Source organism: Cannabis sativa, chromosome 9 (genome assembly GCF_029168945.1).
Source record: "Cannabis sativa cultivar Pink pepper isolate KNU-18-1 chromosome 9, ASM2916894v1, whole genome shotgun sequence".
NCBI classification, from domain to species: Eukaryota; Viridiplantae; Streptophyta; class Magnoliopsida; order Rosales; family Cannabaceae; genus Cannabis; species Cannabis sativa.
Window position 1 is genome coordinate 19,965,413 of NC_083609.1, and position 72,089 is coordinate 20,037,501.

The 72,089-nt window shown below is 34.1% G+C and overlaps 4 protein-coding genes and 1 long non-coding RNA gene across 7 annotated transcripts; 3 read left to right on the forward strand and 2 right to left on the reverse strand.

Moving 5' to 3' along the window:
• Positions 1-35,612: 35,612 nt before the first annotated feature.
• On the forward strand, positions 35,613-36,254 carry LOC115723246 (uncharacterized). The gene is made up of 2 exons (XR_004012929.2): positions 35,613-35,932; positions 36,108-36,254. It is a non-coding gene; the product is annotated as an uncharacterized LOC115723246 (long non-coding RNA).
• Positions 36,255-39,766: 3,512 nt separating this feature from the next.
• Positions 39,767-43,719, forward strand: LOC115722596 (probable protein phosphatase 2C 33). 2 transcript variants are annotated; one of them, XM_030651838.2, is made up of 6 exons: positions 39,767-39,981; positions 40,372-40,800; positions 41,370-41,738; positions 41,818-41,935; positions 42,123-42,346; positions 43,045-43,719. In XM_030651838.2, the coding sequence occupies exons 1-6, from the start codon at positions 39,952-39,954 to the stop codon at positions 43,297-43,299; spliced, it is 1,425 nt and encodes a 474-aa protein (XP_030507698.2). In that variant the 5' UTR covers positions 39,767-39,951; the 3' UTR covers positions 43,300-43,719. The 2 variants fall into 2 exon arrangements, with proteins under 2 accessions (XP_030507698.2, XP_030507699.2); XM_030651839.2 differs by lacking the exon at positions 39,767-39,981 and adding an exon at positions 40,025-40,164.
• Positions 43,720-61,835: 18,116 nt separating this feature from the next.
• On the forward strand, positions 61,836-62,754 carry LOC115722080 (uncharacterized protein At1g05835). The gene is made up of 2 exons (XM_030651201.2): positions 61,836-62,085; positions 62,175-62,754. Exons 1-2 carry the CDS (start codon positions 62,016-62,018, stop codon positions 62,486-62,488), a joined length of 384 nt encoding a protein of 127 aa, XP_030507061.2. The 5' UTR covers positions 61,836-62,015; the 3' UTR covers positions 62,489-62,754.
• A 2,278-nt stretch (positions 62,755-65,032) lies between these two features.
• Positions 65,033-70,375, reverse strand: LOC115723058 (aspartic proteinase 36). 2 transcript variants are annotated; one of them, XM_030652463.2, is made up of 10 exons: positions 69,936-70,375; positions 69,663-69,792; positions 69,289-69,536; positions 68,731-68,955; positions 68,242-68,404; positions 68,069-68,142; positions 66,901-66,988; positions 66,601-66,676; positions 65,570-65,641; positions 65,033-65,468 (listed from the first exon to the last, which is right to left on the reverse strand). In XM_030652463.2, the coding sequence occupies exons 1-10, from the start codon at positions 70,187-70,189 to the stop codon at positions 65,296-65,298; spliced, it is 1,503 nt and encodes a 500-aa protein (XP_030508323.1). In that variant the 5' UTR covers positions 70,190-70,375; the 3' UTR covers positions 65,033-65,295. The 2 variants fall into 2 exon arrangements, with proteins under 2 accessions (XP_030508323.1, XP_030508324.1); XM_030652464.2 differs by having other exon boundaries at positions 69,941-70,359.
• An 82-nt stretch (positions 70,376-70,457) lies between these two features.
• Positions 70,458-71,509, reverse strand: LOC133031285 (uncharacterized). The gene is made up of 4 exons (XM_061104761.1): positions 71,501-71,509; positions 71,315-71,402; positions 70,959-71,137; positions 70,458-70,877 (listed from the first exon to the last, which is right to left on the reverse strand). The coding sequence occupies exons 1-4, from the start codon at positions 71,507-71,509 to the stop codon at positions 70,458-70,460; spliced, it is 696 nt and encodes a 231-aa protein (XP_060960744.1).
• Positions 71,510-72,089: the final 580 nt, after the last annotated feature.

Below are 72,089 nucleotides of genomic sequence, written 5' to 3' on the forward strand. Positions count from 1 at the left end.
TGAGGGGTCCTCTTCTAAGGAAAAGAGGCCTGCTGGGGAGGTCATTGATCTTTCCGAGGATCTAACTGCTGCAAACCCCTCTACCCCAAAAGCTGCTAAGTCTAAGGAGTCTCGGGGAGGAAGCTTGGACAGGTCTGCACCACTGAAGGTTGGGTCTGAGCTAGTCAGGAGTTAACTTGAACGGGTGCGAGCACCTACTCCACCTTTGTTGGTGCTTCCAGAGGCCAAGAAGGGCAAGGAGATGTTGGCCATTACATGAACCGGCTGGTTCCTGAGGTTAGTGAGCAACTGGCTGGTGCTGACAATGACTCTTCTTTGGAATTTCTGGAGGGCAGAGTCTTTAAGGAGTTCACCAGGGTAAATCTTTCTTGATACTTCCCTTTAATCTTCTGTACTTAGCTCAAATGCCAAAGTTTTTTCTTTGTGCAGGATGGCCTGAAGTTGGCCTACACTTACTCCCAAGTTAAGTCTGGCACTTCCAGGAACACGGCTTTGTCCGACACCATGAGGGCGGAGGTGGACTTGGCCAGGAAGGATGCAGAAGATGCCAGGGTGGAACTCGGAGCTGTTCGGTTGGAGTTGGTAAAGCCAACAAGAATCTGTTTGCCACCCAGAAGAAGATAACTAAGCTGACTAAGGATCTCGAGGTTTATGACCGTCTTGAGGAGACCATCGAGACCTTATCTGTTGAAGTGAACAGTCTTCAGGATGAGAGGACTTCTCTTCGAGCAGTTCTTCATCGGGTGAAGGAGGAGAAGGAAGCTAAGGAGGAAGAGCTTTCGGCCGAGGTGGCGAGGTTGAAAGAGAAGGTTAATGCTCTAGAGATAGCCGGTCTTGAGCTTTTCTTCGACTTTTGGAAGGCTAATCCTCTGGCCAACTTTGACTACTTGGGTGATGCTAAGGACATGTACCTTGAGTTCTGCGCGTCCCAAGTGGCCTATGGCGAAACTGAGGCAGCTACTTCAACCTCCAGTCAGACTGCTGATGTACCTCCTGTTCAAACAACAGATCCTTCAGCTCCAATTGGCCCAGAAGAACCGAACCAAGAGCCTGGGACTCCAGCTGTTTAAACACTTCTCCTTTTATTTCTCTATTTTTTATTATTCGGCCACAAGGCCTTTCTAAGACATGATGACCAGCCAAGCAGTATTTGAACTTGGAATTATTTTTCATTTTTCGGACAGCAGGCTGACCGGGTAGCTTTTAATCCTGGTATTACATGCTTTTGTTATCCTTAATGAATTTCATTCTCTGTTTATAATTGTCGTGCAATTGTGATTGTTTTATTTTTACCAAGTGCTTTGTACAGGTATAGGTGCCCCTCAAGTGACCAAGCAAACGTATGACTCTTGGTCACTTGTCTTTTACAAGTATATTGTTATCTGTGCAGTATTTTGGGTTTGACCAAACCTTTTGTACGCACTGTATGGTAAATTAGAAACATGCTGATAATTTTGACTCAATCTGAATTTTGAAATAACTATCTTTATTGATTTATTGATCGAAAAGTGTATCTGTTACCGTAGTAACTTACATCAGAGCTATTTGATCCAATCTGATCTTTTAGCTTAACATGAGATAAAACAAATTGCAGACATAAGAAATTGTACTTTAAAATGGTCACCCGACCTGAGTACTTTGTTTCTTTTATCGAAACCTTTGAGCGTAGTCCGCCCAGCAGGCCATTCACTTAAAAGTAAATGTTCATTTAGTACTTAAAGTGGTCATCCGACCTGGTACTTTATTGGTAGTATCTTCTTAACTGTTTCCCATTCCATGACCGTGGTACTAGAATGAGTTGCATTTTTTTGTCATACTTACCTAATTTGTATGCTACGAAGTGGAGAACCTCAACCACTTGATATGGTCCTTCCCAGTTAGGTCCAAGTACACCTGTCGTACTGTCTTTGGTGTTTAGGAATACCCTTCTCAGGACCATATCTCCCACGAAGAATTTTCGAGCCTTCACTTGTTTGTTGAAATACCGAGCTACTTTTTGTTGATGGGCCATCAACTTTAAGTTTGTTGTGGCTCGTCTTTCTTCGATTTCATCAAGTGATTCTACTAGGAGTATGTGATTGGTACCTTGATCGTATGTCAATCTTCTGTGGGAAGGTGGGTCGAGTTCGACGGGCAGCATAGCTTCATAACCGTACGCCATTGCGAATGGTGTCTGTCTGGTTGCCATTTTCTCAATTGTGCGATATGACCATAGAACTTTAGGAAGCTCTTCTGGCCAGTTTCCTTTGGCATCTTCAAGTTTTTTCTTCAGTGTATCCTTCAAGGTTTTGTTGACTACTTCAACTTGACCATTTTCTTGAGGATGCGCCACTGCGAAGAAACTTTTGATGATACCATGGTTCGCACGGAAATCAGTGAAGGATTGGCTGTCGAATTGCTTGCCATTATCTGAGACTATTTTGTACGATAGTCTGAATCAGCATATTATGTTCTTCACAATAAAGTCTTGAACTTTCTTTGATGTAATGGTTGCGAGTGGTTAGACCTCAGTCCACTTAGTAAAGTAATCAACCGCTACCATTGCATACTGCACTCCGCCTTTACCTTTGGGTAATTGTCTGATCAGGTCGATCCCCCAAATGGCAAAGGGCCACGGACTTTGCATCTGTGTTAACTCGTTGGGTGGAGCTCGTGGTATCTTTGAAAATCTCTTGCATTTGTCACACTTCTTAACATAGGCTTTTGAATCTTCAATCATCATTGGCTAGAAGTAACCTTGCCTTAGAATTTTCTCGGATAAGCTCTGCCCGGCGGCATGATTTCCACAGAATCTGTCGTGAACTTCAGATAGGATTCGTGCGGCTTCTTCTTGAGTGACACATCTGAGCAATGGCATCGAGAATCCTCTTCTATACATAACTCTCTCTACTATGATATACCGTCCAGCTTTCCTTTTCATTTTCCAAGCTTCATTTCGGTTATTTGGGAGTTTCCCAGAGTCGAGGTGGCTGCTATTGGAGTCATCCAATTTGGGGATGTATCAATCATTTCGATTTCTTCTGTGCTAGTAATGCTAGGCTCTTCAAGGAACTGGATAGGAACCAAGTTTGCCTTGTCACTTACATTGCTGCTTGCCAATCGAGCTAACGCGTCCGCAGTTGTATTTTCTTCTCTTGGAATTTGTCTGAGACCGTAGCTTTTGAATTGTGCAAGCAGATCATATATTTTTCTCAGATAGGCTATCATCTTCCCCGAGCCTCGTATTCTCTGGATACATGATTTACCACCAGCTGTGAATCACTGCAGATTTCAATGTGTTCGGCCTTCATCTCTTGGGCTAGTCTTAGCCCAGTGATTAGAGCCTCGTACTCGGCTTCGTTGTTAGATGCTTTGAATCCAAACTTTACTGCAGCGTGCAGGTGTTGCCCCCAGGCGTGACAAGGGCAATTCCTGTTGGGTTTTATGCCCTAAATAAAACCCATTTCAATATAATCAGATTTACTTATTAATAAAGATCGGAAATAACATTTTACGTTGCATGGTTCACATGATTTATTTCATGATTATATATATAATGTATGAATTCTATTTAAGTCCAGAACATATGAATTTGTTAATGATTATAGTGTTGCCAGCACAGTGGAATATAATCTTAATTATATGTTCGAAAGTTTATTCCCTTATTTGTCAGAACACTGGATTTAGACTGACATGATATAATCAGCGATAGGTATTCTTACACCTTGGAAAAGTGTTATGTCCTTTCCAGGACATTGGCAAAGTTTACCAGTATCGGATGTATGGAGTATACATCGGAAGGGACCGATATTGAACTTTGATTAGATATATTAAAACTTACCGTAATATCTATTCAATTCAATATCACCTGTTGATCCTAGATCAAATGATCTTAATCCTGATATGGTTAGGTTCGATCTCAAGAGTATTATACATGTTCTTTGATTTGTTAGTTAAGCCTACTTTTGGGTCAGGGTGATACGTACATTTTGGGAACATGATAGTATAATTGAGTGGGAGCGCTACCATAAATATGGAATCTATAACTTCTATAGGAATTTAGAAGTGAAACGATGATATCCTTCGAGCTTGGCTAAACAGAGATTAATGGTGGAGATCTCATTTCACTTTGCTGAAATATCATTTATACGGAGCTAAGTGTTTTAAGGATAAAATACATTGAAGGTGTAACTGTAACTTAGTGCCTTTTCAATGTAAATCATCTATTAGAGGGTCATTGATCACATTAGGATTATAACAATGGATAAGTAATGACGTATCTATATCGTGGAACATATAGAGCGTTCTATATGACTTAGTGTGCAATTCCAAGTTCTAAGAGTGGATTCAATAAGGAATTAATAAGTTAGGGAATTTACTTGGTAAAATCGGTTCGACTTATTGGAAGCTCGGTTATATAGACCCATGGTCTCCATACTAGTTGAGACCATACTGCTTGTAAGACTCAGTTAATTGATTTTGATTAATCAATTATAATTCTAAAGTTAGACTATGTCTACTTTATGAATTTTCACTAAGCAAGGGCGAAATTGTAAAGAAAAGAGATTCTAAGTTTATTTATTAATTAAGATATTTTATATGTCTAAATTAATAAATATTAAATGACAATATTATTAAATAATTAGAATTGGCATTTGAATGGTTAAATTGGAAAATTGGCATTTTTGAGAAAATGGGAATGGAAAATAACAAAATAAGAAGGTTGCAAAGTGAGGCCCAAGTTCCTTATATAGGCCGCCCACTATGCATAGGCTTTTACCATTTTATTTTTCCATTATTTTAATGCCACACAATTCTAACCTACACCTAGAGGGCATTCTATAAATAGAAAGTAATGGCTTCAGGAAACAACACACAATTGCATCTCATTCTTTTCAGAGAGAATTTCTGAGCGCCACTTTCCTCTCTCTTTTCTTCTCTAAATTTCGAATTTCCCTTGAGTGATAGAGTAGTGCCCACACACATCAAGTGGTACCTCAATCATAGTATGTAAGACTATGGAAAATCAGCATCAAAGAAGGAGAGAAAGAGATCCAAATTCAGATCTTGATTATGCTCTATTACAGAAAGGAATCAAGGGCTAGAGATCTGAATGGAAGGAGTCATAGTATTCCTTTGCACCCAATGTAAGGTTTTCTTAAACTCTTATGTGTTTATTTCATTGTTTTAGTATTTATATTAGGATGTTAATCAAACATACTTGGCAGTAAATCTAGATCTTGGTAAAATATTTCCAACAATTCCTGCACCAAATAGTTGATCTGTAGCCGACCCATCTACATGTAGTTTCCAGGTCGGCTTGTCTTCATTATGACTTGGCTGAGGTGTTTGTACCGGCTCGGGGTTGCTTTCCGGTATGCTTTCTTTTTTGCCTGTGCATTCTACCACAAAGTCTGTCAAGGCTTGGCCTTTGATTGCTGTTCGGGGGTGGAAAGTGATTTCGTACTGGCCCAACTTGAGTAGTCGTCCAGAAGCGTCCGACTTTTGTAGTATTTGACGTAGTGGCTGGTCGGTGTATACCCGAACAGGATGACCTTGAAAATAGGGCCTCAACTTCCTTGTTGCTAGAATAAGGCAGTAAGCGAGTTTTTCTATTAACGGGTATCGGCCCTCGGCCTCAGTGAGTCTTTTACTGATGTAATAGACTGGGTGTTGTATGCTATTCTCTTCTCTGATTAGTACAGCACTCACAGCATGTTTTGTGACAGCTAAGTATATTCCCAATTCCTCACCGTCTAGAGGTTTTGAGAGTACGGGAGGTTTTACAAGTTGTGCTTTTAGCTCTTGGAAAGCTTTTTCACACTCCTCTGTTCACTCGAACTGCTTGTTTCCTCGCAAGATGTTGAAGAATGGGACACACTTGTTTGTTGAGTTTGAAACGAATCTGCTGAGCGCGGCGATCCGACCAGTTAAACTTTGCACTTCTTTGGTTTTTGTTGGTGAGTTCATGTCCAGGAGGGCTTGAATCTTCTCTGGATTAGCTTCGATTCCTTGGGCATTGATGATGAAGCCTAGAAACTTTCCCGAGCTGACTCCAAAGGAACACTTTAAGGGATTTAGTTTCATATTGTATTTTTTGAAGACTTTGAAGCATTCGTCCAGGTCGTCTATGTGCCCCCTAGCCTTTCTGGATTTGATGAGCATATCATCCACGTACATTTCCATATTTTGCCCGATCTGGTCTTTAAACATTTTGTTTACCAATCTTTGGTACGTAGCTCCAGCGTTTTTTAGACCAAACGGCATTACTTTGTAGCAATATAGACCCATATCTGTTCGGAAACTTGTATGTTCTTGGTCTGGTGGATGCATTTTGATTTCATTGTAGCCTGAGTAAGCATCCATGAAGCTTAATATTTGCATCTACGAGCTGATCGATACTTGGAAGTGGAAAACAGTCTTTAGGGCATGTCTTGTTGAGGTCTGTGAAATCAATACAGACCCGCCATTTCTTGTTCGGCTTGGGCACTAATACGGGATTCGCGACCCAAGCCGGGTAGAAGGCTTCAATTATGAAGTTGTTGTTGTGCAACTTTTCAACTTCTTCCTTCAGAGCTACTGCTCGTTCTTTGTCCAAAAGCCTTCGTTTTTGTTGAACTGGCCGAAAGTTGGGATCGATATTCAGAACATGTGAAATCATAGAAGGATCAATTCCAACAATATCCGCATGTGACCAGGAAAAAACGTCTAGGTTTGCTCTCAGAAATTTTATCAATTCTGATTTTACTTCGAGCAACAAACCTTTTCCGATTTTTAGTTTTCTGGTCGGGATATATGGATCGATCTCGATCTAATCTAATTCTTTTACAGGTCCAACATTACTTCTTGGATCCCCAAGTGGAGGATCCACATCTTCATCCCCGCCTTGGGAAGTTCCCTACTTGGAAATGTTCTTTCCATTGTCTGTGCTCTGGCTGGAGGATACTTCCTTCTTAGTCTTGGCCACTGCAAGGTTATAACATTCCCGAGCAGACTGCTGGTTTTCTCTTACCCCATTCTTTGTTGGAAACTTTAGACACGAGTGAAATATTGATGTGATAGCCTTTAAGTCATACAAGGCCGGTCGGCCTAGCATTACATTAAAAGCTGAAGGAACATCTAATATCAGGAACTGTGCCATTACAGTCATGCTCGTCAAAGCTTGTCCAACAGTGAGGGGTAGACGAATTTGTCCTAGAGGTGCGACTCCTTAACCGAAGAAACCATAGACAGGCTGGAGGCATGGGGTTAGATCCTTGAGTTGGAGTCCCCTCTTTTCATAAGCAGTTTTGAACAAGATGTTGGAAGAGGCTCCATTATCAATCATGGTTCTGGCCACCATTTTATTGACTATCTGTACTTCCATGACCAGCGGGTCGTTGTGCGAAAATCTAATTTTGATAGCGTCTTCATCGTTGAAGGTTATGGTCAGCTCTCCTGCTCATGGAAGTTTGGGCTTCCTTTCTTCCATGGCTAGGATAACCTCTTCTTGCTCGTGCTTCACTGTTCGAGCATACCTTTCCCGAGCTTTGCCCGAATCTCCAGCAATGTGTGGGCCTCCAACAATAACTTGCAGATGCCCATCTATCGGTGGAGGCAGCAAATCTTGGTTATTTTCGTCTCTTTGACCTTGATTGGTCTTAACATACTTCTGCAGGTGTGGATTGTTTTTCCTTATTAGGAATTCAATTTCCCGCTTCAAGTTGTTGCATTCGTTAGTGTAGTGGTTGTAGTCTCCGTGGAATCGAAAAAACTTTGTCATGTCCCTCTTGCTGGCATCTTTCTTCATGGGCCCAGGCTTCTTATACGGGGCCAGCGACTGAGTTTGCCATGTACACACTTTCTATATCTTCAGTCAGAATAGTGAATGCAGTGTATTTGGCATGGTTCTCTCGGGGAGCGTGTTCAGATTTGCCAGTGAACTTTCCTTTTTTCCCACTCCCTTGCTTGTGGTTGTTGTTAGAACGCTTACCACTTGAGCTTGAATTACTTGGGTAACGAGGAAGTTGGGCGAATGTTCTAGTAGGAGGAGCCTTTGACTTGCCAGGCTTTTGCTCACCTTTCGCTCGTTGAATGGCTTCTTCGAGCTTGATGAAGCCTTCGGCACGGTCAAGAAAATCACTCATTGAGTCTACCGGCCCGTTCTTCCTTATATCCTTCTAGAGTTCACTGAGGACTTCGATGCCCCCCAGTATCGAGGATAACTTTCCATTAATAAAAATAAATCCTGAAAAATTATTCTAATTTTATGTTGATCCAAAATTAATTGATAAAAATTAATTTTTAACTAAAATATACTTTTCTTATTTAATTAAATATAAAGAAAAATTCAAATATTTAAGTATCGTGATGAAAATCAACTAAAATATTAATTTTCTATTTAATTAAATATTACTAGAAAAATACTTCAAGCAAAAACAGATAATATCTATCTAGACTTTCATTGACTAATTAATTCATTTTCTAATTATAATATATTTTAATTCATTTATTTTAATTAATCATTTAGATGAAAAATTCATTGATATAAGTTGATCCAAAATTAATTAAAATAAATAATTAATTTTCAACTTTAATCTTTTTTTCATAAAAAAAAAAATCAAAATTTCTTGCATAATATATGTTATTTCGAAAATAATGATTAATAAAATAAAATAAAATATATTTTGAAAATTATTCAAATTTAAGTTGTTATGAAATTAAAAATTTCCAACTTAAAATAATTTTCTATTTAATTAAATATCATGAAAATAATAATATTTAAGTATCATGATGAAAATCAACTTAGATATTTAATTTTCAATTTAATTAAATGTATTAAATTCAAGAAATAAATAATTAAGTATAGATGAAACTTAATTATTAATTCTAATTTAATACTAGGAAAATATCCTTTATTTAAAATTGATCCAAAATTAATTATAAAACAATTAATTTTCAATCTAAAATATTTTCCTATTTAATATTAGAAAAATAACTAGTACTAGAAATAACTATCTAGAATATATTTCAATTAACTAAGTGTTTTTCTAAAATTAACTTTAAAATATTAAAATGAAAATAAATTTCATATATTTTAAAAGTTAATTATGTTGCTAATTCAATTTTAATTAGGTTATACTAATATAATTAGGGAAATTTACATACATTACTAACTTTTCCCATTTTCTTTCAATTATACTGTGACACGCGGATTGTAATATTTTTATTGTTTTTTTTTAATTCGACAGTGTACTGCCTTTTGTAAACACACTTTTTTTGTTTTTTTTATTGTTTGGGACGTGAGATGCACAAAAGTGGGCTGTAAACACACTTTTTGATTGTTTGTAAACACATTTATTATTTTTAATCTTTAATAATTATTATATTATATTTTTTTTATTAAAAGATTGATGGGATGTGGGCTGTCATAAAAGTGACATGTTTTCTTACTTTTTTTTTATTTAAATAGTTTTAAAAATCTCACCCCTCATGTCCCACTATTCATCTTCATCTTTTAGTTTTTTTACATAAATCCAACCCCCATGTTCTAATATTCATCTTCTTCTTCTAGTTTTTTTTTTCAAGAACTTATTGTGAAGTGAATGGTTTCTATTTTATTTTTTTTCAAATTTGTAGAGTTTTTTTTATTTTTCATCTTAAACTTCCCTATACATTTCCCACTTTTTTTGTTGGAATTCTTCTATAAATATTGTTTTTCCTCATTAACAATGGTTGTTAACTGATCTTCCTCCCCTGTTGCCAAAAAGTCTCCAAAACAACCTCAGAAAAATAAAACCTAAGCATCAATGGACAAGAAGAGTTTGAAAGATAATCCTCCTAGCCATACTTCCACAGTTCCTGCTAAAAGAAAACTAGGTTCTGATACTTCCGACTCTTATTTTGAGTTTGAGCCAAAGTTCCAAAGTCTCTCAAATCTGATAAGATTTTTTTCTATTGATCTTGTGTTGTTTTAGGGTTTTTTTCAAGTTAATTATATTTCTTATTTCTCTTTTTTTTTTTTTTGCATGTTTTTTTTTTGTTAGTCCTATTTTAAATACCAAGTGAAGATTGTTCAAACAATTGATCTGTTTGAAGACATAATTAGGAAAAGTGTTGTTGAGGTGTGTCATTTCATTATTTTAGTTTTAATATTTTTTTATGCTTGTTTTTTATGTTCTTTATTTATTTATTTTTTTTGTTTTAGTTTTGTTTTAGTAGTGTTTTCTTATGTTTTTTTATAGGATTGGGAATCCAAGTACACCCGATCGGAATACTACCATTCTAGAGTTTTTTTATGCTTATTTTTTATGTTCTTTATTTATTATTTTTTTTTGTTTTGTTTTAGTAGTGTTTTCTTATTTTTTTTTTATAGGATTGTCACATTCTCTTGAAATAATTATGTTCTTTTTCCCATTGTCCATTGCTCTTTATGAGAACTAGTATAGATTCCATGTCTTGTCATTTTTTACAATATTTCATTTACGTGGCCTTTTTTTTCATATTAAAACAACAGTAAAATAACACTACAAAACAGTAATTTGTTGTTGGTTTAGTAATTTTTTCTCTTTGCCAGATTTTATAGTTTTTTTTCTGGTGTTTCTATGATTCCTGTGTTGATTTGTCCGTCCCAACCACGAAGGAGAGGTGTCGTTTGTGTTTTGTTACTGTTTACAGTATAAAAGTAAATATATTGGGCCTGGGCAGTATAAAAGAAATAAAAATCGGCTTGGACAGTAAAAATGTAAAGTTTGCCGTGTCCCAGTATTTTTGAAAACATTTAGTAAAAAAGCAGTATTTTTGTAAGTTTCCCTATAATTATTTAAATAAGGCAAATGGGCCTAAATAAAATAAGGCAAATGGGCCTTCACAATTGGGGTAGTTCATGTGAGGGAGGGCTGGGTTCAGTATGTCGTAGCCACTGCTATTGGCCCCCTAACTCTCACACAAGGCCCAAAGGAGAGGAATTTAACCTTTAAATAAACAATTGTTACTAATTGAATAAGCCCAATTCTAATTGGGCCTAAATAAAATTACCTAAGTGAAATTTTATTTTAGCAACCTAGTCCATTTACTTAGTAAAACTTAAATGGGCTTCCTATATGCATCTAAGTCCAAAAGCAAACATATAGGCTCACACAGGTCAAATGATTTGGATGGGCCCTATATGTTACTAGGTTTACACAAATGAAAGAAATGCAAAATTTACCTGTTACAAATTATTTATAAGATCTATTGACAAATTATTTAGGTTTACACAATGATTTGGATGGGCCCTAATACAATTATTTAAATAAGGCAAATGGGCCTTCACAATTGGGGTAGTTCATGTGAGGGAGGGCTAGGTTCAGTATGTCGTAGCCACTGCTATTGGCCCCTAACTCTCACACAAGGCCCAAAGGAGAGGAATTTAACCTTTAAATAAACAATTGTTACTAATTGAATAAGCCCAATTCTAATTGGGCCTAAATAAAATTACCTAAGTGAAATTTTATTTTAGCAACCTAGTCCATTTACTTAGTAAAACTTAAATGGGCTTCCTATATGCATCTAAGTCCAAAAGCAAACATATAGGCTCACACAGGTCAAATGATTTGGATGGGCCCTATATGTTACTAGGTTTACACAAATGAAAGAAATGCAAAATTTACCTGTTACAAATTATTTATAAGATCTATTGACAATCAGACTATGATTAAAATCAGATCATTGGATATGTCAACAAGTTAATCATAGCAATTTAGATCAAATAAATAATAAGTTTGTAAAATATATATATAATATAATAATCAAACAATACAAACAAAGTAACTGATCTGGAATATTTGGAAAGTAAGCTAAAATATCTCAATTTTAAAATTTTAAAAAAAACATTTAAAATAAATATCTTAACTAGAATTTAAATTTAGGTTGTTGGAGAATATTTGAAAAAATTCAAAATTCAACAAACTCCTAAATTTCTAAATTCTAACAAAAAATCAAAAAAAAAATCTAACCAATTTTTTAAATATCAAGTTTATTCAAAAATTTAAATTTATTTAAAATTTCTAATAAGATGATATAATAAAATATCTTGAATTTTAAATTTAAATTTAGATATTTCAATATTATATTCTAAGTCTTATAATTTAATTAATTTAAATATTACATAAATAAACTAATTGAAAAAAAAAATATTTTAGTATGGTTAGAATATTTTATTAAAATAATAAAATAAAACAAGTTTAAAAATTTATGGTTTTGAAACCCTAAAATTTCTATTCAAACCTAAACTAACCAAATTTTCAAATTTCATGTTATTTTTGCTAAAATATAATTTTAATAAAAAAAATATCTAATAAGATAGAATGTTAAACCTAACATATTCCTAATCTTATAATTTTAATTAAAATATATATTTATGAAAATAACAAATTTGAAAAAGATATGATATGGTTAGCAAACTTTGAAATTCGAACAAGATTATTTTTAAAAAATATATTTTAATATCAAAGTAAGATCATTCAAATTTAATAATAAAAAAAATATCTTATCTTATAATTAAAATAAATAAAATAATCTAAAATTTCAAAAATTAACCATAAGGCCATTTTTGTGAGAAATCAAATTTTCAAAAATCAAAGCCTACTAATATCTAAAACTAATTTTAATTAATTAAAAAAATAAAAATTAGTTTTATTCTGAAAATTAGATTTTTAATTGAAAATTCAGATTCTACATAAAATTCTACCAAAAATTGGCTTTTGTTTCAATGAAAAACGATTTTTGAATCAAAAGATATGAAGAAAATAAAATTGATGCACAGGGGTATGCATTGCATACCCTTGCGCGCGCGGAAGCAAGGGAACGCCCGTGAAAAGAGGCTGCAAGCAGCCTGTGATGGCTGAGGATACTCGGCGTGAGCACCCCTTCAGACAGGGCTGTGTCCGAGAATTCTCGGTCAGCTCCTTGTCTGAATGAGGGTGATGTCCGAGCGTCTCCTGGTACCCCCGCGCGCGTGTGTGCAACCCGATTTCAGATTTTTCATTTAAATTCAAAAAATCATAACTAATTCATAAAAAAATCCAAATTAGGTTCTGTAAAAACCTAAATTTATTAATTTTTCGTCTACTTTCCAGTAAAAATAATTCTAGATCGAAATAAAAAATATTTCAGTGACATACATTGCGATTTCTAAACTATTATCACATAAGCACATAAACCACATGAAACCATCCAAATCAATGCAAAACATCGTTTTAATTCATATTTCATGAAAGTAAATCATTACCATGGCTCTGAGGCCAATTGTTGGAATATGTTTTACCAGGATCTAGATTTACTAACAAGTATGTTTCATTAACATCCTAATATGAATTTCTAAAACAATGAAATTAAACACATATAAAGTTTAGGAAACCTTACATTGGGTGCAGCAGAATAATATGTCTCCTTCCACTCAGATCTCTAACCATTGTATCCTGTCTGTCGCAGAGTATAACCAAGATCTGAGCCCGAATGTCCTTCTCTTCAGTTTGGATTCTTCACAATTTTCCAGACTATGATTGAGATACCACTTGATGTGTGTGGGCACTGACTCTATCACTCAAGGGTTTGAAAATTTGAAGAAGAAAAGAGAGAGAAGAGGTTTCGGCTATATAAGGATAGTTGATGGCTCAATTTTTCTAAAGGCAAAATTTTTAGATCTTCAATCTTTTTAAGTGTGAGCCATCACTATCTATTTATAGGTAACCACTAGGTTTAGGTTATGAATTATTGGGCATTAAAATAATGAAAATATTAATTGAAAAATAACCATTAAGTGGCCCGCCATGGGTTAATGGGCCCCACTTTAGTATTTTACAATTTTGACAATTTTTATTTCTATATTGCCATTAAATGTCAAAACTAATTATTTAATAACTAAAATAAATTATTAAATAATATTGCCATTTAATATATATATTAATAAGACATAATAAAGTCTTCCAATTAATAAATAAAACCTAGAATCTCTTTTCTCCACAATTTAGCCCTTGCTCAGTGAAAATTCATAAACTAGACATAGTCTAATTTTAGAATTATAATTGATTAATTAAAATCAATTATTTGAGTCTTACAAGCAGTATGGTCTCAACTAGAATGGGGACCATGGGCCTATATTACTGAGCTTCCAATAAGCTAAACTAGAATTTACCAGGTAAAATCCCTAACTTATTAATTCCTTGTTGAATCCTTTCTTAGAACTTAGAATTGCACTCTTAGTCATATAGAACGCTCTATATGTTCCACCATATAGATACGCTATCACATTTAACCATCGTTATAATCTAAATAATCAAAGATCCTCTATATAGATGATTTACACCGAGTAGGGATAAATTTACCGTTTCACCCCTCAATGTATTTTGATCCTTAAAACACTTCGCTACCTGTAAATGATGTTTTAGTCAACTAAAATATAATCACTGAAATAAGAGCTCTTCCATTTACATCTATTTAGCCAAGCTCGAAGGAAATCATCATTTAACTTCTAAATACATATAGAAGCTATAGATTCCGTATTTATGTTTAGCGCTCTCACTCAATCATACTACCATGTTCCCAAAATGTACGCATCACCGTGACCAGAAAAAGTAGGTTTAACTAACAAATCAAAGAACATGAATAGCACTCCTGAGATTGAACCTAAGCATATCAAGATTAAGATCTTGTGATCTAAGATCAACTAGTGATATTGACTTGGAAAGATACAACGGTAAGTATTATAATATCTTAACCAAGATCAATATCGGTCCAGTCTAATGTATACTATATACATTCGAAGCTAGTATACTTTGTCAATGTTTTGGAAAGAACATAACACTTATGCAAAATGTAAGTACATTTCATCGCTGATTATCACATTAGTGTAAATCCAATGCACTGATGAAACAGGGACTTTGTATTTCGAATCATATAATCACAATCACATTCAACTGTGTTGACATCACTGTAATTGTAAATGACTATATGTTTTGGACTTAATAGATTTTTTATATATATTAAACCATAAACATGAAAACAACATGTAAACATAAATGATTTCTAATCTTTTATTGATAACAAATCAAATTAGATTGTAATAGATTTTATTTAGGGCATAAAATCCCAACAGGCCCATGGTCCCCATGTTGGGTTTTATGCCCTAAATAAAACTCATTTCAATATAATCAGATTTACTTATTAATATAGATCAGAAATAACATTTAATGTTGCATGGTTCACATGATTTATTTCATGATTATATGTACATAATGTATAGATTCATCTGAAACCCTTTTCACATACTTGATCCTGCTTATTGTGCTGTCAACACATTGGAAAGTAAACATGACTATGTGAATAAAGTTTCCTAGATTTATCAGACACAGGGTTTTACTGATATGATAATCTACAACAAGAGTTTACTTGTATTTGGAGAAATACTATGTTCTTTCCAGAATATTGGTTAAAGTAAAGCTCAGGTTGGATGCATGGAGTATGCATCGGAAGGGACCGATATTGAACTTTGACTTAGATTTAATTAAACTTACCGTAAAATCTATTCAAGTCAATATCGCCTAGTTGATCCTAGATCAAATGATCTTAATCCTGTTATGATTAGGCTCAATCTTGAAAGGCTATTCGTGTTCCTTGAATTGTTAGTTAAGCCTACTTTTAAGTCAGGGTGATACGTACTTTTTGGGAACACGGTAGTGTAATTGAGTGGGAGCGCTAGCATAAACATGGAATCTATAGCTTCTATCTGGCGAATAGTAAGCAAAGGATGATCACCTTCGAGCTTGACCAAACGAAAATAAATGGTGGAGATCTCATTTCACATAAGCTGAAATATCATTTAAACGGGGTCAAGTGTTTTAAGGATAAAATACATAGTAGGGTGTAACGGTAATTCAATCCCTTTACAGTGTAGATCATTCATATAGAGGATCATTGATCACATTAGGATTATAACAATGGATAACTAATGATGTGTCTATATGGTGGAACATATAGAGCATTCTATATACTGAGAGTGCAATTCTAAGTTCTATGCGTGGATTCAACGAAGAATTAATAAGTTAGTGAATTTTAGTAATAAATTCTTGATCTACTTATTGGAAGCTCAGTTATATAGACCCATGGTCCCCCCACTAGTTGAGATAATATTGCTTGTAAGACTCATGTAATTGGTTTTGATTAATCAATTATAATTCTCAAATTAGACTATGTCTATTTGTGAAATTTTCACTAAGTAAGGGCGAAATTGTAAAGAAAGAGTTTATAGGGGCATATTTGTTAATTATGATACTTTGTATGGTTCAATTAATAAATATGATAAATGACAATATTATTTAATAATTATTTATAGTTATTAAATAGTTAGAATTGGCATTTAAATGGTTGAATTAGAAAATTGGCGTTTTTGAGAAAATCAGATGCAGAAAAGATAAAACTGCAAAATTGCAAAAAGTGAGGCCCAAATCCACTTGTATAGGGCCAGCCACTTTTGTAGGAAATTTAAACTGATTTTTTCATTATTTTAATGTCAAATAATTCAAACCTAACCCTAGTGGAATGCTATAAATAGATAGTGAAGGCTTCAGGAAATTTACACTTAAATTTCTACACTTCTGATTCAGAAAAAACTGAGCCTTCTCTCTCCCTATCTTTGGCTGACCCTTCTCTTTCTCCTTCCCTCTTCAATTTCGAAAATTTTAGTGTGAGAGTAGTGCCCACACACAGCAAGTGATACCTCAATCATAGTGAGGAAGATCGTGAAGAAAGACTTTCAGCAAGAAGGAGTTTCAGCATCAAAGATTCAGAGAAAGAGATCCAGGTTCAAATATTGATAATGCTCTGCTACAGAAAGGAATCAAGGGCTAGATATCTGAACGGAAGGAGTCATTTAATTCCGCTGCACCCAATGTAAGGTTTCCTAAACTTTATATGTGTTTATTTCATCGTTTTAGAAAGTTCATATTTAGGATGTTAATAAACATACTTGTGAGTAGATCTAAGATCCTGGTAAAATAATTTCCAACACCCCATACTAGTTAAGACAATAGTGCTTGTAAGACTCAGTTAATTGATTTTAATTAATCAATTATAATTCTAAAATTAGACTATGTTTAGTTTGTGAATTTTCACTAAACTAGGGCTTAATTGTGAAGAAAATAGATTATATGGTCTATTTGTTAATTAAGAGACTTTATTAAGTCTAATTAATAAATATATTAAATGGTAATTTTATTTAATTATTAATTTTAATTATTAAATAATTAAATTTGGCATTTAAGTAATTAAATTAGAAAAATAGAATTTTTGAGAAAATAAGATGAATAATTGGAAAAATGGTAAAATTGCAAAGCGGGGCCCAATATCCATGGTCGGCCACTTGAGAAGCAATTTACCATTTTATTTTTTCATTATTTTAATGCCAAATAAATCTAACCTAACCCTAAGTGGTTTCCTATAAATAGGTAGTGGATGGCCTCAAAGGAAAAGATGATGCAAACACTTTCCTTCATTAAAATTTTGAGCCATTTTCTCTCTACCTATTTCAAAACCCTCTCTCTCTCTTCCTCTCTTCAAACCGAACCCTAGAGTGATTAGAGTAAGTGCCCACACACATCAAGTGGTACTCAATCATAGTGTCTAAGATTGTGAAGAATCGACATTCAAGAGAAGGAGATTCGGGCTCAAAAAAGAGATTCTAGGGTCTATTTGTTAATTAAGAGACTTTATTAAGTCTAATTAATAAATATATTAAATGCAAATTTTATTTAATAATTAATTTAAATTATTAAATAATTAGATTTTGCATTTAAATAATTAAATTGGAAAAATGACATTTTTGAGAAAATAAGATAAATAATTAAAAAAATGGCAAAATTGCAAAGTGGGGCCCAATATCCATGGTCGGCCACTTGAGAAGCAATTTACAATTTTATTTTTTCATTATTTTAGTGCCAAATAAATCTAACCTATCCCTAAGTGGTTTCCTATAAATAGGTTGTGATGGCCTCAAAGGAAAAGATAATGCAAACACTTTCCTTCAGTAAAATTTTGAGCCATTTTCTCTCTACCTATTTCGAAACCCTCTCTCTTCCTCTCTTCAAACTGAATCTTAGAGTGATTAGAGTAAGTGCCCACACACATCAAGTGGTACTCAATCATAGTGTGTAAGGCTGTGAAGAATCCAGATTCAAGAGAAGGAGATTCGGGCTCAGATCTTGGTGATACTCTGCTACAGAAAGGATACAAGGGTTAGAGATCTGAGTGGAAGGAGCCATTGTAATTTCACTGCACCCACTGTAAGGTTTCTAAAACTTTATATGTGTTTATTTCATATCGTTTTAGAAGTTCATGTTTAGGATGTTAAAAACATACTTGTTAGTAAATCTAGATCCTAGTAAAATAATTCTAACAATTCTATGTCCAAGGACTTTTACAGGTATTAAGTTATTGGTGTACAATGTTTAAAGAGTACATTACGGTGTTACCAGCACAAGTACGGGAAGGTACAAGGTGTGTGTGGTACATCACTTAGTGGTACTTGGGGTACGAGATAAACCCTACCAACACTCGTATAGTGTTGGTACGTAGTGTATGTGGTACAGTGGTTGTACCATAGTAAACAACGTTCTTACTCATTTGTTAAGCCTTATAAATAGGTGTATGGGCGCCTAGATGCAAGTCGATAGTATACGATTTGTTATATATTTTTCTTACTGAGTCTGTCGACTCATAGTTGCTACTTCCATGTGTAGGTAAAGGAAAAGTGAAGGCTGTACAGGAGTGAACTCTGAGCTAGGATGGTGTTTGTACATGTCACGGCAACGCAACCTGGAGTGTTCAGTCTCAAGACATCTGAAATTTTATTTTGTAGTCGTTGTGCCACCAATTTATAAATATATTTTGATAATGTTGTAAAATTTTAAATACGGGATCCCAACTTATGTAAGTAATTGTATGAAAGTTTATAACGTTTAGCAATTAAACCAACAATTTTTAACTTGTCACGATTTTTAAGAAAAACCATTTGAGTAACAAAGGTGGCACTATAATTGGAAAATCACTGTAGCGCGCCTAAGTATCAGGGTGTTACATATGGTGTATAATAGCATCAAATAATAACACCGGCGTATAATTTATTTTTTAATAAATAAATTTATTACTATTAATAAGTAATTAGATAATTTAATTTTAATATTGGAATATTTATTTAAAAAATTATTATTTACTATATTGATAAATAATCATTTTATATTATTATACTAACAAAATTATAACAGCCGCACGAAGAGTGACTATATTGTCTAGTTTAATTATAAACGTCAATTTAATAAGCTCATTTTTTACTTTAATTTGCTGTGGTATTTAATAGCAACAAACCTAATTTTGGGAAAATTATGAAACATTTTAGAATAGTAAACTAATATAGTACTTTCAGCCAAAAAAAAAAACTAATATAGTACTATTGATTGCAAGCAGGGTCTGTTCAAGGATGGGACAGTAGGGGCTCACGCCAAGGTCCCCTATCCAGGCCCAAAAAACTCTTTAAAAAAATTACTTCAAATTTATTTTTTAAAAATACTATTTTTATTTTACTATTATTTATTAGGAAATATAATTATTTTTTTTTTAAAATAAAAATACTTAATTTATTTTTTAAGATACCATATTTAATATTTTATTAAGAGAAAAAGCTTAATTATATTTTCAAAATACTAAATTTAAAATTTTTACTATTATACATATAAAAAAAAATATAAGCCCAAAATTTTATATAAAAAAAAAAGGAAAATTATAACAAATGGCCTCAAATCATAGGACTATATTAGTATATGTCCTCATTTCAAAAAATTATAGCAAATGGCCCTAAATCATAGGATTATGTTAGTAAATGTCTTCATTTCAAAACTTATAGAGAAATGACCATTTTAAACTATTTATTATTTATATTGCCTTTTGTCACATAAAAAATCATTAATTTTTTTTTTTCATTTTTATAGAATTAGAAGCAAATTATTAAAAGATTATGGTATATCTATATTAGTTTTGTTAAAATTATTTTTATTTAAAAGTTATGTCAATTTTTTTAATTTTTTATGAGTTGTTAAGGGTTGTTTGTATATAGATTTTGTTGTACGGTATATTTTTATTTTGTTGTATGGTATATTATAATTTTTAGATGATATTTATTTTTTATTTTGATACGTATAATAGTGGTATATAATTTTAATAGCATAATTAAAATATTTTAATTTATGTATATAATTTTATTGGCATGCTACATATATTTAATTATTATTTTTATATATTTTGATTGTATAATTATTTATTTTAAATAATATTTAATTAGTTTTTATTTTTATTATATACAATGGTAGTATATAATTTCGTTGTCATGATATATATTTTAATTGTGGTATATAATTTGATTAGTATAGTATACATATATATATTAGTAATATATATTTTTATTATTTTATTTTTTTTGTATATATGTTTTGGTGAATGATATATATATATATATATGGTATATAATTTTTTTTAAATAATATTTAAGTTCTATTTTCTATTGTACTAGTGTTGACATGATATATAATTTTATCAGTATCGTATATATTTTTATTTTTATTTGTTGTTATTATTATATATATTTTTATTGTAAGGTATATATTTTCTGTTATATGGTATATAATTTATATTGTATAGTATATCATTTTATTTTAGATAATGCATGTTTAGTTTTTATTTTATTATACATAAAGGAGATATATAATTTTGTTAATATGATACATACAATTTTTTTTAATGATATTATATTATTTTATTTTATTTTTTATTGTAGGTATATACGTTTTCTTGTATGGTATATAGTTTTTGTTGTCTGTAGTATATTATTTATTTAAGATGATATTTAGTTTCTATTTTATTATACATAAATTTTTTAGTATGTATTCATATTTTAATAGTGGTTGTTGACCGAGGTTTTCGGCAACTGTTAAAATATAATTATAATAATGAGCTGTAAGAAAGTGAGATGAAGACTTTTTACGTGGTTGGGGCGTTAATGAGCCTTAGTCCACGAGCCACTGCTATTAATGGATGTATTTAATACAGATTCTACACTTGAGAGAATGTTTTTCTCTTAAATACAGAGAATGTTCTTGGTGAGTTTTTTCTCTTCTTGCTCTTTTGCAACCAAGATTCTCCGACCCCATTAAATGAGCTTTGAGGGGGTATTTATAGTGTTTTGGTGGGGTAATCCCTAGAATTGTTCTTACACATGTGTCTGTAAGTATCCATAAAGTTGGGCATTTCCGATGAATATACCATGGGTGATGCATGGTCAAATCCCTAGGTGCTGTAGGGCTTTTATGGAGAATGTCCTTTTTGTCTTATGATTGATGTGACTCTTCACAGAATAGCCGTCGCTAGACTTAAATGATCATTCTTGTAGTCACTTGTTTGGGGGTTGTCTTGATCGGACTTTATTGCGTGTTATAGTCCCAACACGCTTCCTCCCATGCGGCATTAAATGCGACTTGATTTCTGGGAGAGACTCGACACATCCCGGAGGGCCTTCACGCTATACTAGCTAGGGAGTAACTTGTACTCGGGTGTCTCCTCCGGGACCCATGTTAATAGCGCTTCCTGGTGGCATAAAAAGACTTAGCAAATCTTTCCAAGTTATCTGATCCACGTGTCCCCACTTGACTGGTCCACGTATATTGGGCGAATTTACGAGCAACATTTACCCCCCAAGCCTTGTTTACTTAGTAAAAATAAACTAAGGCTTGTTCGAGTGTCTCCGGTTGACCCCTCGTTTCCCTAGCTCGAGCCTCGAGCGCGTGGGGGCACATTAAATGATGTTATTTAATGCGAATATGTTTGTTTGCGGGGAATGTTTACCGCCTCCTCGGTCTTCTGCTATGACTTGGGGGCGCGTGAAGGTGTGTCTAATAATGGCATTAAATGCGGCGATTCACTTTTGCAGAGGTCGATTCGTTTCACGCCCCATGATTGATGCGGTGCATTGATGGTGTCAGACGGATACTCAAACGTTTCCACCGCCTTAATGGTAGATTGATCTGGTCCGTTGATTTATTGGGAATTCGAATCGCGCGTTTCCCCCACCGTACGATTGGTAGGTGAAGACGCCTGTTCCTCATGCACTTTTGCCTATAAAAGCCACCACCTTTCCTTCATTTCGGTTACTTTCCATTCCTTGCCATTTCTGCTCGAATTTCTCAGAGAGAAAATTCCTCAAAGTAACCTGTTTGCTTTAACACTTAAACACTTCTTTTAATTTTCCAAAGGTTTCGGTTTGCTTGGTGCCTCTCAACTCTCACTCAACCGTACTCAGTACCCCCAGTTCAACAATCAACTGTAAGTTTCTTGCATCTTTAGATAATAACATGCTTACATTTACTTTGTTTGTTTTCTGGGTTCGCACTTAGAGACTTCTGGGTGTGTGAGTGTTTAAGTTCTTCGAGTTATGCTTTATGTTTGCTGTGTTAGTTGTAGAGTCGCCATTGTAATGCCTCTGTTGTAGGCGTACAGTTTTGCTTGAAGAAGGCCATGTGTTCTTCGATTAGCAATTGCTTAGGGCATAGGAAGGCTTTTCTCTTTTTCTTTTCCTTTTTACAAAAACACTTTTCTGCGATTTTACTGCACCCGACACCTGTTCAGGGATTCTCTTTTGAGTTTCCCTGTGTGACACGTGTCCGGAGGGGTTTCTTTCCGACGGTTAGGGGACCCCCAGCTCCCTTTTCAAGATTTAGGGTTTGGTATGGGACCTAACTTCTTTGGGTTTTTTCCTTTTGTTTTTCTCGGAACATAAAATGTACGCTTCGGCTCCAAATCTTCGAAGAAGAAAGGGAAAAACATAGCCACCACGGAGAGGTTTCTCTGGGACCCGTTGCCTCGGGAAGGGTACAAGTCCCGCGCCCTTCGTTGGGGAAGCGGCGAGCTTCGATCGACCCGACTTGCCCTCACCGGTTGGAGAACATCATTAATGTGGCCGGGATCAAACCCTCTACCTCGGGGGACCTTCCACCGGCCTCCTCGTGACTCGAGACGCCCCGATCACAACTATGACGGCTTCGGGGCTTGGAGTCGACCCATTTGATGGCGGTGCTATGCTCCCGCCTCCGGGATTATTTTGTTAATTTTCTTGTATTTGTCGGCCTTGCGCCATACCAACTTATTCCTCAAGCTTACCTTTGCTCTCGGGCTTGTTTATTTTTTACACGCCCGCGTACTGGGGTCTCCCGGCCGGCGGAAATTTTGTATTTTTATGAACTTGTATCGAGTCCCCGAAAGGGGACAAACTTAAGGATGGTTTTTATGGGTTCGGATCCACCCCCGCTAACGAGGGGATGGTTCCGAGTATAATGCGTAGACTCATGTTAAGGAGTACCGCCACCGATTTTCTTCTCGTCCGGTTCGGGGCCGTGGACCACCGGAGGCTTCTCACGGAGTGGGTGCGGATCCCACCTTACCAGCGGACGCTTCCCACTCAGGCTTTCCTTCGAAGGGCCCAAGCCTTCGCCTCCTACGACCATGCCGATCTTGATGTCGGGGGCCTGGTCACCACGGAGAATTGCAGAAAGGCCAAACTTATCCTTTCTCATTAATTCGTGGATGACTCCAACCTCTCCAAGGTCATGCCCCAATGTGAGGGCGGTTGCGGAGAAGGCCTTCGGGATGAGCTCATTGCCACGGCGAGAGAAGAAGTATCAAGATTATCTCTACCGGAAGGCTCGGGAGAAGGCGTACTCTAAGGCCCGGGCTGCCTTCGGGAGAGGGCTTCGCGTGGGGAGTCGGTGGTGCGAAGGAGCCAAGCCATTGGCGGGAAGTCCGAGGCAAAATTTTTTTGACAAGATTCTTCAAGAAGAGATTGGGGTCCTTCCGCCGGGGGCCCCTTCGTCTTGAAGGTTCTTCGAGAACCGGACTTCCCGACCTCGGCCTTCGATCCCCGAACCAAACTCGGGTGCTCGGTGCTTGCACTTCCGGTCTTTGGTGGTAAGTCTCCATGATAATTATTTATGTTCCTTCCGTTGATGAATATACCAGTCATAGGCCCATAGGGTTTGACGAGCGTCTCCGTAGGTTTAAGATGCCGTCGACCGGTGGGGGATCATTTGAAGGAATTTTATTTTACGAACTTAGGAGATTACCTAGGTCGGTCCCGGATGGGCTCCGCCCTCCGGAACCTATTCCCTTAGGTCCGTCGGCTTACATAGCGTCCCGAGTTTGGTTCCCCTCGGACGGTTATCTTGGAGATGATCTTGCCGCATTAAAGTTCGGGACTTTGCTAGGGCCGAGAATTAGAAGTCCGGGTAGGAGTAGTTTATTTGTCGCACCTTTTGTAAGCGAGTTTCTCACGAACTTCTAACACTTGCTTATTTTATTGGAACAGTACCTCCATGGATGCCATCCTGGAACGACCCTGCCGGGGTTCATACTCGGTGGCTCCTCCGGCTTTCACCCCCTCTCCCCGGCCCCTTCCTTGAAGGTTCCTTCCGCGCTCCTCCCGAAACCATTGACTTAGTGGATGACGAGGAGGTGCTTCCGGAGAAGGCGAGGAAAGGGTGGGACTTCTCGGAGGAAGCCGCCGAGGGTAATGGAGAGCCTCAAGCCCCTTCCGAAAGTGGTAGCGAGAGTGAGGACGAGGAGGAGCTGAAGTGGCTCGATTCGCAAGCGTGGGCAAGATGATTGCCCGGGACGAGCGAAGAGGCCTCGGAGGGCCGACACTCCCGCTCATGGCCTAGACGGCGGGTTTCTCCGATGGAGGAAAATCTCGCTCCTCCTCACATTGATCTTACCCCGATTCCCGGGGATGAGGTGAGGGCGGGGAGCTTCGCATGGCCAAACACAACTACGCTATGGATGAGTACTCCCGGGGATATGCTTAGAGGTGGAGGCCCTTAGGAGGATTCTCGCGAGCCGAGGTTGAGGCGAGTATCAACCATCCGACTATCATGATCCGTGGAACCTCAACTGGACCCTTTAACGGACTGGTTCCGTCCCCTCCTAGGGCCCACTTTGGCTCCCTTTGCCGCGGAAATGACGGTGAGTTCGCTTCTCGGCTTACACGCCGTGCGCCCAAACGGTTTGCCACTTGCGCTTCCCCGAACTCCATCTTCCGGGTTCGGGACCTCGTACCCATTCCTCACGGTGGTAAGTACTTTGCAATTTTTTGCGTTTCCTTTTTGTTGTTTGTATTTTGTTTTCTTCCTTTGAGAAATTTTTTCTTATACCCCGTTATGGCTCGCTTGTCGCTCGAGGCCGGTCGCCTCTCCGGGAACATCATCAACCATGGCTTCGCTCCGTCCGACTTTGGGGACATGAACGACGTCGGAAGGTCCTCCAAGACCTCACGGCGGAGGCGAGATCTACTGTGAGGCTGCCGAGCGCCGAGGAAGAATGGCCAAGGCCAAGGAAGAGAAGGCCAAGGCCAAGGAAGAGGAGGCCATCCGGAGGGAGGCTCAAAGTGAGGCCATGATCCAGGCCGAGGCCCGGCGGAGAGGCGGGATGGAGGCCCATCATCGGGAGGAACTAAGGGGCTCAAACCGAGGCCGCCGAGAAGGCTAGGCGAGATCTTCGGGGCCGGGGGAGGCTTTGGATGAAATGGCCGCCAAGGTGAGGTCTCTAGAGGAGACTCACCGGTCGGATATCGAATCCAAGGCCGCTCTACGGCGGAGTTGAAGGAGCTTCGGGACTACAAAGATCACCTACCGGGGAAGGCCAAGAGGGCCGAGCTCCTTTCTCCTTGTCTCCGCGCCGGTGCCCAAAGCGCTTTGATGATGGTGTCTACATGGCTTGGGCCACCAATGATCGAGTATCAAGCACTTTTATCCCAAACCCGAGGACATGATTGCCAAATTTCGGGAAAAGAAGAAGAGGCTTGATCTTGAGCTTGAGGCACGGATTGGACCTCGTCTTCACCGGCGGCCGACCGAGCCGCCATATTATTATTGACCCGCATTTTACCCGTCCTTCTTATAACTTTTTTTTTGTTTGTACATACTTGCTGCCTTAGAACAATTTACATACAGGCACTTTTATTTGAAGGGAGACAATTTAAGGCACGTATCCCCGGGCCATTTACATGTGTATGACCTACCCTTCGGGCTAGGATATTTTTTTTTATTTATATATATATGCGATCTTTTTTCACACTTATATATTTCAACCTGTCCTTTGGCTCAGGGTTTTTATACTTACGCTCTTTATTTTTGCGCATGTTTTTTGACCCGCCCTTTGGGTCGGGATATTTTACTTAGCTTGACCTTACTTTGGGTCGGGATATTTTACTTAGCTTGACTGCCCTTTGGGGTCGGGATATTTTACTTAGCTTGACCGCCCTTTGGGTCGGGATATTTTACTTAGATTGTTTTTGTTTGTCCGTGCGGTATACCCTAGTACCCCCGAGTGGCATAGAAACTTTGTTTTTAAGGCACTCAGTTTTATTTAATATAAAGGAGGCATACATTTGGACGGTACAAACCCTTTGAACAAAATCTAAGTTTAATTCGCTATTGGTAATATTTTCTGAGGTGATCGGCATTCCAGGCTCTCGGGACAGTAGTTCCGTCCATTCTTTTCAGTTTGTAAGTGCCAGAACCGATCTCGTCCTCGATTTCATATGGTCCTTCCAAATTTGGTCCAAGTACCCCCACTCCGGGTTCTTGGGTAGCTGGGAAAACCCTTCTTAGGACCATATCCCCAATAGCGAATTTTCTGTTTTTAACCCTGGAGTTAAAATACTTGGTCACCTTCTTTTGATAAGCGGCCATCCGTATTTGGGACTCATCCCGGAGTTCTTCGACTTGATCCAGAGCTTCTTGGAGCGGGGCTCGATTGGTGGCGGATCGTAAGTCGTCCTCCCGTGGGATGGGAATAATGTTTCCACCGGGACCATTGCTTCACAACCGTACGCCATTGAGAACGGCGAGTGACGGTTGTGGTTCCGGGGGTCGTCCGGTAGGCCCACAATACCCTTGGCAATTCTTCGGGCCGGTTATTTTTACAAGCCGACTTCTTTTCAAAGGTGACCTTTAGGATTTTATTGGCTCGCTTCCCGCGTTTGTACGGCCGGGCTACGCGGAGAAGCTTTTCACTACTCCGTGTTGGTTGCGAAGTGTCGCAAATTCCTCGCAATCAAATTGCTTTCCATTGTCCGAGACTATTTTGTGAGGTAAGCGTATCGACACACTATGTTTTTGATAACAAAGTCCAACGCCTTCTTAGCGGTTATTGTCTTCATAGGCTCACCGTCCACTTGGTGAAGTAGTCCACTTGCTACTATTGCATACTTTACTCCTCCTTTTCCGTAGGTAGAGACCACGATGAGATCATGCCCCGGACCGCGAAGGGCCGTGGGCCGTCATCGAGTGATCTCATTTGGAGTAGCTCTCGGTATGTTCGCGTACCTTTGGCACGAGTCACACTTTTGGACATAGTCTATACAATCTTTTTTCATTGTTGGCCGAAGTATCCCTGCCCTCAATATTTTCTTTGAGAGGCCGGTCCTCCCGTATGATCTCCACAACCCGCTTCATGGACCTCCCGGCCATGATTTGTCTAGCTTCAGGGTCCTATACACACCTTAAATAAGGCATGATGAGTCCTCTCCCGTAGAGAATTTGATCCATCATTACATAACGATGAGCTGATGCGAATCTTTCGAGACAGGTGCCCTCTCTTGGGGCAACTCACCGTGGTTATGTATTTTATGATGGGGACCATCCGGTAGGTTCTTGCCCAACCGTTTGTGTGGTCTCTTTTATTTTGATGCTTGGCTCGCCAAACGTTCCACGTATCGCCCCCTTTGACTCTTCGATTTCGTTGTCCGAGGCTAACTTAGCTGACAGTCTGCGTGAGCGTTCTTTTCTCGGGGATTCTTTCTATTTTATAGTCCGTGAACTCGTGGAGCAGCTCTCGGACTATTGTTACGTACGCGGCCATCCTTTCGCCGCGAGTTTGGTATTCTCACGGAAACTTGGTTTACTACCACCGGTGAGAATCGCTGTAGACTTCCACCCTCTTGGCTCCTACAGCCTTTAGCCAATTTTAGCCCCGCTATCGTGGCCTCATATTCGGCTTCATTATTCGAAGTTTGTGAAGTTGAATCGGAGTCTTGCCGCTCGAGCCGCAACCCAGTGGGTGATATCATAGCCACTCCGGCTCCTGAACCGTTTTCATTAGAAGCTCCATCCACAAATACTCTCCAAGTGAGGATGGGTGGCTCCGGTGTATTCTTGTTGCCTCGGCTTCATTACATTCGGTGATGAAGTCCGCCAAGGCTTGGCCTTTTATGGAAATCGGGGCACGTAATGTAAGTCGAACCGACCCGCCCATTGCCCATTGAGGAGTCTTCCGGAGGCTTCGGGTTTACGGAGAACTTGCCGGAGTGGATGATTGGTCGAATTCGATCGGGATGGGCTTGGAAGTATGGTCTCAACTTCCGTGATGCCATCAGGAGGCAGAATACTAACTTTTCAATAATCGGGTACCTTGTCTCGGCCCCTACCATGCGTTTACTAACATAGTATACGGGGTGCTGAATTTTTTCTTCCTCCCGGACCAACGCAGCACTGACCGCATGCTCGGAGACGGCCAAATAAAGGAACAAGTCTTCTCCAAGGACGGGTTTTGATAGGATAGGAGGTTTGGCCATGTGGTCTTTTAACCTTTTGAATGCCTCCTCGCATTCATCCGTCCATTCGAACTTTTGGCATTTCTTCAGTATGTTGAAGAAGGGTATGCACTTGTCCGTGGACCGTGAGATAAAGCGGCTCAGTGCGGCTACCTTTCCGGTCAAACTTTGCACATCTTTATGTTTTTTGGGGGATGGCATGTCCAGGAGAGCTTGGATTTTCTCCGGGTTCGCCTCGATCCCCCTTTGGCTGACTATGAAGCCCAGGAATTTTCCAGACTTGACCCCGAAGGTGCATTTTTTCGGGTTGAGTTTCATGCCGTATCTCCGGACGACTTCGAAACATTCCTCTAAGTCGCTTGCATGACTGTTGCATGCTTTAGATTTGACGAGCATGTCATCTACGTATACTTCCATGTTTCGTCCCAGGAGGCTTTTAAACATCCGGTTAACCATTCTTTGATAGGTTGCTCAGGCGTTTTCGATCCGAAAGGCATGACTAGGTAACGGTATACCCCCTTATCGGCCCCGAAGCTAGTGCACTCACAGTCCGCCGTATGCATTTTTATTTGGTTGTACCCAAGATAGGCATCCATGAAAGATAGCGGTTTAAATCCGGATGTGGCGTCCACCATCCGGTCGATCTGGCGGCGGAAAGCGGTCCTTTGGGCAGAGCTTTGTTTAGATCTGTGAAATCTATACAAACCCGCCAAGTCCCGTTTGGCTTGGGCACAGACCGGATTGGCCGGCCATTCGGATAGTATACGTCGCGGATCGATGCTATTGGACAAAAGTTTATCCACCTCTTTCTCTAAGGCCTCGGCTTTAACCGAGTCGAGCGGGCGTCTCTTTTCATGCGGGGGGCATGTCCGGGTTGACATTGAGTACATGGGTGATGACATGAGGGCTGATGCCGGTCATGTCTTCTTGGCGCCATGCGAAAATGTCGATGGCGCCCTTCAGTGTTTTTATTATTTTATCTTTTTCCTCCGGATCTAGGCTTCTCCCTATCCGGAGTACTTTGGTGGAGTCGTCGTCGCACACTGGTATTTCTTCGACGTCCTCCATTGGTTCTACGACCCTTTCGGATCCTATGCGAGGATCCAGCTCGTCTTCTTCAGCCTTCTCTACTTCAGGGGGCCCCCGGACCATGAGTACTGGCAAGTGGGTGGCAACGTTGTAACATTGCCTGGCCTCTCCTTGATTTCCCCTTACCGTTCCAACTCCGGCTTCCTGGGTAGGGAATTTTAGGCATAGGTGTCGGATTGAAGTTATTGCACCAAAGTCGACGAGGGCCGGTCGGCCTAAGATTGCGTTGTAGGCTGTTGGACGATCTGCCACCACGAAGGTGCAATACTTGAACGTGCTGCAGGGGTATCCGGCACAAGGTAGCCGGGAGCTGACTTTTCCCATCGGGATTAGCGTTGTCCCGTTAAACCCCGTGAGCCGCGATCCGCTAGGAGAGAGGTCCGGTCGGTCAACCCTATCGCGGTGAAGGCTTCTTTGAAAGAGCAAGTTCACGGAACTTCCATTGTCAATCGGGACCACAACCACCACTTTATTTGCGATGGGGGTCTCTATGACCAGCGGGTCGTGATGAGGAAAGCGCACCGTCTTGGCGTCTTCTTCCGTGAACGTTATGGGTTGGTCCATTAGCCGAGGCCTTTGAGCTGGGAGTTGAGTGACCTCCCACACCTCACTGTGTCTTGCGGCCTCGGCATATCTCTTTCGCTCCTTTCGAGTGTTTCCTCCGATATGGGGACCTCCGGAGATCATGGCTACCCGTCCATTAGGCCGGGGCGGTAGTCCGGGTATATGCTGGGCGTCACCTGCGGGAGCAGCTGGAGGCAATACTCCTGCTGTACCCCCTGGTGTTCCCGAAGGCATACCCCCTGCCACCTGCCCCGGGTTAAGGTGGGGTAACCTATTTTTGATCCACTCATAGAGGTGGCCCAAACGGATAAGATTCTCAATCTCATCTTTGAGATTTTTACACTCATTGGTGCTGTGGCCAATGTCGTTGTGGTACTCGCACCTTTTACTTGGATCTCTCCGGGAGCTGTCTCTGTACAATGGCTGGGGTCTCTGGTAGTGCGTATTACGCCTTGTGGCAAAATAGACACGTTCTGAGAGTCCGTGAGCTACGTGTACGAGTGTATTGGGGTGTGTACCCCTTCTTTTGGCGCTTCTCTCCCGTTCGGGTGCTGCCCTTGGAAGACCTTTTGCTTCTCGACCCCTGGGTAGGGTGGCCTGTCAAGCTAGCGGTCCGGGGCAGCTGTGAAGGAGCCCGTCCATTCACCCCGGACGGGTTGCCGTAATGGGAAGATGCGGGGGCAAAGCTTGGCCTCAGTCGTATCCGGGAGTAGCAGAAAACTGTATGCCACTTACCGGAGGGGTCGCGATCGGGACAGTACCCGAGGGTGATACTCCTGGCATGTATCCTGCTATCCCGGTGGGATAATAGCCTCCGTAAGCCACGATCTGGGCTTCTTCAAGGTTAATATATTTTTGGACTCGCTTTTGGAAGTCCTGAAGGCTAGCAGCGCCTTCTTGCTGTAATTCGTTCCAGAAGGGCGTCCCAGTGCGGATTCCTGCTTGGAGAAGCGCAAGCTGTTGTCCGTCGTCGACCTTCTTGGTCTTCGAGGCTTCCTCTCGGAACCTCTTGATGTAATTCTTCAAGGTCTCGGTGGGTAGTTGCTTGATGTTGGTCAAGGCACTAACCTCCAAGTTGACCTTCCTGGCGGCGACAAATTGTCTCCGGAAGTTGGTTTGGAGTTTATTCCAACATCCCACCGATCCTGGTTCCAATTTCTTGAACCATTCCTCTGCCGATCCGCTCAGAGTGAGGGGGAAGCATAGGCATTTGGCGTCATTGCTGACCCGCATGACTGTTATGACTCGGTTGAATCGTGACAAGTGATCACTGGGGTCGGAGTTCCCAGTATATGCCGCCATCTCGGGCATCTTGAAGTTTTTAGGGAGCTCCGCCTCCAGGATGTGTTTGGCACAAGGCTCCCGATCCTCACTGTCCGAGTCGGAGTCATCTCCCTTTTGCCTCCGGGAGACTCGGGCAATATCTTTTCGAAGTATGGCAAGTTCTGCCATAATCCCTTCGTTTACAGTACCCGAGGAGACTACGGGTCTGTATCTTTTGTGGTCAAGGTGATCCCGGAGGTCACCTTGATTCCCATTGATTTGATTCCTCAGATCAATGGGTGGACATCTCTGTCCCCCTCTTCCTCTACCCCACAGTTCTGGTGCACGGAACGCTTTTCAGGTCCCCTCGATCCCGAGGGCCAAGACTCCCTCTTTGGGGCTTGCCTGCGGACCTTTCCTTTAGGGAAATGCGAGCGGACCTTACGCGGATCCCGCGCCTTTTCTTTCGACCGGGGCGAAGTAGGGTTTTTGTTTGGGTTCTCCTCGCCAGGGTGCCTTATAGAGGGTTCCCAGGCCTTTGCCGCCGGGAATTAGGCGAAGACGTCGCCGGCTCCCCGTCGAGTCCGGCGGCCATCGCCTTAGGATGCACGTGAATACCGAGTACCTCCATGGCTTTACGCATGGCTAGCATCACTTCATGCATTTTTTGATTTTGCACTTTCGAGCTTCGATCTCGGCTTCATGATCGATAGCTTTTTGTCCGAGGAGCACCCGGCTCTTGGTAGCTTCCATCATCATAAGCGTACTCGTCGAGGTGTTCCTCGTGGTTTTCATCGGGAACTATTCCTTCTCCTTCTTCCTCGGACTCCTCTGCCGCCCTTGAGGCTACATCTTCCTCATTGGGATCTTGAGCGTCTTCTAGAGGGCGAGGATGACGTGTAGCTCTTGTCTCCACCATTATCGTGAAGTTAAATGCTTGTTGTGAAGCGGCCTTTCCCCTCAATGAAAGCACCAAAATGTTGACCGAGGTTTTCGGCAACTGTTAAAATATAATTATAATAATGAGCTGTAAGAAAGTGAGATGAAGACTTTTTACGTGGTTGGGGCGTTAATGAGCCTTAGTCCACGAGCCACTGCTATTAATGGATGTATTTAATACAGATTCTACACTTGAGAGAATGTTTTTCTCTTAAATACAGAGAATGTTCTTGGTGAGTTTTTTCTCTTCTTGCTCTTTTGCAACCAAGATTCTCCGACCCCATTAAATGAGCTTTGAGGGGGTATTTATAGTGTTTTGGTGGGGTAATCCCTAGAATTGTTCTTACACATGTGTCTGTAAGTATCCATAAAGTTGGGCATTTCCGATGAATATACCATGGGTGATGCATGGTCAAATCCCTAGGTGCTGTAGGGCTTTTATGGAGAATGTCCTTTTTGTCTTATGATTGATGTGACTCTTCGCAGAATAGCCGTCGCTAGACTTAAATGATCATTACTGTAGCGCTGCTGTTTGGGGGTTGTGCCGTCAGACTTTATTGCGTGTTACAGTCCCAACACGCTTCCTCCCATGCAGCATTAAATGCGACTTGATTTCTCAGGAGAGACCTGACACATCCCGGAGGGCCTTCACGCTATACTAGCTTCCGGGAGTAACTTGTACTCCGGGTGTCTCCTCCGGGACCCATGTTAATAGCGCTTCCTGGTGGCATAAAGAGACTTAGCAAATCTTTCCAAGTTATCTGATCCACGTGTCCCCTCTTGACTGGTCCACGTATATTGGGCGAATTTACGAGCAACAGTGGTATATATAATTTTGTTTTCATGATATATATATTTTTTCAGTATTAATTTAGTATTGTTATAATTTCTTTGTAGTATATAATTTTATTACTACTATATATTAATTTTGAGTAATACGATATATCAAATACTGCTGTATATATTTAATGATCTAATATATTTATTCATTTTTGTTATAATATAATAATATACAATACTAAAAAATTATATAACTTAACTTTATTATTGTATATTTTTTTTTAAAAAATGTGACAAATATATTTTTATAATTTTTATTTGTTAATTTATTATATTTGGCTATTTTTTTAATTTTTTTTTTGTTAAAAAAATTTACTAACTTAATTTTCAAATTTAAGATGAATCCTACAAAAAACTTCATTAAATTTTTGACCTAAAACTTTTAATTAGCTTGAGACGGCCTGCGCTAAAGATATAAATAAAGAATGATCTAAATTAGGTCATAATTTTTGTTTAATGAGTCACCCATTTTAATAGCATAACACAAACTAATCTAAATATAATCTTTGTTCAAGATTCCTAAATCTTTGTATATACATCTATCATATATAATATATATTATTTGTATATATTCGTTTCTTTATACCACCTTCGTGCGACAATAATATTCGTCTTTTAAGTTAATAAACTATACAAATAATAAAGACAATAATAAACAAAAGTCCATCAACTGTTTCCTACGTCATCTAATTTTTTTGGGCTACATTATACATATATCATATATGTGTGAAGACATAAAGAAACTCTATCTCCGTTCATATACGGTGACGAGCAATTCTAATGGGATCAATATTTATAGTTTTGAAAAGAAAATTATTAAAAGATATTATTATTTTCAAGTATTATCTTTAATGTCGTGCAGTTATTTATGTAATTAAATATTAAGTTTTATATATAATAAAGCAATAATTTTTTAGAGAATATTACTAACTAAACATAGAGTACCATCTATAAAAAGTATTGGACACCACTAGTACCCAATAGTAATATTCTTCCAAAATACATACATTATCCAAAAATATTTTTTTTTTATTTTTTCTTTTATCCACATAAGATTTATCATATTTTCTTAAAAAAATACTCCAATAATTAATAATTCTATAAACAAAATTTGGGTTAGTATGCTTAAATTTAAAATATTTGTTTTAATATACCACCTAATTAGAAATAGTATATATATACTTTTAATATATTTTCCTCCCAAAAATATCCTTATATTTTTTTTTTTTAAAAAAAAAACTTTTCTCTCTAGCTCTCTCACTCTCCTGCGTTAACCCCGACCCAGAACCCCAGTCGCAAGACCTCACTATTGTCTTCTCTCACGCCTTCTCTCGTTTTTTTTGCATTTCTTTGTTCTAGTTTACTAGTGTTTTGTGATATTTTGCAATATTTAGCGATGTATTTGCAATGATAGAACAAATCTGAGGTTAGGGATGAAGTTTAGCGATAATTTGCGATATTTAACAATATTTTGCATATTTAGCGATGTTACGCAATGATATTAACGATGTATTTGTGATATGAGACTAAAAAATGCATAGCACATCGCGAAACATCGCTAATCATTGTGAAAACTTGAGTATGATTTCACAACATTTAGCGATGTGTTTTGCGAAGTTATGAACTGGAGATATTTAGCGACGTTTCATGATTTTGCGATGTTTCGCGATATCGTTAAAAACCAGATAAAAATGCAGAAAACAAGCGAGTTGAGAACTCCAACGATGGGTAGGGATTTTGAGGGTTTCAGGGTGGTTGAGCTCATAGATTTTGGGGCTTTGGGTTTCACGTTTTCTCTAATTTGTGGTTTCACGATATCCTCCTCAATTTTGTCCTACGTTTCTTCTTTGGAGTGGGTTTCACCGGAGATGGTGCGGTGGTCGTGGGTTTGGTCTGGGTCAAGTTTGGTCTGGTTCTGTGGTCGTGGGTATCAGTTGGGTTTGGTGAGAGTTAGTGAGATGGAGAGAGGACTGAGAGAAAGAAAGAATGTATGAGGAAGGTATTTTGAGATTTAATTAATTTTAGAGTATTAAATTCTAATACATTTTAATGTAGCATACTAAAAGACTATAAATCCATTCAAAAAAAAAAAAGACTATAAATAATTTTAAGCATGAATTATTAAATTTTCCTTCTATAATTACCTACCATGATCCTACATCACATGAAATTAGTAATTTTTGTAGGTAAAAAAGAAATATTTTTTGATAAAAAATTATAAAAAGAAAAAAAATAAGGGAAATTATCCACTATACGGTCTTTTATAACTTCTTCTCTATTTTTTACGTTTCTCTTATATGGTTTGCATTTTTATAAAATTTATTTTGCAAAAATACTAATTCATAAAATTTTATATTCCATTTTAGGTTTTCTACTTTCTCCTTTTCCATCTTTTCTTCTTCCACACACTAAAAGCTTCACCAGCCAAATCGAAATCTGCTCTCTTGAACCACTTTCTGCTATTGTTTTGGATGATGCTCTGCTTTGAAGACCTTTGCTTGGACCAAGTTCTTTGGACCACATCTGCTCTCGAACACCACAACCTCAAGGAGCTTTGGGCATCTTCAATGTTTACTGTTGTTCTTGAATTTTACATTTCAGGTTAGTTTATCACTTTTATCATTCACTGTGATTTCATTATTTGAGCCTCATCTCATAAACATTAACTGCTTGTATTTGAGTACCTAAAGTGTTTTTCAAGAATCATCTATTTACATGAAATTTGAATTTTACAGTATTTGGTGACTACTGTTTTAGTTTTGTGATTAATTTTTAGGGTTTTCTTTTTGAGAGAATGAGGACACTGAAGCAGTAGCTGAAAAGGTTAAAAATGGTCAAGCAAAGAAAACTGGCAATGTTACAATGATGAAAGTTGAGAATAATACTATCATTTTTAGCCTTCATTATACTCATGTATTGTATTTTTTTTTTTTTTGTATTAAAAGAAAGCTAGCAGTGCAATATACTATAAAATTACTTATTATCAATCATTTTTAATTTATACATGAGTATTTTAATATTATATTTATATATAGTCATCTATATTCCATGTGATTGTTATGTATATACTCAATAATTATACATATCTTATTTATATAAATAAATATACAAAATTAGGGGTGTTCATCCGATCCAATCCGCACTTTTTTGGTCAAACAACATTCAATCCGCACTAAGTGCGGATTTCATATTTTGGATCCAATCCGATCCGCATAATAGTTTAAATCCGATCCAATCCAATCCGCAATAGTGCGGATTGGATCGGTTATTTTTTTAATAATAAATTATTTAATATTTCATAGAAAAAAAATTAAAATAAGACTATTGTTTCTTAATCTCCAATAATAATCTATTTCCATCTCTATTTATATATAAATCAAACCCATATACATATATGTCAATGGGTGACTATTCAATGGTTACATTTTTATTGTAACCATATGGTTACATTTTTCTTTAACCTGTAATAGCAGGTTACTAATAGGTAGACTTTCCTTTTTTAAATTTAATTAATTATAATTAACTATTTTCTTAAAATAATTAATTAAATAGTAAACATTCATTTTTTAGAATTATTTAATTATAATTAATTATTTTCTTAAAATAATTAATTAAATATTTAACAAGACCTCTTTTAGCAATTAATATTTATATTTAAATCCTTACTTAAATTATTTTAATAATTATGCCATTTAATTATAATATTTACAATAAAATTTATTTTTTTTTTACAAAAATTAAACTTCTTTTGACACAAATTAAAATTATCTTCTTATAATAATTTTTCAAATAATTAATTATTTTTAAATGATATTTAATTATTTTGTTACAATTATATGAACTAAGTATGAGGCCTCAAGCTCATCAATCAATAACAAGTGCAGCTATTTTTTTTAAAAAAAAATCCTTCAACTTATTTCTTTTTTTACTTTTTAAATATTTAAATAAAAAAATTAAATAATTAATAATTTAAAATTAAGATTACAAGTATAATAAAATTTAAATTATGAAATTATATGTGTATAATTTTAAATTATAAAAAGTTTTGCTATAAAATTTTAAATAATTTAAGTATAAGAAAATAAATTGCTAAAAGATCCTTATATAGTAATAAATTGCAAAAAATTAATTAATAATTATAATTAATTTAATTTTAAAATATAATTAATCTTAATTAAAATTTTATAAGGAAATAAATGATTAGGTCACTTTCAGGTTACAAGTTATTTATTATTTATTTTTATTTAATTTCCAAATTAATCACAACCATTTAATAGTAATCCAATGGCTTAAAAAAATGTAACCATGATGGTTACAATAAAAATGTAACCATTGAAACCTCTTCCATATGTCAATATATAATTTACACTAAAATATATATGTATTTATTACTAAAATAAATAAGTTAGTATATATATATATTTAAATTTGTGTGTATGTGTCTATGTGAATAGAATAATTTTTCTAGTGTTTTTTATTATAAAACAAATAAAATACACTAACTCAATATATTACTAAAAAAGATTAATAAATTAGAAGTATGTGTTTTTTTTTAATATTACTAGAAAATTAATATATATTATATATTATAATTTTTTAAAAATATATATAATTAAGTGCGGATTGGATTGGATCGGTTACTTTTTGAGGTCAAACAACATCCAATCCGCACAAGTGCGGATTTTAGATTTTTCAATCCAATCCAATCCGCGCAAGTGCGGATATCCGCATTTTGCGGATTGGATTGGATTGGATTGGATCGTGCGGATTGGATTGGATCGGATACTTAGTGAACACCCCTATACAAAATTGTATTGTTATATATACTCAATAATTATACATATGTCTTATTTATGTAAGGTTGCTATCACAGTTTTTATATGAGATTGAATTGTTGTAAGGGTTACTATAACATGATTGTTGTAATGAGATTGAATTGCTGTAAAGGTTGCTATCATAGTTTTTATATGAGATTGAGTTGCTAACATGATTGATTTATGAGATGTTGCTGTATTGATTGCTAAAGTGATTTTTGTATAAAATTAGGTTGTTGTAAGGGTTGTTAACATAGTTATTGTATGAAATTGGGTTGCTAAGATGCTTGATTTATTAGATTGGGTTGCTGTAAGGGTTGTTACAATGGTTGATATATGAGATTAGATTGTTGTAGAATTGCTAACATGGTTGTTGTATAAGAATGAGTTGCTAACATAATTGATTTATTAAATTTGGTTGTTGTAAGTGTTGCTAAAATGATTGTTGTAGGGATTGCTCACATGATTATTGTATGAGATTATAGTTGCTAACATGATTATTGTATGAGATTGGGTTGTAAGTGTTGCTAATATGGTTATTGTATGAGGTTGAGTTTTTGTAATAATTGCTAACACAATTGTTGTATAATATTAGATTTGCTAATATGGTTGATGTATGAGCAGGCCCGGCCCTGGGCATAGGCGGGCTAGGCCTGTGCCTAGGGCCCACCCAGCCCAGGGGCCCAAACTTTTTTTTTCTTCTTTTAAAATTATGCATTTTTTTACCAATTTTGAAAAATACCACATTTTTTCTAACATAAGGGCCCAAATTTTTTTTTTTTTCCCTATGGCCCACTTTGTTTCAGGGCCGGCCCTGTGTATGAGATTAGATTATTATAAAGATGGCTGACATATTTATTATATAATTTAGCAACAATTTTATCTCATATAATATGTTTATTAGTAACTCAAAATCCTTGTAAGCCATTTCATGTGGCTATAATGCAATCGATTTAATATTCATTTAATTTTATTAGTTAGGAAATTAAATTTATAAGCCAATTGAAGCTTAACCTAACTTACTAAATTTTTTACATAAGTTTGAATGCTGAACTTATTAAAATAGTTGCAGAAAATGATTCATGGTTAACTAATTATTGTGCTGAGTTTTTTTTTAAATTTAATCCAAAATTGATTGATATGGTGATCTGAATTTTAAATAATCAGTTTTCAGCAAAACTTTGACTTCGAGTTGTTAGGTTAGAATAGTTCCTTAAAGAAGAAAGAAAAAAAATAAAGAAGTTATTTGATTATAATAAATTAGACCGTATTATTGCATATAAAATTTAAATTTATCTATTTTGAATTATTTTATTATTTACCGTAAAAATGAATATAAACTTTTACTTCATATAAAAAAAAAAAACTTCAAAAAATAACATGTAATTATTGTCTATAATAAACAACACTTCACAGCAACTTAATCTAAAAAACAATGTAGATGTGAGTATATTAACTAACGTGGCAGAGTATAATTGGTTAAAACAGTCCGAGATAAGCGTGTTAATTTATAATTATATTTCTCTCTCATCAAGATTAGTACAATAAAAATAATATAATAATAATAGTTATAATTGTATATTGCTAATGCTGCGTCACACTGTTCTTTCTTTTCTAATTTAGTAAATATTGAAGAGTTTTTGGATTTTGTGGAGAGAGAAAGAATGAAGTTAATCTTGAAAATAATTAAGAGGAATGAGTAAATAAATATAATTAAGCAAACATAAACAAATACTTTTTCGTTGAAGAAAAAACAAAAACAAAGAAATATATGTAACCCCAAGAAAAGAAAGAACGAAAGGAAAAATGGGAAGGAACCTACGACAGATCAAAAAGGTAAAAACCCAAAAGAGAAAGCCACAGGCAATTCATTGATCTTCGATTATATATATATATTTTTTTTCTCTACGGCGAATATATATAAATATGTTTACGTGTGTATATATATGAGTATTATTATGATAATCATTATCCTTTTTGATTGATAAGTTGGTGGTGGAGTATTGATTGTCTCATTTGGTATATATCTTCTTTTTTTTTTTTTCTACACTGTATATGTATATATCTGATTGATATATATACACGCATTTATTGATTTTTATTTTTATAAAAAAAAAATACAACAAAAATCGATCTAGTTGATTTGATTGGCGGACAAGAAAAGATTTTGCGTTTGGATTTTGGTGTGATTGAATAGTGGTTTGTGTTTGGCAACCGGGAAAACAGGTGAAGCGGGATTCTGTAAAAACGACGACGGCGACGACGGATCTGTTGGTGGAGAGTCGGAGTGGCTCTGACTGTCTGGTAGGCCTGGAGTGCTTGCTAGACATAGTCAGAGCCCTGGGTATGGGTTCGTGTCTTTCGGTGGAAGGAGCATCTGCCGGGGCCGGAGGTCTTCTTCCTTATGGTTCGGCCTCACCATCATCACCCGGAGGAAGGAGGAGGGATAGGAGAAAGATTCGAAGGACAATTTCTTCTAATTCGTCTTCTTCAGCCTCACCTTCTTCTCCCTATTCTACAATCGATTCACATATAGAGAAACGGCTTCACCGTGTTCCTGGTCGGATTTGCTTGAATGGCTGCTCTGATGTCACCTCGCTTTTCACAAAGCAAGGGCAAAAGGGGGTCAACCAGGATGCTATGATCGTTTGGGAGGTATTTTCCGCCGTTTCTTTCATTTTCTCTGATATAATTTTGAGGGTTTTGAAAAGTTTGAGAAGAGATTGATTTGTTAAAAAAGAAAAATTGGTCTTTTATGGTTACATAATAGTAAGGATTGAATTGGTTTTTATCTTGGAGTGAAGTACTTTTTTATTTGGATTGCCATTTGAATCAAGGGTTGCTGTTTAAAAGGATAATGAAAAGTAAATGGCTTAATCATTACACTTTGTAATTATAGTTAATGTTTTGCCTTCTGGGCTTTCGAATCAAGACAGACTTTTATGCTCTGGAATTTATGGTTTTCTACTGCTGTGTTTGCGTAATATATGACTTCAAAAAACACCATGATGGTTATTCATTGGTTCTCAATAAACCAATGATTTGCTTGGTTTTTTTTTTCAAGAAAAATGATTTGCTTAATTAATTGTAGCAATGATTAGGAAGTTTATGACTTGTGACTTATATTTTGATTATTTGTGTTATCTTCTTGGCTTGGGGCCTATTAAAAGATTGGAAGTAATTCCATCATTGGTTACTAAAATGACATTCTTTCTGTTCTCCAGAATTTTGGTTCAAGGGCAGATACCATTTTCTGTGGTGTTTTCGACGGCCATGGTCCTTATGGCCATTTGGTTGCCAAAAAGGTGAGGGATTCTCTGCCTTTAAAGCTGAGTTCCCGTTGGGATCTGATTACTGCTGGCTCCAAAAATGGGGTTTCAGGAGCTAGTAATTATGCTTTGGGTAGTAGTCCAGAGACTGGAGAATGTGCATCTTCACTTAAACTTGTGCACGGTCATGAACAGACTGAGCTCATTTCAACATTGAAAGACTCATTTCTGAAAGCTTTTAAGTTTATGGATAAGGAACTCAAAGTGCATCCTCATATTGATTGCTATTCCAGTGGGACAACAGCTGTAACCCTGGTGAAGCAGGTAGATAGATTTCACTAATCGATCATTACCTGTCTTTGCATTGAAGGATGCCCTCTTAACTATTAGACTTTATTTGCAGGGTCAGGATATTGTTATTGGGAATATTGGGGACTCAAGAGCTGTTTTGGGTACGAGAGATGAAGATGATTTTTTGGTGGCAGTGCAATTGACTGTCGACCTTAAACCAAGTCTTCCAAGTATCTTATTTCTCTTCTCTCTCCTTCTTAACTTTTAGCTGACTAGAGAAACAAAATTTTATTCAAGAACTTCTGTTCCTATGTTGCCTTATTGCTTATCTCTAGATATTCTAGCATGTCATGCAGTTTGTATAATTTTGTAAATTTTCAGGACAGTGTTAATTCTTGTAAGTTTGTGTCTGTATAGGGGAGGCAGAGAGGATTAAGCGTTTCAGAGGACGGATATTTGCACTAAAAAATGAGCCTGATGTTGATCGCGTTTGGCTACCCAACAGTAATTCCCCTGGTCTTGCTATGGCCCGGGCTTTTGGAGATTTTTGTTTAAAAGATTTTGGCTTAATATCAGTCCCTGATATTTCTTACCATCGTCTCAGTGAGAAGGATGAGTTTGTAATTTTGGCAACTGATGGGGTAAGAAATTTTGTTATTGAAGTGGATGTGGATCTATGCATATTTCAGTTGAATTATCTTATAGGAGCATATTCCAGTTAAATTATTTTCTGGGACTTTGATTAGCTATTCACCAGTGGTTTATGCTTTTGGGGAATTCTCTGCTTCATTAAAGATCAATAAACATGTGTAGAGAGCACCCAAAGGCTACATATAATAGCTATAGGAGAAGCTATTATCTTTTCTGGGGATGGACTTAATATTGGGGCACTTGATATTATCTACAACTGAATGATTAGAAGTATAGAGGACTGCTGGTATTGGTGTCATTTGTCTCTCAAAGGCATTAAGTCCTCCATGCATACATAATTCCTGATCTCTCATTTTGAGTTGATAATTCCTGATCTCTCATTTTGAGTCGATCTACCTATCTTTTCGTTTGTGATTTATGCAACTATATGCATCTTGCATTTATGCATGTAAAATGAACAAAGCAGCTATAGCCTTTGTTCTCGAACTGGTATATGCTTATTAGTTATTATGGCGTTAATGTATACATGCATGCACTTGTTTTATCATTTCACTCTTCTGACCCTGATAACATATGTTTGTTAGGTAAATATATATTCTTTTCTAGCAATTTTCTTTCACTACTAATAAGATTGACAAATCTGTGTTCAACTTGTACATAAAGTATGTGTGAATTTTCCTTCCCACAGATCTGGGACGTTCTCTCAAATGAAGAAGTTGTCAATATAGTTGCATCATCCCCTCAGTCTACTGCAGCTAAAGTCGTAGTGGAAACTGCAGTGCGAACCTGGAGGTATAAATTCCCGTTCTCAAAAGTAGATGATTGTGCTGTGGTTTGTCTCTTCCTCAATTCCGATTCAAACAAAACGTCAGTTATTTACACTGCCAACAACAATATAGTGCCTGGTAACGATAATGGTTGTTCTCTAATGAGATTAGATTGAGAATCCACTGCTGGAAAGCCCCCTGAGGTTTGAGTTCAAAATTGGAATCAGGGATTTAGTGAAAGAAGCAGCAGTATGAGATGAGTACAGTAGGCTTGTTTGATGCATGGGATACTCTTTTTATTTTTCATTGTTGTCTATATATCACATCATCCATTCTTTTATACACTTGGCTTTGCATATTTTCTACAAAGCTTCGGGGCTAAGGTTGAACTTTCATGGGACTACGTTCGGTTATTTTCTAGATAGACGTGGACCCTCGACCTAGTCCACCTATTTTTCTTTTTAAATGTATAAAATATATAAATATATTTATTATATATATATATATATATATATATATATTGTGTGGATTTGGAGTTTTCTCCTGTAAATGTTGGATCTTTGAATTTTAATTTTTTACAGTTAAGATAGGAAGGATACAGTTGTGTTTGTGTATTGGTCAATTGGACATGGCTCCTAGTCTTGGTCTAAGTCTGGTAGAGTAGGTTCCTTCTTGTAGTTGGATACTTGGATATAATTGTAGGATGTAAAAGATGCATATATGGAGTTTTTAAACTGGATCTCACATTACATATGAATTTTTGGCATTTATATATAATTGTGATTTTGGGATTGGAATAACATCTTCTATTCCGCTTTTGGAATACCTCCCTGACTTTATTTTTGGATTGAGGGACAAGTACTAGCAATCAATCTCTGTTACATTAAAAAACAATTCTTTTGAGAAAAACAATAATAAATTATTTTAATTTGTTCGAAATAAGGGGAAAAAATTATTACAATCATATGATATATATAGCTTTTAATTTATAATACTTTTAATGTAAATAATAACTTAGAAAATTTACATCCGTTGAATTAATATGATGGTAGAAACGAGTTAAGAATCTTTTATTTCAGACTAGAAAACAAATCGCGCTTTGCATACGGTTGTATTTTGTTTAGTGATAATTAAGTCATATATATCGTTTAAATAAATTAAATTAGAATTAAGAAATATATATATGACAAATGATAAATCTATAGAAAACTAATTATATGATTTTAAAACGGTTGTTATCATTATATTTTTATTGTACTCGTTATTACATTCAAATCTGATATCATTACCGTATCTTACTTGTAATTGTAAATATTATTTCTAATAGATTTGTTTAGTACATAAAATAAATTAAATAATGAGTTTAACTACTCACTTTTATACATAACTTAAGTTGTAATTTTTTTAACGTAATTTTTTTTCTTTATAAATGAAATATATCAAATAAAATTCATTAATTAATAATGAAAAAATAGATAGAATTTTATCTAATGAACTTTTTATTTTTTTATAATCATTTAACCAAAGAGATATTTTTATTTCAAGAATGTAGAAGTTCAATCTTTTCGAGTGTCATTTATCATTTTTTTTAGGGAATATACTCATTTAGTATCCTGTATTTGCTCGAAAAATATATTTAGTACTTGTGTTTTCAATAATACTTATTTAGTACTTTGTATTTTGAAAATGTACATATTTGGTACCTTAATGTATTTGCTCGAAAAACATATTTAGTACTTGTGTTTTCAATAATACTTATTTAGTACTTTGTATTTTGAAAATGTACATATTTGGTACCCTAAAATAAGATTTAATCAATACAATTTAATCAATTTGATCAAACAGTTCTTAGTTATATGTAATTAAAAAATTAAATTTGAATTCAAAATTTATAAAACTGAAGACAATTTGATTGCATTAATAAAATTATATCAAATAATTTTAAGTTTAGGGTATTAAATATGTATGATTTTTAAATAGAGGGTACGAATAAGCATTATTAAAATACATATTTATAATTTGCTAAAAGAAATAGTATATAATCAATTACTTATAAGTAAAAGTAGATATTTATTTAAATTTTCATTAAAAAATAATTGGTACACAATGGATATTTTAGTTTTATTTTATTTTAAAAAAAAATCATTAAAAACGTGGATGTTTGAGTTTTATAAAAATAATAAATTTAGTAATAGGTTTGGTTTGTGATATTTGAAAGTATATTATTATTTTTATTTATTTTATCAATTACAAAAAGTTTATTTGGCTAACTCATGGTATATTTGTAATATTGCTACCTTATATTATGTATTAGTTTTATTTATTTTTTCTGTTATACTCCAATAAGGTAACAATATTACAAATATACTATGAGTTAACCAAATAAACTTTTATACAATCTCTCCCCAAAAAATAACAAAAATACCTCTTTCTCTATAAATGCAGGGGCAACATCATCGCAGAAGAGAAAGGAAGCCAACCCGCAATAGAAGGACTTCGACAATGATGAACCAAAGTCGGCGGACGAAGAAACTTAGTAGGGGTGTTTATAAAATAGTCGATCCAATTCAATCCGCACAATTCAATCCAATCAAATGCGCAAAGTGCGGATATCCGCACATGTACAGATTAGATTGGATTGGATTGAAAAATTCAAAATCCGCACTTATGCGGATTGGATGTTGATTGACATGTAAACGTAACCAATTCAATCCAATCTACATATATTTATAAAAAAAATTAAAAAATATATGTAAAAATAATATTTTAATTTAAAGAAAATAGTAATTTAAAAGTCTAATACATATAATACAATTATATTTCAAAACTTAATAGATTAAATGTATATTCTATTCTTATATATAATTTTTTTTTTCTACATATAATTTAAAATAAAATTAAATATTTTTTTATACATACAATTTTTTTTTCCTTTGAATTTGTTATTTGCTATTTTATTTATTTTAATGTATTGTTGAAGACATAAAATAATTATAATTTATTTTATTTTGTTGCTAGTTATGTGGATAAAAAATATATTATTTTTTTTCAGAAATATTAAATAATTTAATATTAAAAAGTAACCAATCTAAAATAAATGATCTAATCCGCACTTTTGCGGATTGGATGGGATTGGATTTGAGCTATTGTGCGGATTGAATTGGATCCAGAAAATGAAATCCGCACTTAGTGCGGATCGGATGTACTATGAGTAAAATAGTGCAGATTGGATTGGATGAACACCCCTACAAGAAACACTATTAACTCCGGCAAATCAACTTGAGAAGAATAAAAGTATCAAATCAAAAATCAAACTGATTGATGAATGATACTGTAGAAAAAACTAGTTTGAAACATAAACTCAACCCTGAAAAATAATTTAAATTCCATAAAACTAATTCTCCTAAATTCAAAATACAAATTCATAAGATGTAGACCTCCAAAAAATAGATATCGAGTTCCCGATCAATCTAAATCAGGTATAATCCAAACAAATATGTATCACTATAATAACTAATATTCTAATTGTTGCATTAACGTTGTTCTCATGAATTTTAATCTTGAAATTATTCAATTCCAATCACGACAATAAACTAAATTTACATATATCTTGTGTCATGGATCTGGCCACGTATTTTTGATATGTCCCAAGGTGAAAGTAAAAAAATCCATGAGGTGAATTGTGTTTCTGTGATGTTGCATTACAATTGGCTGTCAGTTTTATTAACGCTCCGAAAATTGATGTATTAGTAATTACACACTGATCAGACTACACTGTTTTTAGTCTCATTTGTAGGTATTTCATATAGACAACACAACACAAGGATCTCATAAAAAAATAATTCTAATATGGTAAGTTTATTAATATTTTAACATTAGTTGAGTTCACGGTGATTTATAGTGTTCTTACAATTGTTTCTTCACATAATATTTTTAAACTACAAATCATTGTTTATTAGTGCAATAATACTTTGTTAAATTTTTTCTTAACGATGTCCAAACACATTGTACATACATACTACATAGTTGCGACTACGTTGCTTATTTGTTGCCTAATAGTTGTGTTACTACAATCTTATTATGTAAAAAATCAGGGATAGGAATCGGTAATACATAACTCATATAAAGAAAACTCTATTGTGGTAAATTTATTTATATTACCAAGTGGAGGTTATGTTGGGTTTTATGCCCTAAATAAAACTCATTTCAATATAATCAGATTTACTTATTAGTATAGATCAGAAATAACATTTAATGTTGCATGGTTCACATGATTTATTTCATGATTATATGTACATAATGTATAAATTCATCTGAAACCCTTTTCACATACTTGATCCTGTTTATTGTGCCGTCAACACATTGGAAAGTAAACATGACTATGTGAATAAAGTTTCCTAGATTTATCAGACACAGGGTTTTACTGATATGATAATCTACAACAAGAGTTTACTTGAATTTCGAGAAATACTATGTTCTTTCCAGAACATTGGTTAAAGTAAAGCTCAGGTTGGATGCATGGAGTATGCATCGGAAGGGACCGATATTGAACTTTGACTTAGATTTATTAAACTTACCGTAATATCTATTCAAGTCAATATCGCCTAGTTGATCCTAGATCAAATGTTCTTAATCCTGTTATGGTTAGGCTCAATCTTGAAAGGCTATTCGTGTTCTTTGATTTGTTAGTTAAGCCTACTTTTAGGTCAGGGTGATACGTACATTTTGGGAACACGGTAGTGCAATTGAGTGGGAGCGCTAGCATAAACATGGAATCTATAGCTTCTATCTGGCGAATAGTAAGCAAAGGATGATCTCCTTCGAGCTTGACCAAACGAACATAAATGGTGGAGTACTCATTTCACATAAGCTGAAATATCATTTATACAGGGTCAAAAGTTTTAAGGATAAAATACATTGTAGGGTGTAACGGTAATTTAATCCCTTTACAGTGTAGATCATTCATATAAAGGATCATTGATCACATTAGGATTATAACAAGGGATAACTAATGATGTGTCTATATGGTGGAACATATAGAGCATTCTATATACTGAGAGTGCAATTCTAAGTTCTATGCGTGGATTCAACGAAGAATTAATAAGTTGTGAATTTTAGTGCTAAATTCTTGATCTACTTATTGGAAGCTCAGTTATATAGACCCATGGTCCCCGCACTAGTTGAGATAATATTGCTTGTAAGACTCATGTAATTGGTTTTGATTAATCAATTATAATTCTAAAATTAGACTATGTCTATTTGTGAATTTTTCACTAAGTAAGGGCGAAATTGTAAAGAAAGAGTTTTAGGGGCATATTTGTTAATTATGATACTTTGTATGGTTCAATTAATAAATATGATAAATGACAATATTATTTAATAATTATTTATAGTTATTAAATAGTTAGAATTGGCATTTAAATGGTTGAATTAGAAAATTGGCGTTTTTGAGAAAATCAGATGCAGAAAAGATAAAACTGCAAAATTGCAAGAAGTGAGGCCCAAATCCACTTGTATAGGGCCAGCCACTTTTGTAGGAAATTTAAACTGATTTTTTTATTATTTTAATGCCAAATAATTCAAACCTAACCCTAGTGGAATGCTATAAATAGATAGTGAAGGCTTCAGGAAATTTACACTTAAAATTTCTACACTTCTGATTCAGAAAAAACTGAGCCTTCTCTCTCCCTATCTTTGGCTGACCCTTCTCTTTCTCCTTCCCTCTTCAATTTCGAAAATCTTAGTGTGAGAGTAGTGCCCACACACAGCAAGTGATACCTCAATCATAGTGAGGAAGATCGTGAAGAAAGATCATCGACGAAAGGAGTTTCGGCATCAAAGATTCGAGAGAAGAGATCCGGGTTCGGATATTGATAATGCTCGCTACGTAAAGGAATCAAGGGCTAGATATCTGAACGGAAGGAGTCATTATGTTCCGCTGCACCCAATGTAAGGTTTCCTAAACTTTATATGTGTTTATTTCATCGTTTTAGAAAGTTCATATTTAGGGTGTTAATAAACATACTTGTGAGTAGATCTAAGATCCTGGTAAAATAATTTCCAACAACTGGTATCAGAGCCATGGTAATTGATTTACTTGCAAGAAATTTGGACTTTAAAACGATTGTTTGTATGTTCTTTGGATGGTATCATGTTGTATTGAATGTTATTTGATGATTGATTGATGTTTGTAAATTTTCGTGAAAAATAATTGCGATTTTGTCTCTGGAATTATTTTTATTGGATAGTATGGAAAAAATTAAGCAAGTTAGCCTTTTACAGAACTCAATTTCGATTTTATTTGAATTAGTTATGAATTTTTGACGATTTGAAAAAATCGGGGCTGTGCTGAAATTTTCCTGCGATCGCGAAACTGTCCGTACAGTTCACAATTTTTTTGTTTTTCTTTGATTTTTCATGCTTTTTCATGGAATTAACTTCCGATTTTTGGTATAGTTTTGTATTTATACTATTACTATTCCTAATTCAATTCTAATTATCTTTTTGAATTAATTTAATATTTTTTAAATTTAATTCAAAATATTAGTGTAATTTGAATTTGAATAGAATTAGTATCTATCATCTTGCTTAAAAATCTATCTTATTTTAAAATTTGATTATATCTTATCTTATTTTAAATTTAAAAATAAGATATTTATAATCATGTAATTTTTAAATGATATAAGATATTTTGCTAATTTTTTAAATTTTGTTATTTTATTTATTTAAATTACATTTAAAATTTGAAAAAGATATTTATTTATCTTTTCTAATTTTTTATTTAATTTTTATTTATAAAATAACATTTAAAATTTAAAAGTAGTTAACAAATTTTTGAAATGATATTTTTTTTGAAATGATATTTAGGTTGGTTGAAACCTAATTTTTCAAAAATTGTAGGTTTAATTTTAAATTTAATTTTTTTTAAAAAAAAAAATTCGAATTTTTTCAAATTTTTTTTAAATTTTCGATTTTTTTTTTTATTATTTAATTAATTATTTTCGAAATTAAAAAGTTAATTTAAAATTAAATAAATCCTACATCCAACTATCCAACTAACCTTGTTGCAGGAGTATGTGTTTTTAGCTTGTTTGTAAGTTTTCAAAACCTATTATTACTTGATTGCAAATAGTCATGGTTACTTTTTGCCAGATCTAATGATCTGATGGCTCCCTTGGTCAAGATAATAATTTGTAACATGTATATTTACAATATTCTTTCATCTGTGTATGACCTAGCAACATGATAGGACCCATCCAAAGTGTGCATGTGTGAGCCTATGTGTTTAATTTTATTATAGATGCATATAGGTTAATGTTGCTAAAATAAATTATCATAGTTCTTGATAGAATTTATTTAGGCCCATTTAGTTTTTGGGCCTATTCAATTAATAACAGTTGTTCTTATTAAGGTTAAATTCCTCTCTTTTGGGCCTCGTGTGAGAGTTGGGAGCCATAGAAGTGGGTACGACATACTGAACCCAGCACCCCCTCACATGAACCACCCCAATTGTGAAGGCCCATTTGCCTGATTTGAACAACTGTACTAGGTTAATTACACTAGTTTAACCTAATAAAATTGATTAGCAACATAATTAATTTCATTTATTTTGAAATTAATTTAAGAAAATTATAGTTTAAGGAATTTTTATTTTAAGCTAAACTATATGTATTTTCTTGTATTTAATTAAATATAGAATTATAACCATCTAGATTCTTTCTGGAACTTAATTTAAATTTTTCATTAAATATTCTTATTTAAGTTGATATTTAGTTATCTACAACTAACCAACTTAAATTTGAATATCTTTTGAATTTCAAATTTCAAAATTAAGTTGAGGAATTTTAGGCATTGGTTATTAAGATTCTTTAGATATTTTTTAAGTTAATATCTTTTCGAATATTAACTTAAAATGGAATATTTTTGAATTAAGTGGTTACAACTTAATTTTTGATATTTAATTAAATTTAAATTTGAAAATATTTAAGTTCTAGATTTTTTCTAATACAACTTAAATTAGATATTTTTTCAAATTTTGTGGAAAAGATACTTAGTTAAATAAGATATTTTCTAGATAGTTATTTCTAGACTACTTATTATTTCTAATATTAAATAGGAAAATATTATACATTGTGAAATTAATTATTTATATAATTAATTTTGGTACAATTTACTTTAAGTATATTTTTTTCCTAGTATTAAACTAGAGATTAATAATTAAGCCTTCTCTACACTTAATTATTTATTTCTTGAATTTAATACATTTAATTAATTTGAAAATTGAATATCTAAGTTGATTTTTATCATCATACTTAAATATTTCTTTTTCATGACATTTAATTAAATAGAAAATTATTTTTAGTTGAAATTTATTTTTTCAACTAAATTTAAATAATTTTCAAAATATATTTTTTCTTTATTTTATTAATCAATTTTCGAAATTGCATTTCTTAAATGCTAGAATTTCGAATTTTATCTTGAAAAATAGATTAAGTTGTAAATTAATTATTTATTTTAATTAATTCTTGGATCAACTTAAATCAATGATTTTTTCATTTATTGATTAATTTAAAATAAATTGAATTAAAGTATATTATTAGAAATTGAATTAATTAGTCAAAGGAAAATCTAGATAGATGATATTTTTGCTTGAAGTATTTTTCTAGTGTATTTAATTAAATAGAAAATTAATATTTAAGTTGATTTTCATCATCATACTTAAATATTTGAAATTTTTCTTATATATTTAATTAAATAGGAAAATTATATTTTTTGTTGTAAATTAATTTTATTAATTAATTTTGGGCCAACATTAAATTAGAATAATTTTTCCAGGATTAATTTTTTATTTTAACATGCATTTTCGAAAATTGTATTCTTAAATACTTTAATTTTTCGAAATGCAATATATATTTATAGAAAATTAAATTTGAGTTGTAAATTAATTTATATTAATTTTGTAACAACTTAAATTGGATATTTTTCTAAATATTTATTGGAAATTATTACTAAGATGGAAATAATTCATGTTATTTTCATATCCATCTAAGTAAAATTTATAAATATTAAATTAAAATTTATATTTAGAATTTTTCATTCTAAATTGGAAATTCTAAATAAATATATATTTAAAATAAATAAATTAAATAAAGAGAATCAAAGAAAATACAACTCACTTTAAATAATGAGCTTGATTATTATTAAGATATTCGATCTCCATTGTTGGTCTTACAAAAGTTAAATGTTTTCAATATAACCTCGAGACGCTAGACTTCGTCCCCCTATGGATGGTTATTCGTTGAACGCATTTAACACCGTAAGATTTCATTTGATAAGTGTTTTGTGAGTTTTCGTCTCTATTTAGACTCTTCCCTACGATGACTACTTAGAGATAAACTCATAAAACATGAAACAATGGTGGAAGCTCATAAAATGAGAATAACCTTGACTCTCGCCTACCGGGACAACGTTGGATTCTTATTTTGATCGAATAAAAGGTTGCTAGAATAGTTTCTATTTTAGATGAGCTGACAACTCTATTCAATAAATGATGCTTTGACTCTCGCCTACCGGGACACTGTATCAGTTTGTTGAAAACCTTGGAAATTATTTAGGATTGTATGTTTTAGTATTTTCACTAGTCATTCCTACTTGCTATATGTTTATAATTTCTGAATTGTGTATGAATTTATATTGAACCATGTTATTTTCTGTTATTAAGTTGTAGTTTAATTTCGAATCTTCATTGTTAGTCTAACATGTTTGTTTTTCTAATGAGATAAATCCCTAATGGATTTTCACCATTAGACATACATAATAGTGTAAGATCTCGAAAGATAAATATTGTATATGCAACATCTAGCTGTTCATCAATTGATGACACCTTAGACTAGTATTTTTACAATATGAAACAAGAAGATTACATAAATAAGATTACTTTGTCTTTCGCTAATCGAAGCATCGTTGGATTCTTATTTATAAACGAAATTATCCTAATTCCTCTTAGCTTATTCATTTCGAATTAGCTTCAAAACATATCATTGGATGAATGGTCTATAAATATCATGTCATTATATTTTCTCTTAAGAAATTAAATGACGCATATGATTATAATCCCGAAATTCTATTCCCAATTGATATAAATCCTCAATCTTAGAAATCTCCTACTTGTATGGGCAAATATGACTTAGAGTTTGTATTAGTAGTGGTGGTCCAAGAAAGAATTACTCATTATATTTGGTTGAATTTAAGTCTTTGACTTTAATTTTAGAATCCAAATAGAAATTTTCTTATATTTCTAATTCCAGGATACAATACAGTTACACTTTCTAAAGTGTTTAATATCTATCTTCTATTAATGGATTAAAACTGTATGGAATATGAGTTAGGTATTCTGTGACCAGGATCCACTTGCAGTATTCTAAGAACTCTTTGATGTAACTAAACCTATGTCATCAATAGACACTACCATTTTTTTTATCTATGGCATTTGTATCTTGTTCATAGTGGATTTGACAAGATCAATCTCTGCAAAGAGTTAATATGCCTATATCCACTGAAAGTAGTTCATCTCATTCGCAGATGGATGTACATTAAGGGGTGGATATGAGTTTTTCGTTGTATTCTTAAAACGATAACTCTAGATTATACCTTTTAGCAAAGAAATTTGAAATGTTTGAAAAAATTTCATTAATTTCTAGCAATAGTTAAAACCATCAAGGTAAGTGGTTAAAGATCTTGCGAACTGATAGGGGTGGAGAAATAGTTAGTAGATATGCAGTTCAAAGATCATTAAATTGATTTTTGAATTATATCCAAACTTACCTCCCCAGAAATTTCGAGTTGCATATTGATGATTAGTTACTAGTCGTTGCCTAAATCCTTCTATGGTAATACAATTTCAGAATGATGTAATAGTTGGGTACTTAATGTAAATCATTACTAGATTCATGGATGATCTAATCAAAATCTTAAGAAAAGCTAGAACTGTTAACCATGGTTTGTTAGCTATTCTAAGTGATTAGGAGTGGACCATCCCATTGTCAATAGATAAGAAAGTGTTTGTTCAAACAAATACTACTTTTCTAAGAAAATGACTAAGTCTGAAAATAAGTAGCAAATAAAGGAGATATTTTTCTTGATTCCAAAAGTGTTCTATCATCTTACATATGATGATCCCACTGCCTCTGTTGTCTTGTCACAACCAAAGAGGTTAATACCATTTAGTTTTCTTCGACATAATTCACGGTACCTTGTCGTAGTGGGAGAGTTTCTAGGAACTCACCTTCTTATGACTTGGGAGACACTAGTGATTAAAATCCATTGTGAGTTTAAACAAGTAATGGATTGTTAAGATAAGAAACTAAGAAGAAAGCCAATAGAACTATGGTTTAATCCATTCACATGGAATAACCTAAAGTTTTCAACTACAAGGACATAAAAGAAAATTTTCGTTTATAAGTCTATTCAATGGACTTAACAAACTTCCTGTTCCTAGTATTATAGGTTTGAGTTTATCTAAACCTATGGCTTGTGGTATGCCTGGTAATTACTTACTCTAATGTAAGCAACTTACTTTAGTAAGATGCTGAAGCATTTTCTTTCTAATGGCAATCTATAGAAGCTTCACCACTTCTTAGGCATAGATTTTATTTATCTAAGGAAAAGTCTCAACTATTCCAGAAAAGATAAAGCTATGAAAGAATTTCTTAAATCAACAGTGAGAGGTCTTAGATATGCTTTTGTATGCCTTAGACCAGACACCTGCTGTTGAGTGGGAGTAATGAGTAGGTATCAGATTAATCCAGGAGAAGAACATTGGAAGACAATCAAGTAAATCCTAAGATTAAGAAGAGGAACTATATGTTAGTCTATAAGGGTGTGTTTAAAACTCTTAGACTACACCATATCAGATTTCAAAATTTGCCTTTGTGCTAGTAAATCTTTCTAATAAGATGGTGGTTACTCTGGGGGTGGAATAGTGATTTTGGAGAAGTGTAAAAACCTATCTGAAGTCTCTAGGTCTACTAGAGAGGGACTGAATGTTAAAGTTGCAGGAAAGGTACTTATTCAGTCTAAGGAAAGTTCTATACATCTTTGGCACCATTCCAAATTGCCTTAAACTACTAGTGTTAATTTTCTGATTAACCAAAAGTAGTTGCCAAAGATATAGAATCCAGTATCCCAAGAGAGTAAACATATAGAGAGGAATTTCACATTATCAATGATTTTGTGATTAAAGGAAGAGTAATGGTGGAGAAAAAGGTTGTGTTTAATTCAACCTTTCAGATCCTATTACGAGGAGTTTACTACTACTACACTTGATTTGTATATCAAGGTGTTGAGATTATTTGAAACGCACTTTTTGTTTTATATAAGTGCAAGTGGGAGTTTGTTGGGTTTTATGCCCTAAATAAAACTCATTTCAATATAATCAGATTTACTTATTAGTATAGATCAGAAATAACATTTAATGTTGCATGGTTCACATGATTTATTTCATGATTATATGTACATAATGTATAAATTCATCTGAAACCCTTTTCACATACTTGATCCTGTTTATTGTGCCGTCAACACATTGGAAAGTAAACATGACTATGTGAATAAAGTTTCCTAGATTTATCAGACACAGGGTTTTACTGATATGATAATCTACAACAAGAGTTTACTTGTATTTGGAGAAATACTATGTTCTTTCCAGAACATTGGTTAAAGTAAAGCTCAGGTTGGATGCATGGAGTATGCATCGGAAGGGACCGATATTGAACTTTGACTTAGATTTATTAAACTTACCGTAATATCTATTCAAGTCAATATCGCCTAGTTGATCCTAGATCAAATGTTCTTGATCCTGTTATGATTAGGCTCAATCTTGAAAGGCTATTCGTGTTCTTTGATTTGTTAGTTAAGCCTACTTTTAGGTCAGGGTGATACGTACATTTTGGGAACACGGTAGTGCAATTGAGTGGGAGCGCTATCATAAACATGGAATCTATAGCTTCTATCTGGCGAATAGTAAGCAAAGGATGATCTCCTTCGAGCTTGACCAAACGAACATAAATGGTGGAGTACTCATTTCACATAAGTTGAAATATCATTTATACAGGGTCAAGTGTTTTAAGGATAAAATACATTGTAGGGTGTAACGGTAATTTAATCCCTTTACAGTGTAGATCATTCATATAGAGGATCATTGATCACATTAGGATTATAACAATGGATAACTAATGATGTGTCTATATGGTGGAACATATAGAGCATTCTATATACTGAGAGTGCAATTCTAAGTTCTATGCGTGGATTCAACGAAGAATTAATAAGTTGTGAATTTTAGTGCTAAATTCTTGATCTACTTATTGGAAGCTCAGTTATATAGACCCATGGTCCCCGCACTAGTTGAGATAATATTGCTTGTAAGACTCATGTAATTGGTTTTGATTAATCAATTATAATTCTAAAATTAGACTATGTCTATTTGTGAATTTTTCACTAAGTAAGGGCGAAATTGTAAAGAAAGAGTTTTAGGGGCATATTTGTTAATTATGATACTTTGTATGGTTCAATTAATAAATATGATAAATGACAATATTATTTAATAATTATTTATAGTTATTAAATAGTTAGAATTGGCATTTAAATGGTTGAATTAGAAAATTGGCGTTTTTGAGAAAATCAGATGCAGAAAAGATAAAACTGCAAAATTGCAAGAAGTGAGGCCCAAATCCACTTGTATAGGGCCAGCCACTTTTGTAGGAAATTTAAACTGATTTTTGCATTATTTTAATGCCAAATAATTCAAACCTAACCCTAGTGGAATGCTATAAATCAATAGTGAAGGCTTCAGGAAATTTACACTTAAAATTTCTACACTTCTGATTCAGAAAAAACTGAGCCTTCTCTCTCCCTATCTTTGGCTGACCCTTCTCTTTCTCCTTCCCTCTTCAATTTCAAAAATCTTAGTGTGAGAGTAGTGCCCACACACAGCAAGTGATACCTCAATCATAGTGAGGAAGATCGTGAAGAAAGATCATCAGCAAAGGAGTTTCAGCATCAAAGATTCAGAGAAAGAGATCCAGGTTCAGATATTGATAATGCTCTGCTACAGAAAGGAATCAAGGGCTAGATATCTGAACGGAAGGAGTCATTATGTTCCGCTGCACCCAATGTAAGGTTTCCTAAACTTTATATGTGTTTATTTCATCGTTTTAGAAAATTCATATTTAGGGTGTTAATAAACATACTTGTGAGTAGATCTAAGATCCTGGTAAAATAATTTCCAACAGGTTATAAGTTATTTTAAGGTTCTAAAATAGATGTCTAACCACACATGTAATATATAAATAGTTGTTGTTGCACCTGTATTTTCAATGCCCCTATTGTGTTTTAGTTTGTTTACATGCCACGTCACGTGGGAAAAAATTAGGATAACATTTACCCCCAAGTCCCTGTGTAAACATCTGTACGGATAGGAACTTTTCAACCCCAGTTCTAACTGTTGAAGTCTTAAATGGGAAAGTTTTATGTAACAACTTCAATTATAAAATATTTTCTCTTTTTTGGCTGTCCCCCATAGGGAATTGATAATATGCTAAATGGTTATTTTGTAGGTTGTGTAACTGCTTGCTGCATGTTTGATGAGAAAGGCTCACCAAAACTGCATTCTCATATCACCACTCTCTCTCTCTCTCTCTCTCTCTCTCTCTCTCTCTCTCTCTCTCTCTCTCTCTCTCTCTCTCTCTCTCTCTCTCTCTCTCTCTCTCTCTCTCTCTTCAAAAAAGGAAAAAGAAGAGAAGATCTCCACTTCCCTTGGAGCCCAACGCCACCAAGTCCCCTAAATCCCGAGATTCTCGCTTTGTTTTGACAATCCAAGCTTCCCACAAGCTTCCTCAATGGTCTTCACTAGTGGCTAAGCTTTTAAATCACATTCTCTACTTGTTTTCTTGAATCTGCCATTTTTGTGTTCAAGTTTTTTAAAGCTTTTTACATTCTTCATTCTCACGTTAGATTATAGTCTTTTTGGTATTTTAATCTGCATGATAGTTTTAGGATGCATAATGTATGATTTCTTGATAAAAAAGATTTGATTTTGAGCTTCGTTGTGATTCTTGACTCTTTGAGTCACGAAGAATACGTTTGAGTCTTGTAAAAACACATATTTTGATCCATTGGATACCTTGGCCAGCCCTTGGGGTCTTGTTGGAGACCTAGCCGGCCCATGGTGCTTTTCATGGGGGCTGGTCGGTTCTAGGGTTTCACCTAGGACCCTAGCTGGTTCTTGCATTGGTCAAAGGACCCTAACACTCATTTTTCTTTTAAAAAAAATTAAAAATGAATTAAAAAACTCTTTTGACAATGTCGTGAGCCGGCCTGTGTGTTTGAGTACACTCATTTTTCTTTTTAAATATTAGCAATCATTAAATTCAATGAAAATAAACCCAAATTTATTAGAATAGTCCAACAAGTGCCAACTCACTATCCTAAATCACTAATCATATTCAAATTAGAGTAGACCAAGACCTATTTGAGATTTAGATTCCAACTCCTAAATTTAAATTTATTACATATATTTTTTAGGTTCCATACATTGTTGACCAATTCATGAAAAAAGCTTTTAATTTTTAGTGATAAATACATCAAGCCCTTAAATAATATTGATTCTTATTTTATATCCTTGTATTTATATAATAAAAAATTAATTATATAAGGTCCCAAAACAAGATCTCTTGATCAATTAATTTTAAAAATTTAGTTTGATTATCATTATTTAATTATAAATGGTCCCAAAACATGATCTCCTCATCAATTAATTTTAAAAATTTAGTTTGATTATCATTATTTTATATCCTTGTGTATTTAAAGTAAACCAAAAAAAAAAATAAAATAAAATAAAAAGATGTATAAATAATATATGGGTGACTATTATGGTTACATTTTTCTTTGACCTGTAATAGCAGGTTACTAATAGGTAAACATTCCTTTTTTAGAATTAATTAATTATAATTAATTATTTTCTTAAAATAATTAATGAAATATTTAACAAGACCTCTGTTTAATATTTACAAATATTTTTTTTATTTATAATTAAATCCTTACTCTAATTATTTTAACAATTAAGCCATTTAATTATAATATTTACAATAAAATTTATTTTTTTTTACAAAAATTAAACTTCTTTTTACACAAATTAAAATTCTCTTCTTATAATAAATTTTTAAATACTTAATTATTTTTAAATGATATTTAATTATTTTGTTACAATTAGATGAACTAAGTATGAAGCCTCAAGCTAGTCAATCAATAACAAGTGTAGCCATTTTTTTCTAAAAATTCTTCAACTTATTTTATTTTTTACTTTTTAAATATTTAAATAAAAAATTAAATAATCTAGTGTAATAATTTAAAATTAAGATTACAAGTATAATAAAATTTAAATTATGAAATTATATGTGTATAATTTTAAATTATAAAAAGTTTTGCTATAAAATTTTAATAATTTAAGTGTAAAAAAATAAATTGCTAAAAGATCCTTATATAGTAATAAATTTCAAAAAAAATTAATTAATAATTATAATTAATCTTAATTAAAGTTTTATAAGGAAATAAATTATTAGGTTACTTTCAGGTTACAAGTTATTTATTATTTATTTTTATTTAATTCTAAATTAATCACAACCATTTAATAGTAATCCAATGGCTTAAAAAACAATAAAAATGTAACCATTGAAACCTCTTCCATAATATATTTATATATTATCCATATATATAATAATAACAATTAATGTATGGTTTTAAGTCATTATAAGTGACAAAATCGGCTTGCCCATTGTTAGGGCTATTTCTTTCTTATTTTTGAGTATGAATAATAATAATAATAATAATAATAATAATAATAATAATAATAATAATAATAATAATAATAATAATAATAATAATAATAATTAATTAATTAAGACATTAAAAATAGTTGACCATCAAAAACTAGTTTAAAGCCAAGTTGATTCAGGGTTAGATTCTAAAAAAAAAAAAAAAATTAAAATGAAAATAAAAGTAAAAAATTCAGATCGATCAAATTCGAAAACTGTGATTTTCCGAAATTTGTAAACCCGCAAAAGAATCATATTCTTCTTCATCTAACTTTCAATTCAACACTTTGTCCATATAATTTTCAGTTTATAAAGAAAAAACACAAGAATAATTACTGATAATTTTAATATTTTATTTTTCGGTTCAGCTTAGCTTCTGCTATTTTGAAAAAAAATATATATATATGTTTTATTCTATGTTTATGGAGTCCGATTCTTTATTTAATATTTAATCTGAATGTCTAATGTTAATTATATGAAATATGATTAATTAATAAACTAGTATTGACAATTCACAAGAAGTGAGGTTGAGAAGATAATGACTTGTTCCTTGGCTACATTTAATAACTGCTAATATTGAAATATATTTTTTTTTTTTTGAAAAAAACAATCCTTGGCTAGCTTTATTTAATGATTGCTAATATTGAATTATTTTTTATAAATATGACAAAATATTTTAATCAATTTTATTTGAATATGTTGCATTTAAGATTACGATATTATAATATAATTGTTTGATTAGAATAAACTATTAAATACCCTACAAGATATTTTTTAAATTCTTCACCTTAGAAGAATCCTATAAATATAATAAAAGTGATAGAGTATGTGGTATAAATTTTCCAAATGAAAATGGTAGTATTTATAGCCAAATTGTTGCCTTAATTATAGCTTTACAATGGAGTATGGAGGACGTTGAAAAGGGCACCAATTTGATATAAATATGAAAACTTTTGTTGTTAGAGAGGGAAAGTATTGTTTATACTCCAATAAATGAGTGAATTGAATCGAGTCACACTGTGTGAGCAGTGTTGTTTGCTACAAGAAATGACTCACACAATCGAACGCGTATATGACCATAACACCACATAAATTATTAATATGGTAGTCGTAGTCTACTCTCCTAGTTGAAGAACCAATACTCAACTGAGCCTAATTTCTGATTTCTGAATCTTAGGGAGTGTTGTCAGTGTTACTCAGTTTGTGACTAGTGTTTTTTTTCTGTTTCTGACTTTCTCCCATGTGATTCACCATGCTCTCTTTCCTTGGTTTTTGTTTGTTCGTTGGGAAGCATCCTCCAACTACTTTCACTCTCCAATCCTATTCTCTCTTCTTTTTCACTGCACGTGACTCTTTAATTTTTTTAGTTACCACCTTTTATTTTATTCTTTTAATTGTGAAACTGTTATCTTCTTTTTGTCAATATTTTACAAAGGAAATTTTATTTACACCCCAAAAATTCCTAAGTACATCCTATTTTAATAATTTTTATTTTATATAAAATTTATATCTTTAATTGTACTAAGTATTTTTAACTTTTTTCTTTCAATTTATATTCTTAAAAAATATACCTATCAAATAAAATTAAATTATATTTTAAAAATTATGACAAAAAAATTAAAATAAAAAATTATATGAAATTTTCTTAGAAAAAAATAAATAAATATTTACATGAGTTAGAAAAAATTATGAAAATGAAATCAAAATAAGTATTAAAATTAACATAAAATAATGTAAGGAAAAATTTTAAAAAAATATTAAGAATAATTTTTAAAAATTATTTAAGTTTATATTTTTTTAATAATGGGATGTATTTATAATTTTATGGGGTGCAAATATAACTCCCCTTTTACAAAAGCGTGTTAGTAAAGCGAGCGAGGGTTGGACAATTAATGTTACTACTGCTGCACTGCACTTCCTCTTGCTCCTCAAATACTATTGATAAATAAAACCTTTACTCTACAGGCTTGAAAAACATTCTTTCTTGCATCTATTTCCAAACTGAAAAGGAAAAAGTAAGAAAAAATATGCAGGCTCAAACAGCTTATAAGTTCATTCTCTGGACTCTGGTAACATTGTCATCTCTTACATCCCAAGGTAATTAAAGCCCCTCTCTCTCTTTCTCACATAGTGTATTTGAATTATAGCATGCTATCAAATTAAGTGGTGAGGTTTAAATTTTGCAGGATGGGCGGTCAAGTGTGCTGCCGGCGATCACGCACCTACGGTGAATCAAACACAGGTGGGAGTGGGAAGCCCTCCAAAATTCTTGGTGGAAATCCGTAACAACTGCCCCATGTGCCCAGTCATTAATGTCCATCTCAAGTGTGGGAGCTTCCCTCAAGCCCTCGTCAATCCTAGGCTGCTCAAAGTGCTTGGTTCTGATGATTGTGTCGTCAATGCTGGGCTTCCATTGCAGCCCCTGCAAAAGCTTTCTTTCAACTATTCTCACAACAAATTCTTACTCCGCCCCGCCATTTGGTATTTCCAGTGCGAGTAATACTAGCTTGCTTCTCTGGCTACTCATACCCCACCATGCTTTTAATTATACATTATCCTTATTACCCACTTATCTCTTAGTATAATAGTATATCTGGCTCTCTCTCTCTCCCTCCCCAGTAGATTATTATTCTTCACTGTTCTATTTAAAACAGAACCAAAGAAGAAACTCGATTTCACTGTTGTGATATCTACTGAAAATGTTAACTGGAAAGTGTCAAATGTGCTCTAAATATGTTTAATTAAACACCATGGTCTTACAAATAATTTGTGCTTTCGTTTAGGGACGTGACGTGATGTTGCCAAATACACTTTTATCCTCAATTTTTGGCTATAATCATTTGTGAATACTTAATTTTAGGAGTGTTCTTTCATCCAATCCGCACTATTTTTCTCATAATGCATTCAATCCGTACTAAGAGCGAATTTTATATTTTGGATCAAATCTAATTCGCATAATAGCTTAAATCTAATTTAATTTACAAAATTGAATCAATTATTTTAAATTAGTTACTTTTTAAAATTATTTAATATTTATTAAAAAATATATATATGTTTACAGGGCTGGCCCTGGAACAAAGTGGACTATCGGGAAAAAAAAAAATTTGGGCCCTTATGTTAGAAAAAATATGGTATTTTTCAAAATTGGAAAAAAAAAATGTATAATTTTAAAAGAAGAAAAAAAATTTTGGGCCCCTAGGCTGGGTGGGCCCTAGGCACAGGCCTAGCCCGCCTATGCCCAGGGCCGGACCTGTATGTTTATCACATAACTAGCAACAAAATAAAACAAATTATTGTTATTTTATGTCTTTAATAAATTTAAAGGAAAAAAAAAAGTACATATAAATAAATGTTTAATTTTGTTTTAAATTGTATATAAAAAAAATTATATATAAACATAGAATATTTATTAAATTTTTAAATACATTTATATTATATTATATATATTGTATTTTAAAATTATTATTTTTTTTTACATTAAAATGTTAATTGTATATATAATTTTTTAAATTATTTTACAAAAATGTGTAGATTGAATTGAATCAGTTACTTTTACAGATCAATCAACATCCAATCCTCATAAGTACGAATTTTGAATTTTTCAATCCAATCCAATCTGCACAAATACAAATATCCCCACTTTGTAGATCAAATTAGATTAAATCATGCCGATTAGCTCCTTCCTAATCTTACATAAGACTTCGTTAACTACATTTTAATTACACGTAGCATTTATCATGAAGTTAGTAATATATATCTCACAAATCACTAATGCACGACCTTTCAAAAAAAAAAAAAAAACACTAATGCACTAGTTAACTATATTTGAAATCTATACAAAAACAATTGCTTTTGTACATAGATATATTATAAAGGCTAATTAGAATTTTCACTCCCTAAATTTTGACATGTACCGAATCATATTTCTTAAACTTTTTTGACCATTAAAAATTTCCCCTAAATTATTGAGATTATTGAATTTAAAGACTTTTGTTCAATTTAATTCAATTTTACTAATTTAGTGATTCTTTATGTACTAAATCATACTACTCTAATATCTACCAAATCACGCTCCTCAAACTTTAACATGTGCCAAATTATACTCTCTAAACTTTCATCCATATTAGACTTTCCTTACTAAAATTAGACAAAATTCTTTACATTCAACAATCTCAATAGTTCAGAATAAATTTTTAACGACCAGAAAAACTCAAAGGACATAATTTAGTACATGTCAAAATTCAGAAGATAAAAATTCTAATTAAACTATTATAAATATATTATATTCGTAATAACTTGTCTTGTATGGTACACACCAAATTATCATAGCTAAATCGAAAAAGAGGCTACAAGTTGAAGTCAGGAATAGCAATCACCATACAACGGCTCTTTCCAGTTACCACTAACTGGCATACGAGTCTAAGAGAGTATAAAACAATTCTGGATTACATTGATTTGTAGAGCTTGTTGACATATTATCTAAAAATAGCCATTATAAAAATGAATAATAAATATGCAAAATTAAACAGATCTATCCATCCTACCATTGACTGAAATACAGTTACCAAACAATGAATGCAACAAAAAATAATATACTAAATCCAAACAACAAAAATATTATGCAAAATGAATGAAACAGATCTGTTCTACCAGAGTTCTGAAAGGGTTTGGAAGTGTTCACCAATTTCCACAAATTTGTCATAGTCTGAAATATGATTAGTAATGAAATCGGCTAATTTATCGAAACTTGTTTACAAACAAATAAGACTACTAGGGATAAATGATGACCAAATATTTAAACTGCTACATCAGTAACCTTATTTCATACTCAAACTACCCTCAGTTTTAGTATTATACTGTTATTAACCACCAACACAATGGTAAAGTCAAGACAACTGATAGATAGAGAAGATAAATTGGAATATGAAAAATAGACTATATCAGAAATATCATTGTGAAGTTTAGTTGACCTTCCATAACTACTGTACCATCAAAGGGATGACTTGGTTGAAAATGAACTTGCAAAATTGCCACACATAAGACAAGTAACAACTCTATGTTAATTGTCAAACTTGAACCATATACATTTCATATTGAAGTCAGTGTAATCCTTTTCATACATCTCTGGATTCACCCAGGGAAAGAAAAAATATAACCCCAACTGAACCACCAGACCTAAGCTTTATACCTACCATGTTTCCACATACGCTAATTTTGATGCACAAATCAAAATAGTATTCTCTGAACTATTTCATCAATAATGTCAAGATATATCTCTATATTCAGTTCTCTATTTAATTTTGTATGTCAGCAATCGTTTTTAGTAGTAGCATCGCAGTAAACTAATGTGTGCAACAGTAAAATTATCAACAAGAATATGGACCATTTGCTTTTTGAATGGGAAGCAGAAGAGATATAGTGGGAACCTACTAAATGTACTGTACCAGTTTTTTCATCCTTTACTTTAATATTTGATGAACCTGAAACAAACAATTCAAAAGTCAAAGTTGAGCTAAGAACTATACCAAAAGGATGCAATCATGTACGCGAATTAGCTACTATATAATAAGCCGGGACTCACAGTTATATTCAGTCCACCCAATTGCCTGATTTTCAAGATCATATACTACTAGCTTATTTGATAGTACCAGATCTGCAAGAAACACAGAATCATTATCTCACAACTCAAATAATTGGAATATTTAGCTTGTACTGAAATTATCATTGATCGTGTCCATCGAAATTCTAAGAGAGATTTATAATTTAAACTACATTTGTCTTGAAGAATTTTCGTAATAATAACACACAGCACTCCTACAAATTAAATAATGCCACATCATATATCACAGCAGTTTGCTGATCTGAAAATCTTGCGCTAGGACAATTTCTAGAAAGTTTTCAAAAGTAAAATCCAGAAATTCACTAGTCATCACGTTCCTTCCAAGAAATAACAAGGACAAGAATCTTCAAATTACGAAAAATAAAGCAAAACAAAGATGCCAAGCTGCAAAGTATCAATACTCAACTTAAAACAAAAGGAATGCATATCATCCTAAAGATTCTAAGTTGCTGAAGATCTATAACGCCAATGAATTTAAGAATTCAAAAGTACACTATTACTTTGGATGATGTTAAATGGCTCAGTGGCAATATAAGAATAGTAGCAAACGGATCTCATGACATAGAGGGGCTGATAATAAAAATGCGAATTGAAGATCCATATGAGTATAACTAGTTTAACAACACAAATGATACTAATAAATCTACAACACAACGCAAGAATTGGTTCCATGTTCAACAAGGACAACAGAACAATTGTTAAATAACTGCAAAGTAGAACAGAGGAATGATACTCATGTGCAAAGCATTTGAATAAAAGCTATGTCAATTAAGTTTTACTTTTCATCAAATCCAAAGGCAAATCATAATTTCAAAGAATACATATTATCAATTTGTCAGTTTCCAGTTTTACCAAAATAATAAAGCCCTCTCTTTCATGAATATCCTATAGAGCACAATCATGCCATTCAATTTTCATGAGCAAAGGGAAAAGTTTGAATTACTTAATTATTCATGAATATAATAAAAGGATCGCTAATTTTCAAGGAATACCTCCCAAAAGGGTCAAATTCTTCCTATCACTGGATTGCATCCCACTATTTTGCCAACCAATACACCACATCCCTTCCTGTAAATTTAAACATGTTATTAATAAACAACAGTTAAAAAAATTATGAATAAATGATAAAAAAAAATGGATCACGGAGTTGTTAAAGGTAAAACAACAAAACAGCTAAATGCTTACAAGAGATTAAAGGCCAACAATTGAAATTCTAGTAACTCCATGAAAAAATGAATAGATATTACAGACATTGCATATGAAATAGAAACTTTGCTTCTCAGTATACTTACAAAAGGGAATAAATATTCATGTGGATAAACCTTCAAATGCAGCGAATTCTCAAAATAAAACGTGACAGTTGGAAACGCATCATCCACACTGCCAAAAAAGATGAAAATTAAAGCATTAGTAATGGACTTAAGAAATTACAGGACAAGAATTCTCAGGTAAAAATAGCATCCCAGATTCCCAGCGAGACATGCATCACTACATACAGACAAATGCGAAGTATATGCAGTGGCGGAACCAACCTCTAATTTTAGGACGGGCCAAGTATAAAGAATTTTGTTTCCAGTACAAGTGTGAGGAATTTTGTAATTTGCAATTGATATAGAAAACTTCTTATAAGTAGTAAATTTACTTTACTTTGTTTAAGAAGAAAATCTTTAAAAGAAAAAAAAAAGCTATACATTCATAGAACATATAAAATATGGAATTTAATATATGGTATATGGTATAGCCCCTCCAAAGGCCTACTAATTTCCGCCAATGAGTATATGGTATGAAGGTTAATAGATAAAAAGTAGTTGCATAAAATATTAAATGAAATAAGCCAATCCTTCAGGAAACACATCATACACAACAATGTCTAAGACAAAAAAACCTACTTTGTTTGGACATCATTAGAGATACCAATTCAAAATGAAATGTGTGGAAGGTAACAAATATAATTTATTTTTTTCATTTCTTTTTCATTTTTTTTTTTTTTAAAGTTTGGGACTTTCAGTGTGAAGCTAAATAGTTTTGCTTGGTCAAGAAAACTGGATATAAAAGTTCCCATTTACGCTAGTATATGTTCACCTCGGAATAGTTTATTAGCTAGGAAGTAGCTTAATGTAGAATTTAATTCCTTAATATGAAAAATTTAACAGCATAATGAGAGCCTAAAACAAATCATAAAACATTCTTAGACCCCAGTCATGGTAACGTACTAGAAAACCAACGTAAAAAAGAAATTTTTCCAATCAGAAAATGAACAAGAAAAGAAATTTGCGCTAACAACCACTATAAATAACAAAGATGATAAATCTCAAACAATCGAACAAAACTTCACAAGAAACGCTGAATTTAAATCTATAAAACAAATTAAAAATAATATATATTTATTCAATAAGAAACTAGTGCTCTTCTTGTTGCACATTCATAATAGAAATTCCGCAAATGTCATCCATTGCTCACCTTTCTGAGTATGGAAAGCATGTATACTCGCCATGAACTGTATGAACATTTAGATCAGGCTGCTGAGATATTATCTGAAATAGGGAAAATTATGAACAATTTTTGAATAATTTTGTTGAGTGTCCAAAAAATTTCAATTTACATAAAAGATAAAACTCCAACATTTCACATACCTTACTTACTAATGGCTCATAAACCATTTCAGGAAGATAGGCTAATGTTGTACCACTGTCAATTATTGTCCCTTTTCTGTCGCCTATCTCAAACACATCGTTTGGAAGCTTTAAGAAAGTACGACCAACTTGAACTGCTGTCATGTTGACATTGTAGTGCGGCCTAAACGATTTTTTAGCAATAACACATTAATTAACAATTTTACATAAATACTGATTCTACAGATGGGCAAGAGGAAATTAGAGCTCAGAATAAACTAATAGCATCAACCATAATAAAAAAAAATCTAACTGAATGAACAAAGAAAGCCTCTTCAAAATCTTGTGTTGAAAAACATGCAGTGAATAACCAAACTAAGAGCTATCTATGACTATGATTTGGAACAGTAAACATGAGATTTGTAAAGAACACACAAAACTTATATCCTCATCGAAAATTTGTGTAAGGGATATAACCTAAAAAATACAAAAGACATCATTATCACGTACTGGTTTGGTACCAAGGGTGTCATGTTTACTTTTGGTTGTACAACGTGGCCTATGGCAAAGATTCCACCTCCATTAGTACCATCTAAGCAGTGAGCAAACATCTTTTTAACCCTTCCAGATGAAGCTAGCTGCGATATCACTGATGAATTTGATTTTCCAAAGCCAAGTATACCATCAAGTGCTTCTTCACCAGACAAAGATAAATCCGATTGTGTAGCACCACACCTGTGAAAAAGAACATAAATTTTCCACTGATGGATTGTTTGAAATACATTGCAATTTAAATAAGTAAATAAATAAAGTAAAAGTGATATAACCTTACTCATTGAAGTGAAAAAATGCTTTTATAAACAAACAAAATGATTAACGCAATGCTTATACTGTAGAATCTCCTTCACTTGTAAGTTTACGTGAGAAACAGTATTATATTCTCAATTAGTGCAAACTCAAGTATTCCCATCTGTTTTTTCAGAAACTTTTACAGTTGTACTCATAGACATGAAAATTACGAAAAACATTTAAACAACGAGATAGTATACCCATGTGCAAATAACTCACCCAAAGATGACACTTCCGTTGGATGATGTAGTTTGGAGGTCTCCAGAAACTCGATCATACTGGACATTATCTTTCACAAAATACCCAGCAGTAGAGCTGCCATCTGCGTATATCTGAAGATAAGGACACGACACATTCGCTGTGCAACCAGATAATGGACCACCATTAACCTCTAAACAAAACCCTTCATCACAACCTACCAATTTCCCGGTTGAAGAGTCCTTGATGTCATACAGTGTCAGGTCTATCTATTAGGAGGCAAACACAAATATTCAGATATACAAATATATATATATATATATATATATAAATATATTTATACAAATATAAATATAAACAGAGACATAGAAGAAAATTAACAGACAGAGGCGTACACCAAGAGAGCTTCTTGTAGGGCAATCTTTGCATTGAATACAGTTGACCCACATAATATCACTTCCAGTATCTACTTGAACATAATAGTCCTTTGGAGGAGTTCCAATCCCAATTTTAGCATAGTAAAGCCTACAAAAAAAGAAAAAAAAACAATTTTCTAATTTCTACTCAGAACTCCGAATCAATTCGAAACCAATCAATCATTATGCACGCTAACACACACATGCAACACAAGCACACACGGAAATAGAAAGAGAGGGAAAGAGAGAAACCCGACAGCATCGGGACGGCCGGAGCCGCCCAAGGGAAGATCAACGCCGGCGAGAATTCGGAGCTGGCGGCGATCATCGTGTGCTTTGAGAGCAGTGAGAGAGGGTTCTTGGCCGGCGTACTTGTACTTGACGCTGAAAACGGCATGGTTAAGAGAAGAAGCGGCGGCGGCGTTGGCGGCAGTGGAAATGAGAAGGAGAAAGAAAATAAGGGGCGATGAGGGAGAGAAAGTGAAAGAGGTTGTGAGAGTAGGCATGACCGCCGTGGCCCTCCTCCTCCTCCGGGGGATCGAGTTGAGTTGGGAGATGACTTTTGGAGGAGAGAGGGCAAAAGGAAAGACGACTTATGCTCTGCTAATCTGCTCTTTGCTATTTCCCAATTCCCAGACCAATCACCTCCCAACACAACTCCTCTATGTCAAATGTCCCTGCCTAACTTTTTTTTTTTTTTAATAAAAGATTAGAGTTATTTTGAAAAAATTATACATTATTTTTTTGTTTTTTTTTGAATAATGATTAGCTTCATTAACTCAAATTATCCAAAACCAAAGATGCAATCACAGAAGGTAGGGTATCCCCACTGAAAGTACGGTCAGCCTCACAAAAAAAAGATCGCGTCAAAGCATGCGCAACCTTATTAGCAGTCCGCTTAACAAAATTAAAAGAAACATCAACAAAATCAGCAATTAAATTCTTACAATCATAAAGAATATGGCCATGAGGAGAAACCATATGTTTAAACTTTTGCAAATCATTAATAACTCTTAAACAATCTGACTCAATGACCACCTTAGGCCATCCATTCGCTTCACTCCAAGATAGCGCCTCCTTGATGCCAATAGCTTCGACCACATGAGGCTGCAAATAGCCACTTTTGGAAATAACTCTCGCTTCCAACACTAAACCAGCAGCAGTCCTTGCATCAAACCCCACACCATAACGCCCCTGAGTAGTAAAGAGTGCACCATCAACATTGACTTTAACATAAGGGAGATCAGGAGTAGTCTAATGGTAACCACTTTGGACATTCAGGCCATCAACGGGTGCAGTAGTAACATTGTGTTGTTGAGCATTAAACCAGTCTATATAATTCAGTTTAGCCAATGTCACCACGTCCCTAGAGACTGGTTGCTTAGAGTTCCAAATCAGGTCATTACGGTGAGTCCAAATTGACCAAAAAGTCATAGCAGCCTCAATGACTTCGGCTGTGTTCAAATACCCAATCCAAGCTCAAACCAAATAGAGAAAAGCATCGCACCAAGTGCAACCATTGGAACATTGATTATGTTCCAGCAACTTTGAGCAAATTGACATCTCACCAATACATGCAAGGCTGTCTCAGGAGCAGCACGACAAAAGGGACAAGTTGAATTAATTGGTACATGTCTTGACGAAAGCTGGAACCGATTTTGGGAGACTGTTAGAGGATGCCCTCCACAGAAAATTCAACACCTTGGGAGGAAGCTTAAGCTGCCATAATTGATGCCAAAAACCAGAGTTATCTGGTAAAATACTGCTGGTTTTCAACGATTGTAGCATAGCATAAGCACTCTTGATTGTGAACATACCTGACTCATCCTTCAACCAATACTACATGTCACTCGTCGATAATGAAGAGAGAGGAATCTTCCAAACTAGTGATTGATCCCTATCGTTGAGCACATCTGTAACAACGTCCTCATCCCATTCAACCAAGCCTACTTTCATCAAAGAATCAACCGTCTTCCCCACAAGGCCTGGATGCAATGATTCAATAAAAGGGTTCACATCATCAGGAAGCCAAGGCTTAGCTAGAATAGATATGTTATAACCACTACCCACAATTTGCAGTACACCAGACTGAACTAACTGTTGGGAATATTTTACCAGGATCTAGATTTACTAACAAGTATGTTGAATTAACATCCTAAATATGAATTCTCTAAATCAATGAAATAAACACATAAGGTTTAAGAAAACCTTACATTGGTTGCAGCGGAATATAATGACTCCTTCCGTTCAAGATCTCTAGCCCTTGATTCCTTTCTGTAGCAGAGCATTATCAAGATCTGAACCTGGATCTCTTTCTCTCCTTCGGGTTTGGTTTCCACCATCTTACTCACTATGATTGAGTACTTGACTTGCTATGTGTGGGCATGGCACTCATTCACTCAAGGT

Bases quoted from the DNA above. Each gene is read 5' to 3' on its own strand.
- LOC115722596 (XM_030651838.2), top strand. From the start codon at position 39,952: ATGGGAAGGAACCTACGACAGATCAAAAAG. The intron at 39,982-40,371 runs GTAAAAACCCAA...CCGGGAAAACAG, and splicing joins ACCTACGACAGATCAAAAAG to GTGAAGCGGGATTCTGTAAA. The intron at 41,936-42,122 runs GTATCTTATTTC...GTGTCTGTATAG, and splicing joins CCTTAAACCAAGTCTTCCAA to GGGAGGCAGAGAGGATTAAG.
- LOC115722080 (XM_030651201.2), top strand. From the start codon at position 62,016: ATGCAGGCTCAAACAGCTTATAAGTTCATTCTCTGGACTCTGGTAACA. The intron at 62,086-62,174 runs GTAATTAAAGCC...TAAATTTTGCAG, and splicing joins GTCATCTCTTACATCCCAAG to GATGGGCGGTCAAGTGTGCT.
- LOC115723058 (XM_030652463.2), bottom strand. From the start codon at position 70,189: ATGCCTACTCTCACAACCTCTTTCACTTTCTCTCCCTCATCGCCCCTT. The intron at 68,405-68,730 runs GTACGTGATAAT...AAAATCGTTTAG, and splicing joins ACACCCTTGGTACCAAACCA to GCCGCACTACAATGTCAACA. The intron at 65,469-65,569 runs GTGAGTCCCGGC...TGTTTGTTTCAG, and splicing joins TGGGTGGACTGAATATAACT to GTTCATCAAATATTAAAGTA.
- LOC133031285 (XM_061104761.1), bottom strand. The intron at 71,138-71,314 runs GTACCAATTAAT...ATTTGAACACAG, and splicing joins TCCAGCTTTCGTCAAGACAT to CCGAAGTCATTGAGGCTGCT. The intron at 70,878-70,958 runs GTCCAAAGTGGT...TTTACTACTCAG, and splicing joins CACCCGTTGATGGCCTGAAT to GGGCGTTATGGTGTGGGGTT.